Source organism: Leuciscus leuciscus, assembly GCF_965113295.1.
Source record: "Leuciscus leuciscus genome assembly, chromosome: 9".
Classification (NCBI taxonomy): domain Eukaryota; kingdom Metazoa; phylum Chordata; class Actinopteri; order Cypriniformes; family Leuciscidae; genus Leuciscus; species Leuciscus leuciscus.
The window spans coordinates 23,266,031-23,338,119 of record NC_138733.1 but is presented as its reverse complement, the minus strand read 5'-3'; the positions used below and the strand labels follow the sequence as shown (position 1 = coordinate 23,338,119).

General features: G+C 37.7%; 2 protein-coding genes across 3 annotated transcripts; one reads left to right on the top strand and one right to left on the bottom strand.

The window, feature by feature from the left end:
* Positions 1-614: 614 nt before the first annotated feature.
* On the top strand, positions 615-2,595 carry polr1g (RNA polymerase I subunit G). Its single transcript, XM_082179026.1, has 3 exons — positions 615-814; positions 928-1,057; positions 1,762-2,595. Exons 1-3 carry the CDS (start codon positions 760-762, stop codon positions 2,447-2,449), a joined length of 873 nt encoding a protein of 290 aa, XP_082035152.1. The 5' UTR covers positions 615-759; the 3' UTR covers positions 2,450-2,595.
* Positions 2,596-15,941: 13,346 nt separating this feature from the next.
* nova2 (NOVA alternative splicing regulator 2) lies at positions 15,942-68,806 on the bottom strand. 2 transcript variants are annotated; one of them, XM_082180534.1, is made up of 5 exons: positions 68,081-68,806; positions 62,962-63,024; positions 58,157-58,300; positions 35,295-35,461; positions 15,942-24,294 (listed from the first exon to the last, which is right to left on the bottom strand). In XM_082180534.1, the coding sequence occupies exons 1-5, from the start codon at positions 68,235-68,237 to the stop codon at positions 23,272-23,274; spliced, it is 1,554 nt and encodes a 517-aa protein (XP_082036660.1). In that variant the 5' UTR covers positions 68,238-68,806; the 3' UTR covers positions 15,942-23,271. The 2 variants fall into 2 exon arrangements, with proteins under 2 accessions (XP_082036660.1, XP_082036661.1); XM_082180535.1 differs by lacking the exon at positions 62,962-63,024 and having other exon boundaries at positions 68,081-68,803.
* Between the last annotated feature and the right edge of the window lie 3,283 nt (positions 68,807-72,089).

Below are 72,089 nucleotides of genomic sequence, written 5' to 3'. Positions count from 1 at the left end.
AGAGAATACCAAGCCCATGCCTCCCGACAAAATAGACTGATATGTCACTATAATTAATAATAATAATAATTACATTTAAAATTAATTTAAATATCAATATTTTATATAGATATTTTCTTATTTTCTAAACAAATAAAACAAATACTAGGCACAAAGTCTACTGCTATTGAATATCCCCACCAATGTTGCCAAGGAAAAATATCCATTTGATAGACATTGACTTTTTGTGAAACATAATAGCGGGACTGACTGTTCTCACAATGGGAACTATAAAGCCCATTACAGGTCTTTCAGTAAAATGTAAACCGTAAAAAAAACCATCGCTAAATTGTGATTTTAAAATAGGCTATAAAAACATGTAAAAATATAAAGTCCATATTTCTCATTGATAAATTATGAACTGTAATTTAGTTATATATTACTAACGTATATAGGCCTACCCTATACTGCAGCATATTAAACGTGACAACTTGCCCCGACTGATATTCATGATACCTCTAGCCTGTTACTGTCAACTTATCACAGAGTCCCATAGAAAAGCTGTATAAGTGCGCCCTCTGCTGTCACAAACATGTATTACAGGCACGAGTTCTCCAACAAACTGCGACGTAGAAGTCTTTCCGGGTCAAGGTTGATTCCATTCCATCCACATGAGATTCACGTGTTTACATGGACACTTGTATTGGTAGCAAAGTATTGGTGACACTGGCATAGGAATACATTTATTTCATACTGTTATAGTAAAAGCAGAGTGCAGATATGTCGCAAAATGAAGACCAAGCTTTTGAACAGACTTCAGTAGCACAGAAGAAAGGTAGTGCTAACTAGCTAACACTTTCAGTCTGTTCATTACATACAGTTGTAAACTCGAGCATGTAAAATAGAATGTATCTTACTTTATTTTCTAATTATTATTTTTTTCCACAGTTTCAAAGTACCAGTGTCCGGATGATTTTGTGGCAGTTTCATATGATGCCTCTGTAAATGACTCATGGGACGGAGATGAACAGAAGGAATTATGGCTCATCAAAGCTCCAGCTCGTTTTGATCCTAAAAGGTACTAAATAACCTGCAAATAACTTTGGAATTGACGCACAAGTTTGCTAATAGGATTTCTGTCATAATTTGGAAGCAATCCTGACGAGATTGCATAACAATATATTATTAATAATGAGTTAAACATATACAATTATGGATATTACATGTTTAATTACTCAATTTTAATTGTAATTATTTTAGTATATAATAGTAGTAATAATAATGATAGTATATTTCTTCAGAATATTAAGTCTAGGGTATTTATGATTTTTCATTTTTAAAATATTGACCATGTATCTTGTAAATTATCCTATATAGAGTAAAAAAAAAAACATGGCAACATTATAATTTCAATCTGTCCATTGAGGGTAACTGCCTGTGGGATTTAGAAGTTACTGGCTAAATGTAAATTGGGGATATTTTGGGGATATTTAATTTAATTTTATCAATCAATAAATTCCTCTTGAAACAAACTTTGTTGTATTATTTTAATTTAATACTGTGAAGCTGCTTTGATACAATCTGTATTGTGAAAAGCGCTATACAAATAAACTTGACTTGACTTAAATGGTTTAAATGTATTAACTTCAAGATATCTCTACAATATTATTTGTAAAATGTATATTTAAAAACAAAACATCTGTACCAAGCTTTGCATAATTAAAAAATAGCTGTAATATGGGGTTGATCAATTCAATAATTGTTGTATTGTGTCCTCCGCAGCTTTAAAGACCTCAAACTTCCCATATCAGGGCTGAAAAGGGTCCAGTCTTGTGGCACGGCACCTCAGATCTACAGCGTCCTCAGTGGCAGGACGGCACCATCAGACCTCCATCTGCTCGTTACCAAAGGGAAAAAGCAGAAGACTTCTATCTGTTCCTCCGGCTTCAGTGGTGTCCTCAAGATCTCTGAGAGCTACGGAAACTGCAGTGAGAACCAAGACCCCATTCCCATCCCGGCCGCTCCAGCTCCGCGCATCCCAGCTGGTCTCAAGCAACGTTTCCAGCCTTTTGGTAGTTCCATTGCAGCTCACATGGAAGATGAAGTCACTGTAGTTTCTCCAACTACACCGAAGAGAACCAGACAGGATCCGAATGAGGGCGAGGAGCGGAAAAAGAAGAAAAAGAAAAAGAAAGACAAGAGGCAAGAGGACAGTGAAACTGTTTTTATCAAGCAAGAACAAATACAAATGGACTGTGATCAGTTAGAGTCATCTGAACTTATGGAGGAAGAGTCAATGGAGGAGAGGAGGAGGAAGAAGAAAAAGATTAAGAAAGAGAAGGAAAGACAGAGTGAAGACATGATTGATGAAAGTTTAATATCCAAAACAGAGCCACTGGATCCCTATGATTATAATGACACCCCAGGGAAAACTAAGAAGAAGAAAAAGAAGATTAGTCGAGATGAGTAGACTGTCAAAAGAACTTGAAATGCTCAATCAATTTTTCTGTCATGTTCACACATGCTTACTGTGATATTTAACTGTCAAAATACAACTAAGAAATCAGTATCTCTTACTGTGTCTCTCATAAAAGAATTCAACGTTTCTGTACAACACTCAGTATTACCTCAAAAGCATTCTTTCTTTTGCTTAAAATCATTATTTTGGTCTCTTTTGTTTTGTTGTACTGCAGAGTGCTATGTGATACAGACATGAAAGGGAAAATTCACCAACATTGTTTTTCTTAAAGGTATAGCGGAGGATTTTCCCGAATTTTAGAAAAGAACCGCCCTCTCCACTTTGTTGAAAAAATGCACATGCGCAACACTCTGCCTGCTCCCGAGAGGGAACGCCTATTAAACGCTAGCATCGCTAATCATAGCTTACATTAACTTTTACTAGCAGTGATTTTAAATGGATTTCTCCAAATAGCATGCCAAACTTCGCGACTGAGGCATCAGTAAGAAGCCCAACCTGTGCTTTCAGCGCACGCCAGCGTGTGAAATATTCTCCCAAAAACACTGGTCTTGTTTCTTTCTTCAGAGACCTTTCTCTTCTTGTCATACAATTCGTAGACACTTTTTCTCTTGCGACCCTCAGACATTTTGAAAAAAACCCGGTGAGAACCGCGAGCTTCCAGGAATGGCTGAAACCATAGCTCACCACACATATACACCTGAAAGTGCGCATGCGCAGAAAGGACGAGCACGTGCGACGGCCTTACGTAAACATATCACCAGAATGATTGACAATTAGGAGGACCAATAGTCTTGATGATCCACCCGGAAAAAGAAAATCCTCCACTATGCCTTTAAACAATGGCTTTCTTCTGTGGAACATAAAAGAGTATATTTAAGAATGTTTCAAATTTTTGTCCAAAAGTCAAGCCCTTTCAATTTCATTGTTTTGACAAAGTGTTTTGAAAGAATGACAGACAATGTAATTATCTATCCAAAGTGAACTGTACTAAGTGGGGTTTTTTTTTTTAAATACTTTCTTTCATGCTCCACAAAAAGAATAGCAGAATGTGTGTTTTGGGGTGAACCATCCCATTAAATACTGCGTTCCTGCAGTGCTTGCAGTTCACCGGTAGGTGGCGGAAGATCTCCCTCTGCTGGTGGAAGCGCTGAAGGTCCTCCGCTTGTTCTGCACTGAGGTATGGCCATGATTTCTAATGAGCACAGGCACGTTTGACGCCTGCAAAATGGGTTTCTCTGCCCCTCCCACTGCGCACATGCAGGTACAGCTCAACATCCTAGAGTCCAGTGGGATCACATGAGGAATTTCATATAGGCGCTACTCGCTTCTTCTTTTACCAGGTATTTAAAGAATGTTGCACCTGCTGATTCTCTAATGGAGACGTTTTGGTGAACTGAACATTATCACAAACTCCCTCTATATATAGATATGTTTGTGCTGTCAAATGGAGGAAGCGCATCTAACAAAAGTTTTTGTTTATATAATATATGTGTGTATATTATGTGTGCGTGTATTTACACACACACACACACACATATATATATATATAGAGAGAGAGAGAGGGAGAGAGAGAGAGAGACCCTCTCTCTCTCTCTATACATGATGCACATAAAGAACTCCAAGACTGCGTGGGTCATATTCAAATGTGCACCTGTTTACAGCACTCACATCGTTTGGCATTTATTTTCTGAGTTTGAGTCACAGAAAGACAAGTGGTTTGTCATCACCTGTGATTTTATCACAGAGGCGGAGACGCTAATCGCGTCCGTGCACGCGCCTCTTTTTTTAATATATTTTTTTTCTATACACCCATCAGTAAAAAAAAAAAAACTTCCCGCGGAATGCCATAGGCGTTATGAGATGCTTGAACATTGCTGGGTGTCTGGTGAGGCAGATAAATAATTGAATGCAATCTGAAGTTTGGAAGCAACGTGCCCAGACTGTAAAGCTCAGCGCGGGGCCCCTGTGCGCCCTAAACTGATGCAAACGATAAGGTTCGGGTGGGGGAGTAATGTTTTTTCTTTTTATTTTTGAGCCAATCTCGTTTGTGCACACCCTCCCCCTCTTTACTGCAGCAATTCTTCTCTCTCTCTCTCTCTCTCTCTCTCTCTCTCTCTCTCTCTCTCTCTCTCTCTCTCTCTCTCTCTCTCTCTCTCTCTCTCTCTCTTCAGCGTGCTCCATGCGGCCTGCAGGTTTTGGGGAGGGGGGTTGGGGGAGTTACCATAGCAACGCGCACTTGCCAAGGACTACGGAGCCGCGCGGCGGTCGGAATGGGGTTCGGCTCACATCGATAGGGACCTTCCTTTCCCCAATTAGACGATAATACTAGTATCTAGTATCCATCAAGACATGCATAATTTTCCTCTTGTCAAGAGGCGGAAGTCGATATTTCTTCTTGATAATTCCTATTGAAGTGTTTGTTTGGGATGAATTACCGCACCAGGAACTTGTTTGCATACTAATACGTTGACGTGACTCACTCAAAGCAATCTATTCCAAAATGTGTCATTGAGCTTCCTCTGCAGCAGCAAGGAATTCTGGGCGCTTTTCAGCACAGCATCACTTCACAAGCCTCCCCTTTACATTTCAGTTTAAGATGCTGTCAGAAATACAGGATTGTTTATTTATTGTTTGATTTGTCATGACAGCAAGAGTGCAATTGGATTTGGCTCTTGCGTTAGAAAAAAAAAAGTATTAATAAATGAAGTGTGATCCTATTGTTGCTATGCGCACACCCAATTCAAGTCAGACATATGTTATAAAAGCAGCAGGTCTTTCAGCTGGTTGTCATGACAACCACAATGCCGTTTTTCCCCTCATTGTTTCCTTACCCACCTCTATGACTGTGTTCGTGCTCAAGGACTTGGTTTTCTGTCACTGACCAAGATGTGTTCCATGAATTTTTATTTATTTATTTAACTTTATAAAAGACTAGCCTTTCAAACTAACTTTTGTCTGTGATGATAAAGCCAGTGGAGTCGAGACCGTCCAAACTCAATGCCTGTGCTTATTGTGGCCTATTTAACTAGCTAACCTGCCCAATTTATTATCTGTGTATGTATACAGTATATATATATCATACCTTATAAGTGCTGTCAAATCAATCAATCGCGATTAATCGCATGATTCGCATCGAACATAAAAGTTTGTCAATATATATTAGTACTTTATATATATTGCTGTGAATCGATAAAAAAAAGAACTAATTAATCACATATTTTTCTGTAATTAATCATGATTAATCTCACCTAACATTACATTTTTTTAATATATTTTATATTGTAATAGGCCTGCTTTCACATTGAATCTCCAAATTAATGTAAATAACATAAAGACAGCATATTTTAAATATTTGTTTAATGGCATCTTTTTATGATTGACGACCAGTATCGCTGATATCAATAATGATACTGATGTCTATTAAATGGATTTTTCCCCTCAATTTTAGCCATTAAAGGGATAGTTCACTTTGAAATAAATTTTGGGTATGTTTTAGCTTACCTCAAGGGCATCCAAGATGTAGGTGTCTTTTTTTTCCGCAGTAGTTTCAATTTTGATATTTTTAGGTCAAACCGTTCTTGTCTGTCAGTCATATAATGCAGGTCGATGGTCACTGTCTCAAAGAGCATGCACAGAGTCCAAATTAAAACAATTCCTCGTCGTCCAAATTAAACAATTCCCCATCGTAAGTACACATTGATGGCCTAAGACACGAAACGAGCGGTTTGTGTGAGAAAACGAACAGTATCGTTTTTACCTCTTATACACAGCCATGTCGAAGTGATCTGATCTGACGTGTACGCACACTGGTGCATAGATATATACACTAGATGTCGCATTAAAGACATTCGTTCCAATGAACTGCCGTAGACAAGGCGACATCTAGTGTGTATATATCTATGCACCAGTCTGCGTACACGTCAGATCAGATCACTTCGACATGGCTGTGTATAAGAGGTAAAAACGATACTGTTCGTTTTCTCACACAAACCGCTCGTTTCGTGTCTTAGGCCATCAATGTGTACTTACGATGGGGAATTGTTTAATTTGGACGACGAGGAATTGTTTTAATTTGGACTCTGTGCATGCTCTTTGAGACAGTGACCATCGACCTGCATTATATGACTGACAGACAAGAACGGTTTGACCTAAAAATATCAAAATTGAAACTACTGCGGAAAAAAAAGACACCTACATCTTGGATGCCCTCGAGGTAAGCTAAAACATACCAAAAATTAATTTCAAAGTGAACTATCCCTTTAATTGTAGCCATTCAACATTACAGTATAGGCCTAATTGAAAGCTATCAATTTTAACATTTAATAGGCTTTACATTTTGAATACAACAACTTTTAATTTAAGTTAACTTAAAACAGTCTTCACATAAACCCATTATAATAAATGTCACATTTAACTTTGCCTTTAATATATGGCTCAATGCTAAGGTTTTTTCCCCCCTTAGTCGGTCTGGTTCAGGTTTTTACCTGTCCTTCTAAAATGCACAAAAAGGTTATAGTTTTTGTTGTTTTTGGTGTAACCTTGTAAACTGCTGCTTAATATTTTCAGTCTAACAGGTGAATATACAAAAATGTAATATTTAAATAATTCCTTGAATAATTTCTGTATCTGTGCAGTTAATAAACACTGCACAGTGTTCACTGCAAAAATTATAAATTGAATATAGATTAATACTTATGATAGCAAAAAGTTATGCAGTCAAGTGAGTAATTTTCTCTTTTTCTTTTGTTTGGTTGGTTGGTTTATTAGGCTGCTGTCACTTTAAGAGTTGACGTTGCTGCACATGACGCTGATCTGACACACATCTTATTTGGCTATATTGTGGGCTGTGACCGATGTGGCAAGGCAATACACTCGATTTAGCTTAATAAAAACCATTAGATTTGTTGAAAATATGCCATTTTCTCTTACTGCCTCAACAAAAACCCAACTCGCCTTATTTAGTCTAGGGCCAGGGTTCATGGTGGCGACTGCATGACCCATTAGGACAGGCCGGCACTGTCTCTGCTAGACATGCTGTGCTTCCATCTGTCCAAGGGTCACTTACTCCCCATCGGTGCCAAACGCACGCTTCCCTCTGCGCGGCTCTGACATCTTCTCTGTTTCTGCCTCTTTTGGCTTGTCGAGATAAAAGGAGGGAGTGCAGATGGAAACTGGGTCACTAGAGCTTTTTATAACCTCATGGAATTGTTGTTAGATTTAACCTTCAGGTGCTAGCTGTTGTAGCTAAAACTGTGGAAAAACGAGGGGAAGATGTAAGTAAAGTAGGCTAATTGGAAGTCAAATTTGCGATTCAAATGAAATTGACAGGGTTTCCCTCTCTGTGTACAGAAATGTTGCTTAGACTGCTTAGGGAGTGTGATTAATTTGTACTTTTTCTGTCATTTGTGTGAATTGGGATATTATTTATGATTGTTTGGGGAAACGCAGCCCTATAGTTGTGTCTGTAGGATAGTGTCTTTGCGTTGCAGAATGTTACAGTATTTCAAAATAAAAACATTTTTACAAAGTATTGTAGAATAAATCTACTATCTTTGCATCACCTTTTCAGGGTTATTCATAAATTTGGTAAGCAAAAGATTAGAATTTAGAAAAAGCATTCTCAAACCTGTTTTGCTTCTGTAATGCGACATTTAGGCCTTATTAGAGTTAAACAGGATATTCAAGTAGAATTCTAATTTATCATTTAGAAACAGTTTTTGAATTGTGAAAATGCATGGATTTATCACATTAAAGTTACAGTGAGCTATTGCTAGAAAGGCTCCGATGTAGCCTAAATAAAAAGAAATTCACATCTGATGAACATTAACTCTTTCCCTGCCAGCTGTTTTTATTTTATTTTATTTTTAAAAGTTGCCTGCCACCCCCAGCATTTTTGATAATTTTCACAAAACTTGCATGGCCCCAGAATATTTTGTTGTATGAACATCTGAACATGCAGTATATCAAAAGAAAGAACAGAGCCTCTGCTTTTTTTAAACGTTTTATTCTTGCTTCACGCATTGCTTGCTCCACTTGAATATGGGCAAGTTTCATAAAAAAGTAACAAAACAACATGCATATGCTTTAACGCTTGTTTCTGCTCCTTTTTGCCTGTGTTTTGCTCCTCAGATTCTGTACTCTTTTAGAAGATGTGTAAATAGCGCCCCCTACCATATAACAGTGAAAACACGGAAAATTCTGTCAATAGAGGGGAAAGAGTTAATAGGCTGCACAGTTGGGTTTATCGTCTGCCACTTTAAATGCTCGAGCTCTTTAAAGGAGGGTGGATTCTGATTGGCTTTCAATGTTTTTATTGTTTATCAGCTGTAAAAAATCTTTCTAAAAGTGATTCCAACGATTCTGTTTCTCTTTGCCGTTATCCATATATTTGTGGTGTGGACTCCACAACTGCTTTTCTTTTATATTTAGAACGATTTTTAGAACTATATCTTTATCATTATCGTTTAAGTTATCGTCGTTGGTGTTAACAGCCTTAAGTGTGTTAAGAAAATAAATGGGGTCAATTTTTATTATATGTTGACTTTAAAAACGAGTAGGCTATAAGACTGGAAGTTTGCTTTTAAGGTACTAGCATAAAGCTTGTAAATTTACTGCATGTATTGCTACTGATTGTAAGCACTATAGGCTACTTGTGCTTTTCTGATCAGCAAGCTGTGGCCTACTGTTCTTTGGATTTCCACAGCTATACTCTGGCACTTAAATTCACCATAAAGGGCTACGGGACACGCATACATTCACAGATTCAAGGGCGATTTCCTCCTTTCAACTCACCATAAAATGTTCCTTCTATGGTTTTTCAAAGTGCTGCGGTGAGTTGCTTTGAAAGGTCACAAGACATGTATTTTGTCCCCTTGTGGCCAAGTAAAAGAGAGTAATGGTTCCCCTCTGCATTCGACCTGTCTTCAGTGGTGTCACCCTGGCAGTTGACGTCTTCTGGAGGACAGGAGTTGGGGAGGCGGAGTGTAGAGCAGCATTTCACCTCAGTGTCAGAAATAATGGTTATGTTTGTTTAATGCAACTCTTTCAAATAGGTGTTTATGAGCTTTTAGGAAAATGAGACGGATGATGGAAGAGATTCAGTGCTGGAGCTTTATCCGTGAGTCTTGGCTAAAATTACTGTAGGCCACTTACCAGAGACTTGAGTGTCCACAATGAGAGTTTATCATCAGAGGACATATTGTGCTCAGTCAGAAGGCTTCAACCAGTTTCTATGGTGATTAAAAAAATAGCTTGCTGCGTTACTGATGCATGCTGTTTACTGCATTCATGGCTTTAAGCAAAATTCATTTATTATGAATCTATACTTTTATTTCAGCCTACAGTATGTTTTAGTTTGCAGATCTGGAAATGGCTGTATTGGTTGTCCAAATATCATACTTTTTACTCCACGGCCCTTGTCAAGGCCCTTGAGTAGAAAGTAGTAACGTCAGTCAGGGGATGATTTTGGTTGCATTTTGGTTGGAAATGAAAGTCGGGTTGATGTCAGAACCCGACTTTTCATTTTCAACCACAATACAACCATTGAAAATCTTTGGGAAATTATAAACCTGAATTTTAATTAGTCATACAAGTCTTCCAACGAAGCTCAACTTTGGGAAGAACAGGATTGGAAAGAAGTTATGCACGACACTTGCACAAGGTTTTGTAAGTCAGTGCCCAGGAGAATGGGAGAACCAACAAAATATTAATAACTGATTACATTGTATTCTGTCAATGTGTGCTTTATTTCCTGCATATGAGCTTTTTGTTGTTCTATGCCTTTTTTGCATAATACAATAAAACCCATTTTTAATGATATGCTTAAAAATGGGCATTTGTTGGGTATTTGAGCAAAGGTATTTTAATACCTTTCTTCTTCCCAATATAACATACTCCTCATAGTTTGATTGTTTCATAGTTTGAATAGACCCTGAAAAGCAGACATCACTTTTGGTCACTACTTGTTATTTAGTTTGGTATGCACTAAGCACTTTGATTTCCATTTAAAGTTTTCTATCTAGTTAGTTCCAGAAAGTCTTTTATCACAAAGACCCTCCTCCACAGGCGTGTAGGTTTATCATTGCGTGCCGGGTGTCTCTCACCGTCAACCTACACAGAAAGCGTGGAGAGATTTATACAAGAACTAAGACGTTTCTTATTTTATCTTGCGTCTTGGGAGCATAAGTTGTTGTCTTCATTTCACTAGTCATATCTGTGGCAAGCAGTGACCCAATTACGACTCGAACTTGTGCATTTATATCCCTCATTAGCCCAGCAGGGTTCATCAGCGCTAACGTACATCACCTATGAAAGACTTTTGAGATAAACTTCCATGTACGACAGCACCAAAAGCTAATTACAGATAGAAGCAAGAATTCATGGATAATTAGAAAAAAAATACACACTGGATATAGATAAGGAAAGCATGACCTATATGCAGATTGCTTTGTAAGTTCACTCACTCTACTGTAATTTGTCATAAGAATGGCTTGGGCCTCAGCAATATACTGTAAAAAACATATTTATTAAAGCATATGCTCATGAACATAAAGAAAAGAAACAACAACTGCAGAAATGCAGAACATATCATATGTACCATAAAATTGATAAAAAACAAATCACTGTACACGCTACAGTGCTTTAAAATCACAGCTTTGCATTGCAACTTTCTTAATTTATTTCTTTATCTTATGTACATACTGTATACTCATAAAACACTGATGTTAAAAGTTATTCCTTATATTACGAACGATCTCGAGGATAATTTATCAGCTTCATTTGTTAGAAATATTACAACAGCAAGAAACAAAAAACCATACAAAACTGTTACAATCATTTTCAGTGTTTTCCGTGAAACCAGTTTAAATTGAGTGAAATGGAACTGGATGGATATTTTGGTCTGTCGAAAACAAACTCCCACTTTAGGAAAAGTTGTACTCTTTAAATAAAGAAAAGGGGGAGCAAAATTAAATCAGAATTTAGCGGGGGGTTTTAAATACCAATGATGACGTGTTCTAGGAAGCCTGCAGTTTTCTTTCACAGTAGGATATGAAAGCATTTTCTTGCTTTTTAAATTGCACTTCTTTAAAAACAAACAAGCTGATGAACAAAAATGTGTTAGAAATGTACATTAATTGGAGTGATTAATCAATTGTTTTTGTCACTTTTGTACTATTTAGTCAAAATACATGTTGCAACATTCAAATAAATATATCAAAGCCATAAAAAGGTAGCTTATAAAGTTTCGAACATTATTGCTGATAAAAGGACATATTCTAATGGACCACAGTTAGTTTACCACCATCTGATTTGGTTTTGTCTTAGAAACAGTATTTAAGGTCAAATATGTACAATTGAAGACTAGTATTAGTCACTGATTATACAAAAAGGAATATATATATATTGTATATTCAGCTGATATATTTTCATACACAAAGTAATCTGGGGGAAAACAAGGACAAAGTGCTTTTCTACTGTGACTCAGATTGCTGACTTTAGTTTTATAGTCTTTGTGTGAGCCAGACCTCGCTTTGACGTGACAGCTACTCTCTGTATCAGCACAAGCCTTCATGTATCTGAGACACTAGCTTTAAATTGATTAGACTGCGTCACACTGACTGATTCTGTATCCTAGCTGTTTTTAAGGAGTCAGCCGTATTAAAAGGACAGATTTCCTGCTGAATTCGTGCTGTTGACTTCAGCACCAGCGCACAGGCAGAAACCTGTTGTGAAGTCGAGGAAACAAGAGGGACAGCGTTGTTTGTGTAGATCTACGGCTCATGCATTCCTGAGGCCTGTTTGCAGCCAGAAAGCTGTTGCTCAGATTGCAAATCAAAATGATTTACTATACACATTTGTAGTGACAGATGTTCTGCCTCTTTTTTTTTTCAGTCTTCAACTTTTTTTTCTGCACATAATTGCATTTTATACTAATGCATCTGTAGAAATGTAGTACTTCAGTCATTTTGATGTCATACAAATCTATAAACACTGTACAGTGGCCCCACAAAGTATTTGGACACTTAGGCCCAGTTAAAATGATGAAAAATAAAAATGATAATTTATGATAAATATAAAAACATCTTGCAAAAGTTTTCAATTATTAAAGAAAAAATATTATAGGCTAAAATATTAATAATATTTAATATTAATATAATATATAAGCTGAATTCTCAGCATCATTACTTCACTACTTCACAGTGTCACAATATCCTTCAGAAATCATTCTTATCATTCTCAGGAAACATTTCTGATTGTTATCAATGCTGAAAACAGTTGTGTACAATTCTTTTTCAGCATTCTTTGATGAATAGAAAGTTCTAAAGAAGAGCATTTATCCGAAATAGAAAGCTTTTGTAACATTATACACTACCGTTCAATAGTTTGTTATGCATTAAATTGATCAAAAGTGACAGTAAATACATTTATAATGTTACAAAATCTTTGAACTCTATTTATCAGAAATGTTTCTTGAGTATCAAATCAGCTTATTAGAATGATTAGAATTATTTCTGAAGGATCATGTGACACTGAAGACTACAGTAATGATGTATGTATGTGTATATATAATATATATATATATTGTAAATATATATTAGTGATGTCAAATCGATTAATCACGATTAATCACATCTAACATAAACCGTTTTTGTTTATATAATATGTGTGTATAGAAATTCAAATATTTTATGTGTGTTTTAAATGTCCAAATGCTTTTTAGGGTCACTAGAAATAATCCAATTTAAATTTGCAACAGATATCATTCAACAAATACACATACAGGTAAAGACAGTCCACCTTAATAAAAATAGCTGAGAGGACGAAATGATCTCAGGACAGAGTATACGTGTTCTCCCTTGAAAAGTGCTGGACTAAGGACTGGAGATCTTTGCACATGTTCCACAGGTCTGCTTTCCAACTCTAGGGATTTATGAGAGCTGAGAGCATATTCTTGTCTGCTTCTTGCTCTCTCTCTCTCTCTCTTTCTCCCCCTCCGAGAAAAGCAGGGGAGCAGAAACAATTAGGTTTGCTTTCTGGAACAGCTGGGCTGCAACGAGCCTGTTGGATTTGAGGTGAGGGGAAGGAACCGAGCTGGAGCGGGGAAAATCAATCATGGCCTAAGGCTGGTAAAGGTGCACAATTAGCGAGATTGGATACATTTGAAATGATGGAGCTTCGGCTACACCAGCTCACCATTCCCAGTGGATACAGAGAGAGGGAGTGATGATTCCACTTGAAAGACCTAATTATTCATCATGACAGTTTCCATGTTTAAAAAGGAGCTCGGAGCTTTGGTCCGAGTTATGGATGCAGATATAGATATCATAGGATCATGGCTAGATTATGAAATCACTACTTATGCATGACGACTGGTGCAGAAACATTCCTACGTTTGATTATTATTATTTTTTATCAGAGCGAGACATCTAGAAGCTGCCTGTAAACACTTTTAAATCCCTCAACGTGCATCATATTTTTGCAAAACCCTATTAGAATTGAACACTGTCTAAAAGACCATCACTAAAAAATAACAATCAAGTTGAGCCGTTTTGTCTGAACACTGGAGATACTTCTTTAGTTTATGGTTGGTTTGGTGAGACAGGTTTTAATCATGCGGTGAATGTTAATTTCCCTGGGGTCTCCACCACAGATCAATGTGCTGGAAGCCAACATGAAGACCAGTCAAGCCCGCTGACCGATGACTATATTGGGATTTTCCGCGGTGCTTTTAGATGGTGTTGGCTTTGGAGACATGTTGGGAAGGTGAAGGTGGTTTTTGCAGGTTGGATGAATTAGTGCACAGAAAAAGTGGGTGGATGACAATGATCAAGAGACTTTTATCATGTTTTTGAGATCATCTTGAATTGACTTCAACCTGAAACCACATGCATTATGAGCAAAACGACCAGTGGCTTTGCTTTACCAAGCATGTGATGGCAAATTACATTGGATTACATCACACATGCTGCATTTGCATATCAGTCACACTCAAGACACCCATACGAAAAACATAATTTCTTCAGGCTTATTTCACTGATACACTGTTTAAAATGTTGAAATGTAAAATTAGAATGTTTTTTCTTTACTTAACATGTAGATGCCAGTTCCATTAAAGCATCTATGTCATGTATTTCATATTCATATACTGTTTTAAATAAAGGTTTAATGTCATAAATATCTGTAAATTTAAAAAACAAAATTTATTTTGTTTCCCCCCTCATGTAACTTACCTCATGACTGCGAGCTTTACAGTCAGTGGCCCTTCAAACTCTACCCACGTGTCCCTGATACTTCCAGTATATTCTTTATTTCACTGCCACCATATACAAATATGAACAAATTCTATACAGTGACGCATTTTTTTTTTTTTTTTTTTGGACCACAGTCCGGTACCTTTCTCCAAAATATGTGAGATGAACACTGACATCAATGTAGTTTATTATTAGCAACTAAACGTAGCTCTAACTTTACACTGTACCAGCCATTCTGACATTAAAAAAAAATGTAAGTCATTGCAAAAAAGAGGAACATGCAATGTTTCCAGAATGCCTCAGTTAACACATAACTCCATATCACATAGAAATGATCAATTAAAATGAAGTCACTTCGAAAAGGACGTAATTATTAAAGAATTGTCTTTGAACTCCTACACATTCTTTCAACAGCGTTGGTCTCGTTAAGGTTGTAAACATTACAGCATTTTGCTTGCTCCTTTAACTGGGTGCATATCATTCTGTTCTTGTTGTTTTTTTTCTTGAAGAAGACTTGATAAGCAATCATACATGGTAAATTGTCTTTGGGCTCCTTAAAAAGCTTGAGAGAGAGCTGGGTTGCGGTTCTGTGAGATCACAGAGTAAGGTAGACTACGTAAACACCCTGAGAGTCACTTGTCTGTATTTTCTTGATTTTTTTTTTTCTTTCTCATTTAAAAAAACATTATTATTATTTTAATAATTTGGGCCTGGCCCCGGCAGCCGGTAAGGGATGGTGGCGGATCATGAGTGGAGGGTGAGTTGACTGGCAACCGCCTCATTTGCAGGCATGAGAACAGAGTTAATGTGGGTCTGGTCGAGTAGTATGTTATCGATGGAGAACATCACATGGCGTGGTGTGGCGAGGGAATGGCTCGTAAGGGGGGGAGGGAAAAGGTAGTGGTGGAAAGTGGTTGGCAAACGGAGGAAGGGGAGTTATGAACGATCAAAATCAACTAGGCTTACATGATGGGATTCAGCTATAACATCAGCAGGTTCCATTGGTAAATGGAAACCCAACAGGTTTTAGCTTTAGGTGGACAGAAGACATAACACCCACCCGGCCAAGCCTCTCGCAAGCAGTCGCATTCGTTCATTCGCTCGCCCACTCACTCACGCAGCATGGCCCCTCCCCCAAGACCGAGCACATGGTTTCAGGCACGAACTTGCAATGTGTTATTTGATGAAACTGAGTGTAGTGGGAGGTGAAGAATAAGACAACAGAAGACAGGTGATGGTAAAATGAACATTTATAATGACTGCTGTTGCTGTCGGAAAATAATAACCCTTAAATAAAAAAAGAAAAGAGAAAAAGAAAAGGAACGACTTAATAGATATTAGCACTAAATTGCTGACTTCACTGGTAATCCACAAGTCAAGAAACACAACTCACTATTTCTTGTACAAACACAATGCTACAGTTACATTAAATATTTAATACTTTTTTTTTAAGTCAGTTAATGGATGATGTTAAAACACTAAAATACTAAAAACAAAACAGTAATTCATCTTTCCAGTCATTCCCTTTTGTCTAGTTTCTTGATGCCATTTATTAATAATGTAAAGTAGTTTGAAAATAAATAAGCTCATGAAGGGTTATCAGAAAACAAAGCTGGCAGCATAGAAACATTAGATGTGGAGCTCAAGCATGGTTGAGACGCATGAAAATGATCGTTCGGCATCACAGAAAAACATTTTCGTCTCGTGAACAGATGCTGCAATGGTCAAGACACCTAATCGACACGTATCACAATTTACACTCAACACGTCTGATATGTACAATGAGATTAGCGACTAGCATCAGTTCAAGCTATTCTTAGTCTACTTTAGCGGTTAGTGGTGATTATGCATTATTTGGAGGGGCCGGATCCGGATTTCAGTCTCAGTACTGCGTATGTGGCTCTATAATCATCTTCAACAAGACTAAATCATTCTAAAAAAAGGAGCTGCTTTAGTTTAGTTTAGTTCAACTTCATATCGCCGGCTCATAAGAGCACTCCACAAAAGCGAATTTATGCTGCCAGCCCCATTACGATGAACATGTTTCTGGTTACAGTTCAACCAAATCTGACAGATATTTACAATGAGAGAAAATAATGAAATCGTGGAGGAAACAGTTTGGATCTTACTGATGTTTGTGTGTGTGTATTTTTTATTATTATAATTTTTTCGTCCCCAATGATGACTTAAAAAAAAGAAAAAAAAAAGAAATAAAAGTAAATCCAATCATCTCAACTAGAATTGCACAGTCTCAAAAAGGTTTGGAGATGGAATGGAGATTTTAAGTCCAAACATTTGATGAACATAGAAGGGGAGGAAGAAGGTCAATAAAGTTCATGAGGGGTGAGAAGTTCAAAGTTCAGAAGACAGAAGATGGCTGCACGGCTGACGTTTACACACTCCTCAGCTTTTTTGAGCATGTTTTTATGTTAAAGGAACAAAAAGAAACCTGCCGATAAAATGGATTTATTTTCTTTGCTTGCGCTTAATGTTTTCCATCGAGAAAATCAAATGGAGAGACTCGGGGGTGAGGAGAGTGACAGTGCCCCCCAACATTATGGCACACAATCAGTGATGTCCTGGAGGTTGAAGAGATGACAGAGAATTAGGAAAAGCAGTTTATGAGAGGTAGCCAGCTGTGTTTTTACCGTGTTAATCCAGGTCTTGCTTTTACTGCTCGCTTTTTGGGTAATGTTGACGTCATGGCGTCATGACTGACATCATGTTATGGAGAAACATGCTGGCTTCATGGGTGCGTCCAATGGATGTCCAACATACAAGAGAACTCAAAAAGTTTGGAATGGTACTGTTTTTGTTTGGCACTCAGGAGAAAGTCTGGGAGGGTGTGAGGGGGAGGTCGGCAGAAGAGTGGGGAGTGGTTGGAAAAAAGGGGAGCAGTGAAAGTGCAAAAGGGAGAAAAAGGGAGAGTAAACAGGATACATATGAATGACATTTTTGTTATACTTGGTCTAGGTTAGAGAGTGTCGTACAAATAAAAACAGGAAAATAAAAAAGAGAACAGAACAGTGATATGACAAATGTATTCTAACATTGCTGGTGCTTCAATGGGTACGAGCTCAAAAGTGACCCGGGTTATCATCTTCTGATGGCGTGGGGGGCGGGGCGAGGGGGGGGGGGGGCTTGGACTGGGGGGCGTGTGGGGTTTGGGAAGAGCGACGAGCTCTAGCCATGCGCCCACATAAAAGCAATGACCTCCTCGACATCATCTAAACCATAAGTTTGCATTCATCTCGACTTAACAGCGTGTGACAAACCCAGTGACCTGGGAGAGGAACGTGGGTGCGAAAATGCTAAGCGCATGCACAAAAACACAACTGCGCACAGGAACGTAGCTTAAAAAGCAACCATGACTAAGCACAGTGCAATTTTGATGGCCTTAAAGAAAGAGAAAGTGGAAAAAAAACAATATTCATCATATCAGACATGCCCTTTTTGGCACTTATTAACATTAATATTAATAATAAAAAAACACTGTCAAAATAACATTTCCAATTTCTGTAAAAACTATTCTGCCGTTTTTGGTCAGCTTCGAACATCTGGCCAATCCTTTCTCATGCAAACAGTAGTGCCGCATCATTGCATTGTGACGTCATCGGAAAGTCCCGTCCCTTTCCTTTATTCGTGGTGATCTGAGGTAAAGGATTCAAGCAGTTTAGCGGTGTCATTGCATTTGTTCTCATTCGGAAACAGGGCTGTTCTTATCTGGGGTGGCGTGAAGCGCGAGAGAATTATAAAGTGCATATTCTCGTGATAATGAGTCAAGCTTTATGTGCAGTGATGGCAGAACAAGCTAAAGAACAGAAGCCTAATGATGTTGTTAGAACTGACACAGCAAACACAAGCCCTAAAATCATGATCGAAAGAGTGATATGCAAACTTATGTAGTGGTGAATACATTCACGACCATGTTTGAATGTTAATGTCACTGAATTAACCCTCCGTTTCCAACTTTTCCCATTGTTTTTCTTACAAATTATCACAAAACATTGATAAGTCTGTACAAAATGAGTGCTCTTATTATGACGCTGAATATGACCATGGCTATGAATGATTTTGGTTTCTGTGGCCTAGTTTTCACAGGACAACAAAACTCCAGCTTGGTCTTAGCAAAACTAAAAAATAAGTTAAAAATGTGAAAAAGCTAATTTAATAGCTCGAACTGTTGTTGCCATGCAAAGATTTGTCCTCAAAATGAATGCACATTGCCTAATTTTTTTGTATGATTTTTTTGTCTTCACTTTTTTTTTTTAATCCACGCCTCACTTGGTATCATGCAAATATCAACGTGCAAAAAAGATAACATCTATCTTCACAAAATACATTTTCAGAACTATAAAAGGCTGACTTAAGAATGCTGATAACTTATAAAACTTTAACCATGCTAAGCTAACTCGGCAGTCTTCTAGCCCCGGGGATGTGTGTTAATGGCCACATGGCACCCTGCTTTTGTTTGGCCTGCGAGATGAATCCATCCCTTCTTTTTAACAAGGACTAGTTTGTTTAAGGGGCAGAAAACTCTCAACCTTATAGTGCTAATGTCTATTTTTTGCTTCTCTAGTCACTTTACCTCCACTAGTTATATCTTAACTGTGGCTTGTTTGGCACTTTTCACATTTTTTTTTTTTCCTCACCTTTTTTAAATTACAAAAGTATGTCTGCTCTTAACTAATGGTGTTTAAATCACATTTAAATCTGTAAAGATCTATTTTGGCACAGGTTTATTTAATCCATTGATATAGCAATTATTTCATTATCAATGTAGCATTTAGTTACACCTCTTACAACTACCACATCCTGCTAAATGACTGATCAGATATGTTTTTAATCTTAAATTTTAGTACATCACTTATTCAATAGCAGCATCTTCACAACTTAAAAAATAGTATATGCAAATCTACTCAACATCTAGGTAAATCCAAAGCTCCTACATAGACAGAATAAAAGGACAAGACATGACGACATGCTACTACGTATATTGCTTTCAGTACTCATCACATTTGATCTATTTTCCCAGTTACTTAAAAAAAAAACATATGTACTTTCAGTACTGAATACAAAAACAACAAAACAGAAAGCTGCTCCTTGACACTATGTTGGCACCTTTTTATAGTTTTCACATTGAATTGTCACAGTAATATCTTGCTTTTTGTGTGTCTTAATCAAATTGAACGGTCATGTAACGTTTCTTAACATAAAAATTATCTGGGGGATCTACCAAGACTGTTTCCACTCGTTCAAGCTCTGAAGTGTCTGATGAAGTACTGCATCATAGGTAAAACCAAATGCACAGATGCACTCTAAAATGCGGAGGCGCTCGATTGCCATCGCTTTCTCGTCTTGATCTTCAAGTCTGAACAATAGTGTCCCTTCATTTGAAAAGAAACGCTAATTGCACCTCAAAAACGTGCAACTATCTTTCGGAGCACTTGGAGTCATTGCTGTTTCAAACGCTTGTTAGACCTCCTCACCTAGGGCACAACTGCTTGACAAATTCATATCTATGCAAACGCATCAACTTTACACGCATATACACACACATTCACACCATACAAACATTGATGGCTCGTAGTAAGTCCCTTGTTGAAGGTGTGATGTGCTCGAACGTGATCTACGGCAAGCTTCTAGTTCTACTCTGTAGGCGCATCTTCCCTTTCGCATTGTCAGTTTCGTCAAAGGGCAAGCAGACATGCACTGTTACACCAGTCATCGCCACCCATGGAGAGATGTGAGAGAAAAGAGGGTCTCTGGGTTGATGTGTCAGAATGGGGGTGCACAAAGGTAAAAAGGGGGGTTGAGAAGAGGTGAGGGGAGGTGATGGTTTTTAGATGAGAATAAAGAAGCCTCCTTACCAATTGGTTCAGATTTACTCTCCTTGGTGCTCCAATAGCAAAGGAGAGGAAAGAATCATAACTTTAGCCAGGGAGAGAGAGAGCACAGTTCTGTCTTTCTCTGTTGGTCTAATTCTTCTTTGGGAAATGCTCTCTGTGCTAACGTATACAAGTCTTGTGGTTAATGAGGATCAGTTTGGTATTTTTAAGCTCATTCCAGTCGGTAAAGAATCAATATGTTGTTATAGCAGTCGTTTAGACACAGAATAGATTTGGAGGACACAAAGTTTAAACATACAAAATATACCATCCTCTGCCCCTTCACGATAAATATACACGGTCGGCTGGCGGTTAGTTAGTGCACACTTGGAAAGTTAAGGTTGGATACTGCAACATGATGCCAAAAAAAAACTGCTCAGAAGAGTCTGACCTCAACCTAACAAACCATCCAGGCTTCCTTTCCGCCCTACACTCTTACAAATAAAGGTTCTATATTGGCATCAATGGTTCCATAAAGAACCTTTAACTTCCATGGAACATTTCCATTGTACAAAAGGTTCTTTATGGTGGAAAAAGGTTCTTTTGGTTATTAAAATGTTCTTCACACTAAGGAAAAAAATGGTTCTGTTCAGAACTGCTCAATGAAAGGTTCTTTGAGGAACCAAAACTGGTTCTTCTATGGCATCGCTGCAAAAACTCCCCTTTTCGAACCTTTATTTTTAAGAGTGTACGGTAAGTGATACATTGACTCCATGGAGGCTGTTTTAAATATGAGACGTTCCACTTGAGTACATTCCATCATGGTGATGCATCAACACGATAACGATATAGAAACCCTGACTTTTTTCGGCCTTCCATCACGGCCTCCACACTTCACAGTGCATTAAGACGAAATTCAGTGTACTCAGATTTTTTTTAAAAAAGAAGAAAATAGGACCTTATTAGCAGCACGTAAGTCGCACATGGGTGGTTCTGAACTGCACAGGAAGATCTTCACATGGGCAGCCTGTTCAGTATAATGCAACCAGAACCAAATTGGAACTGGTGACTTGGGACGTTTATTAAAAAATGTCGAGGCTATCACATTAGCCACAATAGAGCAGACAACCTGGGTAGACCATGTTACTAACCAGCCTGTGCCGATCAGAATTTGTTCGTAGTCGTTCAGTAGTATGTGTTCATGAAACGCCTCAGAGCTCTGAGGGCCAGTTTCTGATTTGATAAGGAATATCTACGCAGATTTTCCAGCACATTTGTGCAGATATTCAACTGCAGCGGCTCAAAGTGCACAATGTCTCGCACTGCAGAAGGGCAGCATAGAGTAAAGACGGGGATATGTTTTGGGACGTTACAGAAAGAGATTGGCTTTTATATAAAGTCGTATTCTGATACACTCCCTTGGACTTGTGCAAAGACCTACATTCTCATTCAGTAGATATGTGAATAAATTGTCTAGTCCCCACTGTGATTTCAAGTCTGCGTATGCTTAGTTGTATTTTCAGCATTTAAATCTGGTAATAGTCTGCTGAGGGTGTGTGTTTTGTTGTATTAATATCACTGTACAGTACATCTGCCCCTATTCTCTCTGTTGGTGCCGACGGTGCAGTTATCACTGGACGTTAAATAAGACATATATTAAATGGACACACGATTCAATCTACTTAAATAAAAAACTAAATCCAAAATATTGTCTTTACATTCATGTCAACCTGAATTCACAGATTAAGAAAAACAAAAAAAGGAAATACCTCAGTTCTTATGGGTGAAATCATATTAATAAATAACGTTGATGGTGATGATAATTTGTAATAATAATAATAGTAGTAGTAATAATAATAATGATAATAGTATTTGTATAAACACCAGACCTCGAATCCCATAGAGAAATGCCACAAACTCTAGAAGCTCTGGTACGAAAGATTCAGGTGCATTTTGCGTCCTGGCCTATGTCCGCAACATGATCTACAAGCTTCCCTTATGCTAACAACATCTGTAGTGGCAATGGACCTGGTCGAACTGGAACCCCAGGTCAATGTCTAGTGACGCTGAGACCCCTTCAGCAGCCTCGCATCCCCTACCCTATCCTGCCCAGCACAGGGCAGGGTCAGGCTGGCTGGGATCGTGAGGGCTGAGGCGAAGGGGGCTGGGGTGGGAATGGGGTGTCACAGACTGGGGGGGATATATAATCAGTCTCAGACCCTCTTAAAGAGGAGGCATGGGCGAAAGGGAGGGAGTTAAACTAAAGACTAAAAATAAAGAACAAAAATCTGTCAGCTAGGAGGGGATGGGGGTGGGGAAAGGGCCGTTTCCTGGGATTTTTCCACCCCATTGTCCCCCATCCGACCACCTTGCCCACCTGCTGGGAACTGCAGCGCGGCAGCATGCCAGGTTGAAATGCCATTCACTGCTGTCCAGAGAAATGCACCAAAAAAACAAACAAACAAACAAAAAGAAAGAAAAACAAAACAAAATCAACCAATAAAAATTCCAAAAAGATTAAAACTTAAGAAATAAACCCATATTTACATTTTACACATTTTTCTTTTTTCAAATTTTCCACGTCGAGAGGAATTTTTTTCCCTCTTTTTTTTAATACTGAGATTTTTCCCACAAAGAATGTGGCTGATTTTCTTCGTTATTCGCGCCCTCCATCTTTCTCTGTATCTTCCCCATCCCCCACTCTTTCTCTCTCCTTTTTTCATACTCCCTGTTTTTAGCCCACCTTCTGCGGATTGGTGGCCCTCACACCCTGCTCGTATGTGATTCGCTGGCTGATAAGATATTGGGCTGCCTGTGTAGCGGCTGGCGATCCGGTAATGGTAACTTTACGATTTCTGGTGCCAGGAACAAACTCTCCCTTTTTTGAGATCTGAATGCGGGCTCCCGTCAGTTCTTGGTACTCCACAAGCGTTTTGCCTCCCTTCCCCAAAATGGCGCCCACCAAGTTCTCCGGCACTGCAATCTCCACCACATCTTTCGCCCCCTCTGTCAGCTTCTCAGTGGCCAGTAGGGAGCTCGCCACCAGCGGGGAAGCGGCACTCAGGTAGCCATTGGTGGCTCCAGTGGCGGCGGCGAGCGAGCCTAGCGTGAAACCTCCCAGGCTGGCCGCCGGGTGGCCGGCGCCGGTGGACGCATCATTGGCGTAGGAGGCTAGCAGGTTGGCGGCCGCGGCTGCAGCAGGGTTAGCGCTTGCAGCCACAGCGGCGAGGACTCCTGAGGCGGCTGCAGGGTTTAGCCCTAGACCCAGGGAGTTGGTATTGTATCCATAGCTGGCTAACGTGTTTAGTGCGGACGTGATAGCCAGCAGGTCATTCCCTGAGAAGCTGGACATGGTGGTGGGAAAAGCGCCCACTCCAGCCAGACTGGCCTGCCCCAGGAGACTGGAGGCCGTGGCCGCCGCCGCCGCGGCAGCAGCCGGCATCACCTCTGCAGAGTTGGCGTACGGAGAACCAGTGGGGTTGGAGTTGGCCACGGGGCCGGAGATGTTGGAGTAGCTGATGTTCAGACAGCTGCTGCTCTGCGGGTCCTCCTGGATCTTCTGGACGATGATCTCGACGGCCTTGCGGTTTTGCTCGGGCTCTCCGCTGATGGTGACAACGCGTTCCTGCAGGTTAATACCTTCGGGTTTCTGTGAGAGCTGGACCCAGGCACCGGACTGCTCCATGACGGCCTTCACGGTGGCTCCACCCTTGCCGATGATCAGCCCTGCCGTACTGTTGGGCACTATCAGCTTGGCCTGAAGGAAACATAAGCAGAGAGGCTGGTGTCAGTTAATGAGTCACTCTAGTAGTCTAGGAAGCGCCATTTCTCAGTTTTGGGATTTAAAAGTAGAAAGTGTGAATTTATTTTTTATCCACTGGGAGCCCATTAGTTGCAGCCCAACCAATGTCTTTGAACACAAACAACTACTTTTGCGGCAACTGCGCCTGTATGTGTTTAAACCAAAGCCTGGCTTTTAGACTTTACAGTAATTACTTTGCTTCAAGTTGTCATTTCATCAATTGCTGTATCATTAAAGCATTAATCAAATTGCATTTGTCAGAAGAGCTTTATCTTGTAATTTAGTGCAACAGCAAAATGGTGTTCTCAGTGAGTATGTTTTTGATAATGTCTGCGAAAACAATTTCCTCTTTAATAGAGGGGGGAAAAAAAGTGTAAACAGTGGTTACCATGGTTTCTTCCTTAACTTAGAAAGGCTTGCTCCTCTGATCAAGCAGTGACTCACACTGGTACTTTTCACCAAAGCTTTACACAGTACATACCGATCTTGTTAAAATGTTGCAAAAAGCACCCTTGATAAATGTGGTGGTTAAAATGATTTGGGATTTCTTGCCTAAAAAAAAAAAGAATCTGAATTTGGTGCTGTTAACTGCGTAGTAACCAAAAGCTGTAAAATAGTATAAAAGGATTAGAAACATTTGGTTTAAAAGAGTTTTAAAAAAAAAAGTCTAGCCAAATCTAAAATTTGTAACTATTTTATCACACTCACTCAAAACATTTTTTATTTAATTTTTTTACGCAATTTAATTAATAGTAAAATTCCATCAAATTGCGTATTTGAATTGAATAACTGAACAATCCTCAATCAATTATACTATTATTTTTGAGTGTAGACTGCAAAATATCACATTCAAATACAAAATTTGTTAGCTGAGTGTTGGTATTGTTAACTAAAACTATTAAAAATACTTTTCACTAATTGAAATAAAGCTCAAATAAAATATAAATATTAGATAAAACACTTAGATAAAAAACGATAAGAAATGTTGCAACTAACTGAAATAAATAAGTTGAAGTTGAAGTATTAAAATTACTAAAACTAAGTGAAATTAAAAAAACATACCAAAATTACAAAAAAATTTAACTAAAATTAAAATGAATTGAATGAATGATAAATAATAACATAAAAAGCTCATTCAAATTATTAATAAATACTATAATAGTATATAAATAATACTGAGTTGACACTGGTTTATCTGAAATATATAAGACAATATGAGATAATAAATATAAATATTATTATATTAGTTAACATTACAAAAGAAGAAAATACTGCAGCACTGATGTGACCAGAAAATGATGTATTAGAAGATAAATATAAAGATGTGTTTTGTTCTTGTACTTCCTGAGCAGTGAATCACTAGGTAAAAACAGGCTCCTCCTGAAAAGCATCGACTCCCAGGGGTCAGTGTTTCCATGGAAACTCAACTCCAGCATTCAAGAGGGACTGAAAGGGAGTCGGAATGATGCATAGCAACCAACCAACCACCCTTCCACCCCCCACCTCACAAGCTCGCAACCATTCACTTAAAAACACCAGCTACTTGTGCCACAACAGTGCGTATGCTCATACACTACCAACAATTCTGTAAGAAAACATCACACACTTTTTGATTTTCACTTGTGTAACTTGACATATTCACTTATTAATTGAACTGACAAATTAGCCATTGATCTCTTTGATCATTGCCGGATACATCTACGCACTGTAGCATTGTGAGAAAACAAAATATGCGGTGTGGTGTTCGCTTTGACAGTTAATTACTCTGTATAATGAAAAGCTCCAGCCCTCCGAGAGCGCTTTGACAATGCTGGATTCAGAATATTTGCACTGTCAAAATGACAGATAGAGAGATGAAAATTGTAAAAAGGGGAGAAGAGAGGAGCGGGTAGATGTGGGTGAAGAAGGATGTGTGTTTGTGGGGGCGTGTTTCTGTATGTGTGTGTGTGTGTGTGTGTGTGTATTTACGAACAAAGCCAAGGAGAGACTAGAGGAAAGGAGAGAGAGGTTGGGGAGGGGTGGTGATCGGCTCAGCCTTTACGTTTGTTTCTTTTGTGAGTCGCTTCGTTCTTTTCACTCTTTGCCTCAAGGTCTGCTGAAGCTCGCTGCCCACAGACATGTCTTTACAGAGGCTGTTTAGCCTTGCCACTGTAGCTCCAATTCTCATTCAGCTCAACTGAATTAGCATAGAAATGAAAAACTGCCGACAGGTAATTTCATGGACTCCTACATTCACCTTTTATCTTGCTAGAATACACAAAACCTTGTTTAGAGAACATTTTGAGCAAAATAATCATATTCACAATTATCGTTTAATGCATTGGAAAGCAGATTGTTTTTGGCACTAGAGATGTACTGTGATTGATCAGTTCATATACAGTGCAGTCCAAAAGTGAAAAAACACATCAGTCAGCAGATCTATTAGCAGATTAAAAAGTCACAAATAGTGTAGTGACCCTGAAATCTGAAATATAATTTTTTTGCTTTTACATCATGTTTCTTTTGTCACTTTGTCAAAATCCTCAAACTTTTTGCCAGGCTTAAATTAGATTTTGTATTAATGAGGTCTTTAAAAAAAAATTTCACAAATAAAAATCATTAATATATTAATAATTACACTTCCAAACTCCAGATCTTGATCCCAAATGTTCATATATTAAACGTTTTTATTAAACGTATGTATGTATACTATTAATTAATATGAATAAAAAAATATTGAACATAATAAATCATGAAATTAATAAACATTAAAAAATTCAAAATAAAAAGACTGATAATAATGCCTATGCACACACTTTGTGTTATTTTTTGTAAAATTGTAGTTATTGTTTGGGCTCGGTATGATTTTGTAAAATGTTTTTGAAAGTCTCTTTGCTCACTAAAAACACTCAAATATTTGAAAAATCTAAATCTTTTGTAACATTATAAATGTCTTTTATTGTCACTGTCCTTGCTGAATAAAAGTGTTGATTTTTTTAAATAAATAGTCGGTAACACTTTTTTTTACAGTGTCATTGTTACATATGTTACACATAGTTACTATAGTAATAACTATAAATTATGCATAATTACATGTAACCCTAAACCAAACCAAACCAAACCCAAATCCTAACCCTATAGTACATGTAGTTACTTAATATTACTCATTACTTAAATGTATAGTTTCAGTGTATTAAAGACACCTTAAAATAAAGTGTAACCAGAAAATGCTTAAATGAAAAGAAAATGTATCTGAAAATAAAAGTTTAATTACTTTATCTGATCAATATATCCATATGACACAGATGACTATTAGCATAATTAAGTGGCATTTGTTGCTACTTTTAGCAGATCCAGCTCCTTCCTCTTCCTTCTCCGCCTCTTTCTTTATGATACCATAATTTGCTATGATGGCATTTGGCAGGAGAAGTGCTGATAGAATCGAGCCTGTTGGGTAGGAACCGAGCAGCGTCGACACATATTCAAGTTAATTTGACTGAATGCATCCAAGTGCTGAGCTAGAGGAGGTGGATGCCCGCTTCGTCTATCTATAAAAGAGTGAACGGAAGAGGAGGCTGAGACAGAGAAATAAAGAGTGCAAGACGGAGAGAGAGAGAGAGAGAGAGAGAGAGAGAGAGAGAGAGAGAGAGAGAGAGAGAGAGAGACAGAGAGAGAGAGAGAGAGAGAGAGAGAGAGAGAGAGAGAGAGACGCCTGCTGCTGCTGCGCCACCAGTCATCTGGGACTAGAAGCCTTTGATGAATTGTCGGGAGGATGCTGCAGGGGGTTGTGGGTAATGGGCAATGAAAGATTGGTCAGCCATGAAGGACATGTATGCACTCCTTATGCAGACTGTGTTACTTTGTTCTATTCCTGCAAAAAAATTAAATAATAATAAAATAAAATAATGAGAGCAACATCTGAGACTAGCACAAATTAATCAAAGGATACAGTCTCGTTCTCTGTGTGTTTTTGCTGAACGGGCAGATGAGGCCCCGGGAGTCTTCGTATCCGGCTGCGCATTAGAAAAAACCTTCTGCCACTGAAAAAAAGCAGTTCAAACTTCCTCTAAACTCTTTCAACTAGGGCTGCATGATATTGGAAAAAACTTTGCGATATTTACTTTTTCTGCTATATGTATATTGCAATATGAATAAATGCAAATTTTTAAAAGCTGGAAAATTCTTGTTTAATCCTGAAGACTTTTTTTTTGTGCAAACCACACTTTTATGGCTGAACGATTTGGGATAATAAATAAATAAGTAAATAATTTAATTCGGGTGTTCACACTTGGATTTACTATTTACAAAAACTAACACAAGCCTTCAGTAAACATAAAGTGAACAGTTTAAAAAAATCTCTTCACTTGAGTTTACATATGGCACATTTCCACTATTTTTGACCAATTCAGAATAAATTAGTTATTTTATATTATTAAATAATATATTAAACTAAATAAGAAAGATATTGTAATATTGTAACTGTTGTACTGTTAAATGAAAAATGAAGTACTTAATAAAATAATATTTGTGATTTTTATTATAATTCTTATTAAATAACATTAAACAAAATATAAGTGTAATATTGTACCATAAACTAAGAAAATCTAATATTTCATAAAAATAGTTTTATTTCACAGTACAACTGTAAAATCACAATACTAATATTTACGTCTGAATTTCTCCATTTTCAAACGTAAAACCATCAAGCTTTTATTTTGAATGGGTTTCTGGCAAATGGATGTATTCAGAGTGAAACTCGGCACTTTGCACGCGGGCAGCTCGTGGACCTGTGAAGCACTGCATCATGGGATGTGGATGAGCAGTGCCACTCTGGAGCCGGTAGCGCATATATTTATTTATTGCAGTCTGCACGATTTGACAGTCACACTAAGCCATATCGCGATAGCGATTTTAATGCGGTATATCGTGGAGTCCTACTTTCTACTGATGTGCCATCAAAATGTACCCAGTCCTGAAGGTGACAAGGGGTCTCAAACAATGACCCCTGGCGCATCCCATCCGACTCGGGCACACAGCAACTGTTTCCCCCCTCCCAACCTCTGTCCCCGAAACAGTGCCTGACTCTAGAGCCGTAGCTGTTTGCACTTTGAAGTCTTAAGCGCTTGCCTTTGGGTTAATCGCCTGTCTCCTGATCCCGGGCTTAGCCGCCCATCTCTGTACAGCATCTGCCTGTGTGCTCTGGCTGCTGGCATTGACAAAGAAGAGGGAAAAAAAGACTCCATACGAGTTAAAAATAACACTCTGTCCTCCTCCTCCTTCTCACCTTGGTCACTGTCGTGAGAGGTTGTTGTTTGCTCGCGAGGGTCCTGTATGAGTGGTCACACTCTCAATTTTCACTCCCTATAATTCTTTCTGTCAGGCTCAGGCGCAGCAAGTCGTTTTATATTTTGAGCACAAGAGCAAAATGCAACGGGCAAGGGGATTACGCCATTTGAGCTTCTCAATGAATGTGTAGTGCCAAGGAACTCATTTAACCTGGTATTCAATTTCTTGTTTTTCTACTTTTAGACATGATGATGCTTAAAATAAGGATATATTTTTTAGACATATCAAAGCAATTAACATGTATTTATGACTGCAAGATACCAGTTTACTTCATATACAAACAAATCATTTTAACTCTTTAGACAGCATTAAATAACCCCAAATCACACGAGTGATGCTCCCAAAAATGACAGTCTATCCCGTAATGGCCAAACTCATAGTAAACTAAAATAAGGTCCTTGGCTTCCCCAAAATCCAGTGTGCTGCTCTCTTCAACAATAAATATGAATATTTACAGTCTCAGAATGTGACAAACATTCTGAAATCTTATTTAAGGGATAATTTACCCAAAAATGAGAATACTGCCATCATTTACTTTTTTTCAAACCTGTATGACTTTCTTTCTTCTCTGTAACATACATTTGTCTATACAATAGACAAATTTACCTAAACAACATTGGATCCCATTAACTTAACATTTTATAAAACAAAAAACCACTTGAAACATTCTTAAGAATATATTTTGTGTTCCACAGAAAAAAGAAAGTCTTACAGGAATTGTGAGTAGAGGTCGACCGATTGATTGGTTTCGCCGATTGATTGGCACAGATAACCGATTGCTGGAACCATCGGTTATCGGCAAAAATCCATACCGATAGTTTTTCCGGGTTGCGTCCGTTGCTGGAGCGGCTGAGAAGGGTCTGCTGTCATTATACAGTATGAGGGCGGCCTCTAGAGGCGAAATAAACACTCTCACTGACACCTCGTGGTGTTTGTTTTGACACATGAGGCTGCATGCTGCACAAAGATGGACACTTCCAATGTGGATTTAAAACAGACAATGACACAGTATATACAGTACACTACAGTACATGTTTTCATATCATTATAAAGCAATTAATTTGTTGATTAGATGCTGCCTTAGTGGAGAACAGCAGTATGTTTGCCGTTGAGGAGGAGAGGACGCTAACATTAGCAGTACCTCAAGCGGTTATTGTTACCAACATGCATTAGTTTATATCCAGCTGATTGCTTTTATGCATTCGTTATGCAGCGAAGTTTCATATTTAAAGTTAGTATCGTGAGAACGCAAAGTGTATCGTCATGCAGCCAAACAGAAACAGAAATAAATCAGGAATGCATTGATTTTCGTCCTTTTTTTTATCATCACTGTAATACATATTTTGTTATTTTGATTAGATAATCATCAAGTGTTCTAAAATAGAGGTAAATGAAGTGTGAAAGTATACATATTATACATATGTATCTAATTTCAATGCTATGGCTTTTGTGTAGATATAAAGATGGCCATCTTTATGCATGACTGGATTTATATGAAATAATAACACTTTACAAAAAGAGTCCATTTGTAACATTAACTGAGGTTAATAAAAAGTATTGTTCATTGTTCATTTCAATATTTATTAATACATTAAAGTTGCATCTCTTAACATTAGCTGATGCACTATGAACTAATATGAATGATCAAGGATTAAAAAAAATTATATTTAAAAAGTACATTACATTTTCATGGTTCAGTACGGTTTTAAAATTTTTGTAATAAAGTTCAGCACTATGTTATGTGTTATGTTTGGTTTCATTCAGAATCCATTTTAAAAACGATTGGTTGATTAATCGATTATAGGCCAGTGCAGTCCAACTTTAAAATCCACTATCGGTCGACCTCTCGAAATGAGTGTGAGTAAATTATGACAGAATTTGGTAAACTATGCCTTGAAGCTCATATATCACTTATTTGCATGTTTAAATATGATTAGATTTTTAAATAAGGATATCTACATAAAATAAACTTGCTTCAGAAAATATCCATCTGAACATTATGATCTAGTCTTGACACAGAAACATCACAGATCTCTTCAGAACTCAAACGCAGAGCAACACCAAATTAAGTATGCGCCTTACAAATGCATATTTAATGAAGATCTAATTTATTATTGATTTTTATGCCATTTCGGACAGCTCAAGTCCTGCATCCATCAAAGAATGTTACAACTCATATCTCCAGGGGTCTGGCTCAGGATTAGAGATGTGCGAGCTTCGGATAGAGAACATCCTCTCACACATAGACAATATGAGATCACCACAGTCCAATATCAACGGGACGACTTGTATTTAAGGTAGGTGTGACACTTGCTGTGAGACTTGATATAGACATGTCAATTCTTCTGAAATAGCCAATATGATCCCTGATAATAATGCTCAACATTCTGACTTATTAATATCCTCTTGTATCATCAGACATGTGATTTCAGAGCTTTATTTTGCATTTATTGTAGATTGACAAGAGACTTTTTAGTGTTTCTGGTTATAAAATAATGTTTTGAAATGATTAATCACAAACTAAGACATTTTTATAGTGAATATATTTTGGGGTTGGTATTTGAGTGCAATTTGTGAGTACAATAACAATAAAATTATGTCTTGAAATAAAAATTTGTTAGACCATTTTAAAGCTGAAAAATGAGATTGCACTCACAAAAAGGCATTTTGACCAATTCAATAGTTTATTTTATATAAATAAATAAATAAATAAATAAAAAACAATCATTATAAATATTTCCATGATTTTTCAAGACCTGGAAACCACAATTCCCTGATATTTTCCCTGTGAGAACCCTGTAGAAATCATAAGAAAGTGTGCATAAGTTGCACACATGCTTTCCACAAACACGCCGTGACTGTATAAACAAACAACTAACAAAACTGCCAGTCTGCAAATACTAAAGACACACAACACAGACAGCATCTGTCCTTTCTTTCACCCAAAAGAGATTTGAGCCCAGCATCAGAGGATGTACTTCCTTGTCCAACAACCAATGTTGTGTAAGACTCTCCCTCTCCATTGGCTCTTCTGGAAATTAGATCGATCCTCCGTGGAGAGACAGTGACCTTTTTCCTGGCCGGCTGATGGATTTGAAGGTTAAAAAAGGCATAAAATATTTTAGCCAGTCATCATCCCTCCAGAGACCGGAGCAGGGAGGGGAGGGAAGGTTGGGCTATCGGGCGAGAGATTTTTTTCTTCTTCTTCAATTTTAGACGTTATAGCAATTTTCCTGATGTCGCTTTTAATTTAGGAGATGAGCAGGGAACACAGCAGTGTTTCGCTTGGCTGTCTCTATGTGTGTGTGCGGGCGTAGTGCTCCAATGAGGACTTTTATTAGATTCATGATGCAGGATAATTAAATAGGCTGGCTTTGGTGGTGTCGTGAAGGGAAAGGATGGTTTGAAACAGCACAGCCACTTAAGGCAATCCCACTGATCAATATAATAGACGTAAAGCTGTGGGTTATTATGAAAAAGGCCAGTGATGCATGGGGAAAATCATTCTTTTCTCTTTGATGTAGAAATAGAGATTACAGAGAAATTGTTCAATTTTTCAAAGTCATAAGCGAAGTAGGAGGAACCTTTGATGGTGTTCCTGTGCCAAATCAAATTGTGAATAAGCTTCAAAATTAATTTCATAGCTTTAATGAAAGTCCAGAATATGCGTTTCTTTTCTCTTTATTGCTTAGCAAATTATTGTAATTGCAATATGCACTACTATAGATTTTCAGTTGAATAAATTACATTGGGATTGATTTGTTTGGGTATGCAGTAAGTGCATTATTTTGCTCACACATACAGCATCTGCCAGCTCTTCAGCGACGAAAATGGCCAACTGCATTGATTCACTGTGTCTACCTATAGACAACATTAGGAACTCTTGCATTCCTCTGCATTAATGGTCCATTTCCTTTGGAGATAGGAAAAACAGGATGTGGGAAGCAGGCAGAGGAAAGGATCAGAGGAAACCTGTGCTGACAAGATGACCACAGAAGGCTGAAGGCTGGCACTTCAACATTTGAGTTTAGTCAAACTCTGTTGGAAACAATGAGGCGTCCATAACAATGAGCCATCTAGATGACCAGATTGATTTCCTGTGCTGATGGGTGGGTGGATTAAGATAGATGTCAGCCGCGCTCCTGCCCTGACCATTTGGTTTCAGGATCAGCGGTTGATGTTCCTGACCCGAAATTAGCAGCTGTCGCTTAATATGACTTTAATTCTTGCCCTCTATCTCTCAATCAGTGTGCACTGCAATGAGATACATGCCATGACAGCTGCACGTGTGGTGACAATTGGAAAAGAACGCAAAGGCAATGCAAGATCATATGACATCGATCACAACTCACTGTGGCCAAAACCGGACTGGCATTGGCAAAATTCTGACCAGCAAAAAGTAAGATAGATCATCTAGTACCAAACAAAATGAAATATAAACAAAATATTGACATAAAAATGCACAAAATTGAATGACTTAATATTATGTGTGTGTGTGTGTATATATATATATATGGAATCTTTTAATTTACCATATATATATATATATATCATTTCATTAAAATATATTTCATTATATGACTAAAAAATATATATTTAAACGATATGTTGAAGTACCAATGCCTATCCATCAGTCTATCTATAAGGTCTGATCAACAGTTTGATACATTTTTTAAGGACAGTTAGTTATGACTCAACTGTACATCCTCATATTGAACATTTTTAATATATCACCACAATCTAAACTCTCTGCATCCCTGTATATCATAATCATACAAATATAGTTTGTCATATTGCAGAGTGCAGCAGAATGCAGTGATGCTGTCCCAGCAGAGACAATAGTGTGCACTAAATTGAGTTGTGTTGCTCCGCTGATAAGCGCTATAATTACATGCATAAATAATTAGGTCGGCAACTCTGCAGGGGTAAGCGTCTTGGACTTATGTTCTAGGAATTCAGGTTATGGCCCTGTCTTCACAGAAACTGCTCAATAAGCACAAAGAAGAAGCTTCCTTAATGGACAGGCTTAACTAAAAATTAAGAGCAGAAAACGGTAGCATGTCGTAAATTATTCATGAATACAGCCAACTCTGTCTCTTTGTCCTAAGGGTGATTTAATTAAGCAAATTATAAATAAAGGAGAAGAATCATTGATGTGGATGACAACAATGCAGGAGCCCAGCAGATCAATGGACCATAATAATGAAGTGACCGGTGGCGATAATCTCCTAAACAGATAGCCGGTACACAATCAATGACTTGTCTAATTGGAACACACTCCGAATCTTCGAGAGTTTGTTTGCTTGTATAATACAAAGGCCAAACCAAGTGGGGCCTGTTTGACTGAGTTAACACAGTTTATTAGAAAGGATGATATAATCAAAATGTCCTTCCTCACACTTCATTTCATTCTGTGTGGCTATATTCATTGGTCTGTTTGCTTGTGCTTTTTATTACAACTTATCAAATGGGAATCAGAAGTGCGGGGAAAAAATCTGATTTAAATATAGAATGAATACAAAGGAAGTTCACAATCTTGTGCATGTGCTCTGCAATTCTGCAAGGATAGAGAGGAAACTGGAAATGAAAAGAAACAGGAAATGGGCGAGTTAAAGGAAGTGAAGCCTCACCTGTTTGACACGGTCAGGGTTGACTGTGGTCTGTGGCTGAAGTATACTAACTGGCTCTGTTTTCTGAGCGCTCTGCGGCATCTCCCGCACCTTCTCCGCAATGAAGTCATGGACGCTATTCAGCGCCTCTACAGTGCCCTGGATCAAGCAGACACGCTCTGTTGTTCCTGAAGGACACACACAAAGAGAACTCCAGTTTAACCTCAGTGCGATTTACAGATGTTGTCCAAAGAGTGCTGTAAAATGATTAAGAAAACCGCAGTGCTGTGATGAGGTGAGGGCCAAAGGAGCATGTATTTCCTCATTATAAAATGTTTTACATGTGAATAAATGAGTAATTGTTTTTAAAATGATTTTTTTTAAATAAACATTCATCCAGGTTACCTCATGGGGGCAGCCAAATTTAGATCACATGACCAGCCAAAAAATACTTTTTAAATACGCTTTCTCTTCCAGAATAAATTAGTAATGTCAGTATAAGTTAGTGCGTAACAAGTCGTCCAAGACGATTACCATGTCATCAAATAAAATATTATAAACCACCCCAATATAATTATTGCACACTGAAATATGCACATGTAAACATAACATTTTATACTAGTGCTGTCAAATAAATTAATCGCAATTAATCTAACATAAAAGTTTTTTGTTTATATATGTGTGTGTGCATAAATATACATATACACAAACACACACACATATATATATATATATATATATATATATATATATATATATATATATATATATTATGCATACATAAATGGGTGTGTACACACACACACACACACACATACATACTACATATAATATATATAAATATAATAATATTTATACACACATATTACAGAAACAGAAACTTTTATTTTAGATGTGATTAATCGATTTGACAGCACTAATATAAATATAATACATAAATATGTAAACAATTATTCTAAATTAAAATTAATTAAAACTGCCATTGGCCAAATCTTTTGAAATTCTGACTAGTGAAGTGTTAGATGACCAATGAATAATACACTACTGTTCAAAGGTTTGGGGTCAGTATGATATCTTATTCAGCAAGGCCAAGGATGCAAGGCTTCTACAAACATATTACACAGCACAACTGTATTTAACATCGATAATAATAAGAAAAGTTTATTGAGCACCAAATCAGCAAATTTGAATGATTTCTGAAGGATAATGTGCACTGAAGACTTAACAAAATTGCACTTTAAAATTTAATTCGTCACCTTTTTTAAGCTCCCTAGTAATCTTTCTAAGCATATTATGTCCCATGTCCCATATTATGTCCCATTTCTAAAGTAACCCATGGTTGTTTTACTGCTTCTGGTTTAAGACGTCAGTACAGCATGTTTTTGCGATTGATGGTGTTTGGAACTGAAACGGTGATGGAATGCTTTTTTCCTTACATGGAAGCAGCATAAAATATCATCAGCTGACAAAATCAGAAATGGCTGATAAAAGAAAACATACTTTCTGTTTTTACTCAACTAAATGATATAATATTATAGTGCACTGTTTGTATGACAGGCACATACAGAGTTTCAGAGTAGTATGTGTTATCAGAGAGTGAATCCGTCAGTCATTGGGTTATCAATCACATTACACGAGAGACTACAGACATTGTGTTAGGAGGCAAACAAGCAGCATTAAAGCATCTGCCCATGTAAATACCATGGATCTATGTACATGCAGACTAAAGTTATGGGAGCAGCTGCAATAACAGTCGCCTGGCAAAGCTACTATTTTTGGCAGCCTATTCACAGAAAGCCTTCCATTAGACGCCCCAAAGTCTCCACTTTCAATTAATTCTGATACAATATCGGCAATTCGACTCCAGTTCCACCATCTCTCCTACAAAACATGAGGAGGTTCAGTGCATGCACACACATACAGTACAAATCACCATTGATTAACTGTGTTTTGGTGCAGACTCTAAAGGAATTAGCCGACTGCGGTTCTCTGATTGGTTACTAATCTTCTACACTATAACAATTTGCCTGAAAGGATATTTATATTCTGGGATATTTATCCTACAAAACCCACACAAAATCACATTGCACCATAAGTGAGACAGTCAAACGTTGTCATTCAGATTCAGAAATAAAGACAAAAGCCTAAAGTAGAAGGGAAGAGGGAAAAAAACGCAACCAGACTGATCCGAAGCCAGAATCTCTTGGCTCCCGAGAGGCTGGGAAGAGAATCGGCCCTTATCGGCATGGTGCAGTAGGGTTTTCCGGTTTCCTTTAACCTTCTATTGTTTAGCATGAAAATAATTGGGTTTGGTCCCAGACTAGCTATATGAAGCCGTGTTAATACACTCAAATTGAGGAATCTCAGGATCATGGATGGGATCTTACAAAAAAGAAAAGAGAAAAAAAGCTTTGCTGAGCTCCCGACAGCTGGCGGCCCAAGAGTAATCTTTGACGGACCAATCGGGGTGGTAGATTATTAGAGCAGAGATCACCATTGTTTTGGCAGGGAGACGAGGGGGTAGGGTGTGGACAACACCAGTCAAACAACTGTCAGAGATGGAGGACTAGTTTTGAAACATGACTTATGTTTATGGTGTATATATATACGGTATACACACAATGACCATTAGTTGAACTCAACATGTTAAATACCAAATAGCTGCACAGGCGAGGTTATAGCATACAAGCAGAAAGCTTATGTGATGTGTTGACTGTCTGGATGAAGAGTTCCTGGAGAGGTTGTGATGTGTCTGTTGTGAGATACTCAGCGGGGTATGGGAAAGGGGTGGGGTGGGGGAGTGTTTAGAAAGAGGTCACTGAGGATCTTCTTTCCTCTTGCAAATGGACGGGACACTTTCTGACACACGTTTAAGTTTCTGCTCATGGAGCTCATTGAAAGTGATGGGCAGTTTGCTTTACCACCCATCCAAACACATAAACACCCCCCTCAACAGCGCTCTGCCTCCTCATTAAGACACACCACATAGTAAGGCTGGGCAATAGTATATTTATACACAATATATTTTATATTATTTGGTTGACAATATAAAATTTACCAACATTTACTTATTAAATGAGAGAGAATTGGTCAAACAAAAACTGGAATGGAGCGTACATGCATACAACTACTACCGTTCAATTTTCTTTTTAAATAATTGTTGTTTTTTCAGCAAGGACGCATTACATTGATCAAAGGGACAATAAATAATTTCACAGTAATACAAAAGATTCTATTTCAAATAAATGGTTCTTGTTCATCAAAGAATATTGAAAAAAATGATCAAAGTTTCCCAAAAAATATTAAGTAGTAGAAACATTTTCAACAGAATAATATAATAAGATAATAATAATAAAGGTTTCTTGAGCATAATTCAGCATGTTAGAATGATTTCTGATGGACCACTGTGAGTCACAGTGCAACTTCTGAAATTAGGGGTTTGGTCTCTAAGCCCAGAGACTATTGATTTTAGAATATGTGTGAGCTTTGTGCTAGTAGCGTTTATGGAAACACAATAACCTTCAATACGGACCAAGAATTAAAACTAAGAAAAGGTATTGGGCAGTGCGGAGGTGTTTTCTATAGTTGCCTAGGGAATGCCTGCTTGGCTGTTCACTCTTGTACTAAATTGTTTTTATACAGTTGTTAAGTCGATGAGTCATTCATTCCTTGTTCTTGTTGCTAGATGGAGCTCCTCTTTGGTGATTTAGCTACTGAGAACATCATTATTATTATTATTGTTGCATGGGCTACCCTATCTTTCTTCACAGGAATGCCAATCTTTTTCCCAAAAGCATGTAAAACAGAGGAGGGCCCTGTTTTCTGTAGTTGCGTGAGTGATGGAGTGTCTGGAAGACTGTTCTAAAGAATAACTCTATCATGACTTCAAAACAGACAATGTAAGTCTATAAGGGCCACTAAACAAAACCACATGAGCATGAACAAAACATTAACATGTAGCCTACTATATGGAATGGAATGTGAGCTCATTAAAAAAAAAGAAGAGCCAATTAAACCTGGTAAACTGTGCAGTAATATGAGGTAATGCCTAGATCCTGCAAATTATTTAGAGAGAGAACAGAAACATGGTGGCTCATAGCAAGGATGGATATTTTGGTCATTTTGTTTACTTGAGTACTAGACAGATAAATCTTAGGAGTATTCAAGGACGGCGGAAAGACGCGTATAGATCTGCATTATTTTGTTGGTCTATGTACAGACGTTGTTTTTAAGGTGTGTCAGGTTAAAAATAGTCTAGCAGAAACGTGTCACAAGACATCGCTCTGTTCCAGCTCTGTCTAGCTGTTTGAAAAGGAGAAAGCGTCCTGTGTGAACGCCCTCTAATCTCTGCTACTGCTGCCACGGATGGAGAGTTAGTGTTGGTGCAAATTGCTGTTGCATACTGTTGAAAATGACACCATAATCAATCCCCCCCAAAAATACGTTTTTTTTTTTTTTTTTAAGGTTTGCATGTAGTTTGATTTCTTGTTTCCAAAACTATAATGATAATAATATGGTAATGATAATAAATCTAAATCAAATTTATAGCGGTATATGTTTTTCACAAAATTATATAAAAAAGTGATTAAAAATCAATTAGGCTTAAAGTGGTAGATGATGTTTCCTAAACTATTCAAAAAAATTATAATAAAAAAAAAAGAAATTGGTCACATTTTAGATTAGAGTCCAACTCTCACTATTAACTAACTATTAACTACCTAATTACTGATTAATAGTTAGTTTAGGTATTGGGTAGGATTAAGGGATGTAGAATATGGTCAAGCAGAATAAGGCATTAATATGTACTTTATAAGTACTAATAAACAGCCAATATCATTATGCATGCTAATAAGCAATTAGTTAATAGTGAGAACTGGACCGTAAGCTAAAGTGTTACCAAAAATTCATGAGCAGGTAGATGTTTCCTAAACCAGATGCCGAGAGCTTGTCCATTTGAAGAATAGTGCAGTGTCATGTAGATCACAAATGCTGATCACAAGTCCCACAACACCAAAAGCTGCTAGATGGATTGACCCATTGATTGACAAGATCCAGATTGGGCACTGAACCCATATAAATGTCCACAGCAGGCTCAATAACCAATTAAACTGCTGCGTACCACATGACAAATGAGAACAGCTGCCGGAAACACATGGAGAATCTTTCAGAATATACAGCGTACGGGCTTGTCCAAGAAACGTCTCTACGCCATATCTCAATATGAGCAAATTTTGTCAAGCTTCCTGATTGCCTCACTCCAAAGAGTCCAACAGCGGCCTTAGAGAATTCATGAACATACGGCCCTGCCTGTGGACGAGGTTACAGATGTTTCCTGGCTTTGGTGTTAGGAGAAAGAAAAAAGGGGGGGGAGAAAATGAGAGCGAGAGGAAGAATGAGTTGGGGAGGTGGGGGGAATAAAAAAACTAGCCATCTCCCTTCCTCGGTGACTCGTATTTTCCTGTCCGCCCATCAAAGGGCGGCTGATTGCAGCCTCCACGTACGAGTCCCTTAGGAGCACATGGACCATTGTTTTAGCATGGAGCACCCACTACAAGATGAAGCGTTGACTGCAGAGACGAGCAAATTAAAACAGGGGACACCTGGGTCCTGTTGGTGTCAGTGTGCACCATTATGTTAATAACTACATGAATGTTTGGGATAGGGCCAGTCCAGACATATGACATAAGACACATCACCACAGCAACTGGCAGACCCTGAAAATATTGTGGGGCAGCTGCTAATGACGTAATGTGTTTTTATTTTAAAACAGAAAGGAAGGGGTGTTGCATGTGCTTATGTAATCATGAACAGTAAAAAGGAATAAGAAAGATGGGGATTGGAAATTCGGAAAGAGTTTCCATTCAAATCTCTTTATGCTGTTTGAACCGGTATTTTATAGTCTGTCAGGCTGGATGGACACTCCAAATCCAGACGTTTCTTTATGGGCCTAAACTAACCCATGTCAGCAGTCACTAGGGCAGATGGGAATCTCACTTTCCAAGTCTTCTTAAAGGGATAGTTCCCCCAACAAACCTTTGTTCCTTGTGTCTTTGTTCCAAACCTTTATGACTTTCTTTTTTTTTTCTGTGGAACACAACAAAAGTTATTTCGAAGAATTCTTCAACTGTTTTTGGCCGTATAATGAAAGTTAATGGGGTCCAAAACAACATTGTGCCCTACTGACTTTCATTGTATGAACACAACAAACAAACAAACAATCTTTTCAATATATTTTCTTTTGTGTTCCACAGAAACAAGCAAGTCATGCAGGTTTAGAACAACACGAGGGTGAGTAAACGATGACAGAATAAAAATTTCTAAGTGAACTTGGATCAGTTCGGCTCTGCCTTTCCAATGCAACAAGCCTCTTTAAACGGCAGAGGAAGGATAGAAGGGTCTCCAAAGAATAACAAAGGATCTGGAAGAAAGAGTGAATTCCTCTTCAGTGATGTCACTCTTATTGAGAAGTGCTGGGTTTGTCCACCCCTTTTCCTCAGTTTGACCTAAGCCGTCCCCAGCCCCCCACATCTATAGTGACGTCGCCATGGATACGGGGCCCATGTCGTGCAAACAGCTGAAGAGATGCCTGGCCTGGGCTGAGATCCTGTCCTCATCTTTTCCCTAATGTTCTCTCTCACCCTCTCAAGACCTTCCTGCACACCCCTCCAAGACCTCACAGAAGGACAAAGAGAGCAAGAGACAAAACAACATGCAGTGAGTGAGAAAGAAACACAGTGAGTAAAGGAACGCGATTAAAGGGAAAGCAAAAGAGATTCTTTATTCAATATGTCCAACCCATCAATAAAGAGAGGATAGAGGGGGTAACATTACTCAGAGAGAAACTAAACTCTCTAAAAAGAAAGATGAAGAATGAAAAAAGAGGTAGGAGATGGGAAGGGGGGTCTAAACTTTCCTGCCAGGTGCCTAACACTGTTTCAAAGGCTCTGGGGAGCTTTTCCACTTTGGCTTAAAAAAGGATATTTTCCTCAACTGTTGTAATCTGTGCATTTTAGATGTGATGTGATATATTTAGGGCTGTCAATTTAAGAAATGTAATAAAAAATGTATTAGTCACGCCCCCCTGACCATTCCATAAAATAGTAGCTGGGAAAAATAGAACAGAATAATAAAAAAAAGAGCAAGGATCTCTAGACATGTTCTTCAAAGTGGTGCTCAAGTGCGAGATGCTGAAAAACGAAGCATATGGCAAAACGTAAATAATTACATATATAACTTAATATACAAAATAGTTTGTGATATCACTGTTTTCAAAAATTTGCAACCTACCTACATTATTGTTCAAGCATTTGGGGTCGGTAGGATTTTTTAAATGTTATGTTATGATCACCAAGGCTGCATTTATTTGATCAAAACTATAATATTGTGAAATATTATTAAAATTTTAAATTGATCTCAACTTAAAAACAATTTTTTATTTTAATTATATTTTAAAATGGAATTTATTCCTGTGATGCAAAGCTGAATTTTCAGCCTCATTACTCCAGTCTTCAGTGTCACATGATCCTTCAGAAATCATTCTAATATGCTGATTTGATGCTCAAGAAACATTTCTTATTATTATTATCACTGTTGAAAACTGTTATGCTGCTGAACATTTTTTATGGAAACCATGATGCATTTTTATTTTCAGATTTCTTTGAAATATAATTTTTATTTCTTTTAAATATATATATTTTTGTAACAAAGGGAAAGTACTTTCCAAAAAAAAAAAAAAAGTAATACTATCCCCAAACTTTTTAATGACCTCAAACCTTTGAATGGTAGTGTTTGTCTATTAACATCTAAATAAATGTGTAATGTTATGTAATGTCTTTGAATTATCTTTATTTGTGTGCAAATACATCTTGTGATCATTCAAAATAATGAACTGCCGTTTCATGTAACTAATTCCATTAAAAAATGTAACCGAGTGACTTCCCGGATATATTTCTTACATTTCACATATGAAACGAATAAAAATAAAGACTGGGTCCATGAGCTTAGACACTGACTCACTGTTGATGAGGAAATGACTCGAGAGGCAACCGAGGCCAACTCCACGGGTGTGTTATGCAGATTTCTGAAGAGGGAACTGCATTTAGAGATGGCTAATCTCAAGGGACAGAAGAAAGAAAGGGACACGACTGCCAAAATGGGTCGTTTCAAAAGACATTTCAGTCTGTAATCCTATGTGACTCGGTTCTTAAACTCAGATTTCGCAAACCTAAGCCCTGAAGATCACAACCAGCTATTTACTGTCATAAATCTGTTGCATACAAACCTATAGGCTATAAGTCAAATAAGAATGTGATGTTATTTCTGGACGAATACCTCACATTCTGACTCGCAACTTGAACTCGCGAACTGAAAGTTTAACAAACTAGTCTGAGCAGCGCTTCACTTAACACTCATGACTTTGGCGAAACATCATCGATAGCTGCATGAGTTACGTCTTCTAATAAAAATATCAAAAGGTATTTTCAGCAGATCTTTTTTCGAAAGAGTTACAGCCCCTGATTTATGGCTGCTGATGCTTAAACAGACCAGTTGCCTTTGCCTTGCAGGGGAACGGAGAGAAGGTGTAAAATCCATAGATGCTTTAGTGTTTGCTCCTTGTTAGAGGCGACCCTGCTTTACAGCCAATGAATTTACTGCTGAAATGATTTCAAGTGTTACACAGACTATGGTTTCAGTCAGACCTTCCACACACTTGAGAGGGATTATATGTATTTTGTATTTGTTTCTAGTCATGTGCATTTAACACTGGGACTGAGACTCTATTACAAATCCATTGGATCTGTTTGTGAAGATTTACCAAAACCATCTATCCTCAAGAGGATCTTGTGGATGTTAAGTTAGCACTTTGGTTCAGCTTACTTCATGTAACGAGCAACCAAACTGCTCAGCCAGATCCAACACATGTCTAACGGCTTGTTATACTGAATGCACGCTAACCAGAGCACAATGCCTGACCCGCGTGTCAACATGCACATACAGTAATACACTGTTTGCTTGTCGCACACCTACGCAACAACTCTTTTCATTTTTCACCATGTATCAATTCACTTCAAAACGTGCTTGAATTAAGCCATTAGAGCAGGAATTTTATCACGCTCAAACTCACACATGTACACTGCCTGGTAACCCATAGTGCATTTGCAATCTCTAAAGGCCGGTGTGGTAACTGGAGCTGGTGTGAATTCCAGGCTTGCACAAATGATTCAAACAGTGACTGATGGTCATCTACATTAGGGTACAGAGAAGAGAGTAACCCACTGGCCCCCATAATTCAGTACATAGTGTGTGGACGACGCAATTAAGATCCCTCCTCTACCTCTTTCCATCCTTTAATATGAATAATGAAGCTGTAAGAAAGCTGCAGAGAGGAGAAAACTGAGCAAGATAATGGAGAGGTTGTGTCACAATGCTTTTGTCATCACATTCCAGTTAGCCCCATAGGAGGCGCAAAACTCTCTGGGCGCTTGGTAAATGTCCATCAGTCCCTCTGTTTTGTTTACTTACAGATTTTTGTGCCTTTCAAATATTTCTAATTTGCAATGTTTCCATAATCAGGTACATGATCATCTAAGGACAAAAATTGGAAGGAAAACCAACTAGGTGTATGCTGCTAATGTGTAACTGGGACTGTAACATGGAAAATTAACACTGTGCCTTATAATATGAGAGAGACTATATGAAAGCATTAAACAAAGAGAGCTCCATTTGCAAAATGAGTTGAATTTTGAACCAAGTATCTTTGTAAAAACACTTAGCAGTGCACTAGAAACATTAGTCCATTTTGCTAACCATAAATTGCAAGTTAATGAGAGTGGAGGAGGATTAAGTTTACGGGATCAGAAAAATCGAATTAGAAAAGCTAACAGAGTAAGATTATGGTGAGCAACAGGAAAACGTGGCATTATTATTACAATATCAGAATGCTAACATAGCATAGCCTGTTTGCGACTCTCAAAACACTTCCTTCTTAAATCTGCATTTAAATGCTTTTCCCGTCCACATACTCCGTGTCCTCAACTCGTTGAGCGCATCTCCCTGCGGAGGTATTGGGTTCCACACAAGTGCTCGGAGCCCAACACACACCTGTCTCGGCTTGCCTGCTGTCCATCAAAGATGTCTAAACATTGCCCGTCTGAACGATAGGCAGATTGAGTCAGCTGGTATGGCTGCCCCAAACAACCTACAACAAGACAATCCAAACCTGCTGCCGCTTCCCCCAACGCTGTCATGTCCAAGCACTGCTAATTGCTAAGAGTCCTCTCCGGTCTGGGCCTCCTCCACTGGCCTGTGAGTCATCTCTTCCGAGCCGATTGAGGCGCTGAGGCCTGAAGGTCCAGGGCCAGCTTTCTGCTCTGGTTCTTTATCAGCGCTTTCAGTGTCTCCGAACCCTGAGCCAAGATTCAGTTTCCAGCCCACTCCTTATCGCAACCCTTTACCACTAACTTCTTTTATTTATTTATTTGTCTGCTGCAAGAGACCACTAGAAGAGCTTTCTGTTTTTATTCTCCAGTGCCATGTTTTCAGTTTTCTACTTTTCATAATGTGTATTAATCTGCTTGAGTTTACTCAACAGTTGACCTTATCCATAGCAACGGGAGAATGCCTGCCGTTTTACATCATGCACACAATCTGTTCCCCATTTCGTACAGCTGGAATTCGAGTGAGGCAATGGGGTTAAGGAGCCAAGCAAGGCCGGAGAAGTCGACCTGAAAATGAGACACCCCCACCCCACCGCCTTTTAAGGCTCTCAGCACCATGAGAATATACTGACAGGCGCGCAGAAATAAAGAGTGCTTGAAATGAACATGCACTGAATGCAATTGCCAACATATGAATGGATCTCGCATGTGCATGCAGATGTGCAGACAGAAGGCGTTTGTGTAATACAGAGCTGGTGGTCCAAGAAGCAGCCACGTCACTTCTCAAATGTTGGTTGGGTTGAATTGAAGAATTGGCTCCTTTTCAAATCAAAGTCTAAATCTGAAATGAATTGGCTACACCGCACAAGAATCCGAACTGAAATTTGACCTGGAATGACCAGAAGAGAACAGAACAGTTCCGGAACAGAACAGAGAACAGTTCCGGTATTCTTTACATTCATTTTTCCCATAGGGATTTTTTAAAAAGTCTTTGTTAAAGAGATGAACCAAACCTACCAGTTATGAGGTGAATCACAACACAACAAACTTTGATTTGAAGCAAAAAAGTAATTGAAGAGACAAAGGTACAAGAATGTGTATTTAACAGCTTCAAAGAGAGAAAGAACTACAATCCCATGAAGCATTGCGAATGACGATCAAATAAAAAATGGATAAATATTAATATGTACTGCATATATATATATATACTGGTTTGAAGAAGCAGATCATCCGGGTACTTTCTGCCAACTCTGTTATGAATACTATGAATTCGGACATACTTCTTTTGTCATATACTGTTTTTCTCCTACTATATAGTAGGGAAGTATGCAATTTCTGATGCAGCCTTGGTGTGATTTGATCTATTCTCTAATTGGGAGAGATTTCTTTGCAGAAACATGGGTAATGTAGTTTCTCACCAGGATGCCAGCTGTTAAACAATTATTTCAAAAATACATGACTTCAACAAAAGCATATACCGTTAATTAACAACCTCGTAACTCACAGTGGGTCTGTCTTTAATAGTTTATAAGTTATTGAAAAATATCGATTCCCCTTTGGAGAAAATTAATGGAATTTTTACTTCCAGAACCCAGCTGTTCAAATTAATTTGCAATTCAAAATTGAAATGTATTGCAATTGTCTCATTTTGCTTTTCTCCTTAAAAAATGGTTATATTAATTTCTTTCAATTTCAGTTCTTTTTAAATCTACTTCCTTACATTTGGATTCGAACAATTGTGCATCCTGTTTGCTACCTCAATTTCAAGTCAATTCAAATTTAGAAAGTAAACAAGAATTTAAAAGGCATTCTCAATTTAATTGTGAACAATGCACAACCCTGCAGCACAGACAATCATGACACTGCCTCAGGTCACCATTACGACAGTCAGCTAGTGCAGCTCTACAGACACAACCGAGAGTCACTTTACTTGCTGTACAATTAGGATTCAGCTCCAAAGCCCCTTTAGGCCGCCTTAGGTAAACCTACAGCTCATGTCTAAAAGGACGTGATCAGCACTGCCTGTCAGGAGAAGTTTCATTTAGCTGCGGCTGCCAAAATGCATACGTAACCAGAGCCATTATTCAGCTCTGCTGAGGGATTTTCAGGAGTTAGCAAACGCCACTCCGAATGAAGAAGCTCCCCGTTAGGAACACAGAAGCATTACGCTTATTTCTTCGGTTAAAGGGTGTGGGTGTCTTCACAATTGACTTGGCTTTCATCCTCCTTCCTGAAATTTGGCATAGAGCTCCTGGCACTGGCCAGCCAAACCCTGTGCAGTAAAGTGCTAACATTTCATGACAAAGGAGGCTCTGAAACGCTGCCCCCTCTGCCTGCACCTGCCCTGCGTGGGCAAGGGAGGTGAAACAGTGGGTACGAAGGTTGAAAGCACTGATTGTGAAGTGTTCAGTGCACGTGTGGATCTTCCCCCCTCTGCTTCCAGTTTTGTCTTGAAAACTGAGAGATTAGGAAAAACAAACAGGAATCTTTTTAATGTGTTTTATCCTTGCTTATTTACTTGAAGTTTTTTAGGGAAAGCCCGAGTGGTGCATCAACTAAATGTTTTGGGGAACATTTGGCTTTGGCGATAGCTGAGAAGCAAATAGCAATTAGCAATCAGCAAAATAGCAATTAGCAATCTCCTTTGTGTCTGCGGTCGAAGGTTTCATGTGACTGAAAAGGCAACATCATACAGCTTGGTTGCAACAAGAATAGCAAACTATAATCTGCATCTTTGTTTCACTAGAAAAAAAAAACACTGATACATTTGCATATATATTTACTTTTGTCATTGATTTTAAATATACATATATATAGGCTATATCATTGACAAAAGGAAAAAAGAAAAAAAGAAAAAAAATTATATACACACACACATATATATATATATATATATATATATATATATATATATATAATATTTTTTCTTTTGTCAATGATGTGTGATGATTATAAACAATTACATATAAAACAATATACAATCAAATATATTTCATATTTTTAACTATATAATTATATAACTATATATAATTTACTTCTTTTTTATGATTTCTTTGTTGATGGAAAAAATTACAGACACAGCTGTCTCTTCAGAACAACAAAAGGTATCAAATCAAAGTGACAATTGGTTGATGTCAATAGGCAGCACCCATCCCAGTCCTCATGCTACATAATTCTAGAAGGCCATGATCACATGACCATCTCAAGAGGTCCCCTTGAGGAACAACTGTTCTCCCCAGATCCAAAGCTGACCCACAAACAGCTCTAGCAACCTATGCTTTAGTGCCAGAGATGATCAAATAGGCTGTACAATCTCTCTGGATATTATATCAAATAGCAGTCTTGCATTTAGATATCTGTGCATGCAAATTCCCAATTGTATCCTCTCTAACCCATAGTTGACGCATAGACACACACTACTCCTACAAGACTAAAGGGGTCAAAGATAATTAGCCGTGGCCGATCTGTTGCAATTAATACGAGCATACAGCCGGTGTGTTGAAGGGAACGTTCCGACAGCTGACGGGGGACGAAGGAGAAATGAATCACTGGTCTGGTGGGCTCAAGGTGGTAGTGAGTGTGTGAGAGAGGGAAAGGGAGTTTGGGGGGTCATTCAGTGGGGATTAGAGATTTTGGGAGGCAAATGGGCGGAGTGGGAGGCAGCTGCGGAACTCTGTGCCTTTAGAGGCTCTGTTGAGGCACAGAGGGGGAGCTTTGTCCCCTCTGCGAAGAGGCTGGATCTGCTCCAAAAAGAAACCCACCGCCAACACTCAATACTCTTCTTTGTCATCCCTCACCACCTTCCGTTTTAGAGGAAAGGTGCCCCCCTATTCTACACAATGCAGCTTTCCATTGTCCTAATCTTATGTAAGGGGCTTTTCTCATTTAAGCCCCAAATGTCTCAGCACAAATGCTAAATTGCCCCAAATGCAGGACACAGGCATTAAATGATTTTGCACTTATAACCTCATTATGCAATGGGAGGGCATGTCACAGCAACCGGCAAGCCAGGTGTCATGATGGTGGATCTACGATTAAAGAAATGTGCTGGAGGCTTTTGTGTCTTTTGATTGTGCTTCAGTGAAAAAATGATTACTAATCAAATGGCTTTATTAACATGGTGATGTTTGAGTTTTGATTAAAGATGGATTCTGAATAATTATTCTGTTGATTAAGTTTTATTATTAATTATATATTAATCTTAATGTAACTCAAAATTATTTGCATATTTATAATTTTTTTATTGGCAATTTTGAGAATATTTATATTATTTTAGTTCAGAAATCTAACGAGAACCTTGTTGAATATAAGTAAATTTCAAGAATAATATATTATTAAAAAATGTATATATATATATATATATATATATATATTTATTTATTTATTTATTATTATAAAAAAAAAAAATGTATATATATATATATGCTACAACAAAAATTATAAAAATTATTTTAAAGGTACGGTTGGTGTTTGCGTTAAGCTTTAATCGGCCAGTGAGAGCAACAGGACATCTGCCACCGCTTTTTTTTCCTTCGCGGGAACTTCAAAATGGAGGCCATGCCATTATGCGATTGGCTGCCGGAGTCTAAGGCCTCTCTACGTGACTGGACTGCAAGAGTATCCATCCTTACTGCGGCTGACTCTCTCTCTCTCTCAGACCACGCTTCTGTCTCGCCCTAAGCCCAGAGGCAAACATCGGCACAGAAGCGAGAGACATCTTTGTCGCCTGTCTACCTGCCTGCTGTAGCTGGGGAAACAGAGAAAGACGGCTATAATGATGATGGTAGAGGGGAACCTCTTGCCTCAAGAGCCGTCACTTTAATTCCCATCTCTGAGGCAACCAAGTGTAGAGACTAACAAAGCATGCTTTGTCTCTAAGGGGGGAGTGAGAACCCGTAGGGAGGAGGGCGTGTCTGTGACAAAGGGGGATGGGGGGTGTCGGCCCCGTCAGCTCTGCACCAAACCCCAGGAGAGGTCGCACCTTCGTGGGACAGATCCTGTGCACCTTGCGTGCAGCTATAAGACATGAGAGTCACAATCTAGACAAGGCTGGAAAATCTAATGCTGTTTTTAGATTGTTTACAATTTGAATAATTTAAAGCTTTTGTGTACAATAACACAAGAGGGACTTGAGTACCAATGTAAAGCACAAAAAAAAAAAAAATGGTATTAAAAAATGTAAGTATTACACATTTGAGAAGATTTTTTTTTTTACATTTACAAGCCTTACAGTATCACTAAATCAATTTCCTGTACTCGTGCCAAAAAATATATCCACTTATCCAAATCGATATACATTTACATTACATTTATAAATTATTTCATCCAAAGCGACTCACTTTTACCAAAAGTTGCACGTAAGCTTCTCTCGGCAAAAGTATGTAAATATCCATGCATATAGATCAAATCTGTTAAGCTCCTGCATTGCTGAGCTTTGAGCGTGGGGGGTTGGCTTTTACTGATGAGCTCATCATAAAATGTGCAGCAGATGACAGAGTGAACGCAGCGAGAGAAGAGGATGGCTGTCTCCCACTGACACATTCATCATCTCTACACCACTGACAGACTCAGACAAAAGCACAGAGACAGGCCCACTTATGTAACACGTCAGGACTCCCACTGACACCCTGGATGCATTTCTACATAAAAAGGGACTTGTTCGATACAACAACTACTACCACTACTATGAGTTAACAGATATGTGCTATTCAATATGATTGATAACTATTTATTTTACAGCATTAGTCAGTTTTCAGAGACTGGTATCTAAAGAGCTTGCTGGTCGATGTCTGATAAGATGCTGATGTATGCATAATCATTTAATGATGGCAATTATATGTTGAGATTTGTATTCCGAAATGAATTATATATTATATTATAATGATCTAATAAATATATTTATATTTATAAATAAACCATATGGATATATACTATAAATAAATAACATTTATTATATATAATTTAAGGTTCTGAGCAATAATAATGCTGTTAATCTCAAAATCAGCAATTAAAAACTGCATTGTGTTAAACAAATTCAGTCAACTGAGATTTACACGGTGCACAGCACTCTCACTTTTGCCAGTCTCCTATACACTCTTGTTTTTTGTCTCCGCATCATCACACACACACACTAACACCTCCTCAGGCAGATGGGAGACCAGCCTGCGCGCCTGCACCTCCCCCCAAACTTGAGGAGATGTGTCGTCAACAATGTCAAAAGCTTCTATTGTCATTATGAGTGGCCCACCACTCCTCTTTGTCCTACACAGTTTAGACCCATCATTGACCATTCAAACAATTAGATATTCAATCACTCCTCCCCCTTCACTGTGTCATTCCCCTCTCAACTTCTTTCCATGTCTGCATCTTTTTGTCCTAGTGTTTCGGAGGGACCAGACATAACTGCACCGTCATAAATATATAAAATTCCTTGATATACTCCGACAGAGACACAAACACTCACAACTTCGAGTCTAATATGAGAAATGACAGGAGTGTCAGGCGGTAAGCTCAGTGTCAGAGGTTATTATATAGACCATGGGAAGGACTTACAGATGGGTCAAACATTTGGAGGGATATTTTTGGCTCTCAAATCCAAGATCCTCCTTGTCAGAATCCACTATTCCGCACATCGCCCAAGCATGGGACAGTTATTGAGGTCCTAAGCTCTGTGCCCATAAGCTCTCGCCCACTCGGTGCCTGGTCTAATGATGCACAGTCTGAGGGATGACAGACAGGGAACGCCGCTGAGACCTACAGGAATGCTGGATTATAGGCTCTCAGATCTACAAAATGGTTTACCGTTATCTCATAACTGGCTTCAGTTTCTAGAACTGACATCAACTTATTTGTTTTTACTGTTTCCATGAGAGACTATTAAAAACAATCCAAACAAGTTGCATGATGAAAATGCCTATTATAACAAGCGCTATGCGAAATACTGGCTCCGGACGAGCAGGACCGTATGCAGTCGCAGCCCGGTGGAGGATCTGAATAGGTCGATATTCAGAAAGCTGTGTGTATTTCAAATTTTTTTGACTGATTTGATGATTCTAACATATAAAAAAAAAAAAATTAAGTCAATTCAGCAGTCAATCAGTCAAAATTGGTGCTGAAATTCAGAAGAAAAAAGAAAGATTAAAGTAATAGTTTACCCAAAAATAAAAATTCTGTCTTGTTCCAAACCTGTATAATCATATCAGTAGTAGTCAACCAATGGTTTTTTTTTTTTGTAATATGCCGATATCATATGATATGATCTATATCATATCGGCCATCTGATATAAATCCGATATATATTATATCACACGATTTAATATAAAGATAGTAAATAACAAATGCTACAACTAAATTTATATTTATTTTACAAAATTAGAAATAATTAGAAAATTAATCATATTATTTGAAATATATTTGATTAAAAAAAAAAGGAAATCAATAAAATAGATAAGATTTACATTTTAGATAGTAACTTCTTGATTCTAGTAAACTAATGAAGACGGAGAATGGAAAATCCTCTGCGTCTTGTTAGCTCTGTCAAAATAAAAGTCTCAGTTCATCTAGACAAATGTATTGGCCAATGTGATAAAAAAAAAAGAAAAAAAAGTAAAATATCGGTCAGCATATCGGTAGGCCACTATATGACTGGCTTATAAAATGAAAGTCCATAAAATGAAAGTCAATCGTTTTTTTTTTACTTCCCAATCTTCATTCAATTATCTTTTTTTGTGTTCCTCAGAAGACAGAACATCATACAGGTTTGGAACGACATGACGGTAGGTGAATAATGACAGAGTTTTCATTTTTTTAAGTGTGGGTCTGCAGGTAAGCCTCAGTGTTTCTGAGCCAGTAATGCGAAAGATCGCACTTTAATGTTCTGTTACACACATCCCCTCTCAACGCTGTTGAATCGAGGTGAAAATTATCAAAATGATTTAGTCAGTGTACTTCCTGGGTGGAAGGAGATTGGCTTTTCAAAATTGAAGGGATGGCACCTGCTATTCTCTTCAGTTCTCATGGTGAATTTTATCCTTTATCCTGTCTATTTGCAGTGGCAGGATCGATCAATAGTATTTGTACTGAAGCCTCATAGAGATGCACTAGAGATGGTGGCCGGCCGAGGGGGAGGGTGGAGTAAAGGACAAGGCACCAATCCCATGATGCAAAAATTGATCCCTGGAATAAATTTGCAGTGTTCTATTAACGGCAAGTCCCTCTGAGGTTTTTTATTACATCTGACGGAAAAGCCACACATTACAGAAGCAAAAGTACAACACCCAAGAGGAAAGAGAAATGAAAGAGAGGGGGTACCCAGGAAGATACCTTTGTAAAAAAAGATCTACACATTAGCTTTAAAAAAATAAAAATAAATACTTAAATAACATACCTTAAAGAATTACTTTTCGGACACTTAATTATTATGTGAAATTCAATAGAAATGTATTAGAATTTTAATATACATTAAATGCAGTTAGTTGTATGTCTTGTATTTAAATATATTTGTAATATTATGTTTGTTATGATGAAGTTGGAATTTAATACAAGAAAGAAAGAAAGAAAGAAAGAAAGAAAGAAAGAAAGAAAGAAAGAAAGAAAGAAAGAAAGAAAGAAAGAAAGAAAGAAAGAAAGAAAGAAAGAAAGAAAGAAAGAAAGAAAGAAAGAAAGAAAGAAAGAAACATTCTAAAGATCTTCCTGATGATCCCTGAAAAAGGTCTAGTCATACCTAATTGGAAGCGTCAGCAGGCTAAGTGGGCAACATGCTAATTATATCACAAATGTACTTTGATGTCCTAGCATCTTCATCATTTTCAAGATCACTGTCTGCGCCATCACTCCCATCATCCCCCTCGCTAAGTGTTTCTCTCTATATCGCTCTGTCTATGATGAGACTCGGGTCAAACTGGCTCTGGAAAGCAAGGCTCTTTTGTACAAGACGGTTTGACTGTGTGAGTCTCAGGCACTGGCTGGCACTGAGGGCTAGCGGCCACAGAAGATGACGTCACGTGCCTGAAAAAGAAAACAAAGCCACAGGGGATTAAGGGTACCTCGTCTCTTCTCCACAGCCCAGATGCCGACTATCCCGCCGCCTCTGACAATGGCTCTTTTACATGCTGAAGACAATTAGCATGTAGGCTAGCACATAGCACTAATGGAGTTTACAGACAGACTGATTAACAAGCACTAAAATGTGTTGAATCATTAATTAGAACGCGCAAGCTTTAAGACATAGGCCTATTGACATTTTAGGAGTTGACAATTTCAAGTAGCATAGTGAGCAACTAGCATAGTGAGCGACTTCACCTTCTAAACGTAACACTCCTCGAGTGTGGATCTTTTAAGTTTATCCGTCTTCCACAGGCCGAATCCAAGACACAAACAAAAGTCACATAATTACTTGCTAACATTTGCTAATTTAGTAGCAATAAAGGCTAACTCTATCATAAACTCAGCAATCCCTTATGAAAACATTCTGTGGCGGTATCCACAGTGATGATAATTACAAGGTACTTTGATATATATCATGGTATTTACATGAAACACCATCCAAAAAACATAAATGCCCAATAGTGTACGTCCTTGCAAATAATATTAATTATACTTTATAAAGATGTCAAATTAAAGGATTTAAGTGCATTGTTTTAACAATCTTTTATTGTACTTTAAAGTGCACTGATTGTGTTGACTGACACATGTAAAGTATATGATTTTAATTTGAATTGTAGTGTGTTATTCAATATTACATTTAAAGTAAATATTTTAAATGTACTAAACAGCAACATCATAAAAAAATTGGTTTATTACAAAAAATACATGACTACATTAAAGTATATTTTAGTTGACTATAAATGCTTGGCAGTAGGCTACACTTTAACCATATTGCAAAGACAATTATTTCAAAAAATAATTATGAATTTATATATAAAGATATACTAATTAAGTAAGTCATAATTAAGTGTCAAAATGTACTCTTGAATTAATTGCATTTCATTTAAATTTAAATGTATAAGACATTAATTTAACTGCAAATAACATGCAGTCAAGTGTCTGTAATTATTACATTTAGTTTTCACTTGGGTAAATTATTTTAAAAGTACATTATTTCCGTACTAAGTACTATTTATAAAATAATTCTAAAGTTTAATTCTTTTTCACACGATAACTCAACTTGAATTAAACTAAGCAACACTAAGGTCATCGTAAATAAAAATGTGAGTGATCGAGACTGAAGAAAGGGAGCAAAAACAAATAATATAAACACACACAGAAATCAAATTTCTACCCCTAGATTTGTAATATTGCGGCTTTTCATCTTTTGGCCACAAAGCTTAGGTCTTAAGCAGATTACACAGCAGAGAAATCAGTAATGTTGATAATGTGTGGGGGAGGGCAGCATGGCTCTCTGGGTATTAAACACTGAAAACTGCAATCACGGTGCTAGATTAGGAGCGAGCTTTAATATTGTGCTACATACTGCTGAAAGGGACAGAGGCTGGATGGGGATCAGTGACTTGGACATGGAAAAGTCAGAATGTACACACAGTCAGGAAACCTGAGAGGAAGAGCGCTGGCCAATCATAAAGAAAAAAAAGGATGATGCAACTCTCTGGACTCATATCTGAAAATGCTGTGAGAAAAATCGAGCGAGTCTCGTGCATTAAAATGTGACTTTTAGAGCAGTTTTCTTTCATGCAAATGACTGTGGAACATAAGCCTTTAAATTCAAAGTATTGTTTTTGAGCAATTAACCCAAAAAGGAAAATTCTGTGATCATTTGTTCACCTTCGTGCTGTTTTTTCTGTAACCTGTTTGATTTTTTTTTGTGTGTGGATAACAAAAGAACATAAGAATAGAACATATTTTGGGGAATGTTTTTAACTGTTTTTGTCCATACAATGAAGGTCAGTGGGGTCCAAAATAGCATTGGACCCATTGATGTTCTTTGTATGGACACATTTTAATAAAATAATCTTTTAATGTTCCACAGAAAACAGAAAGTCATACAGGTTTGGATGAATATAAGGGTAAGTAAATGACTGTATTTTCATTGTTGTGTGAACTATCCTTTTAAGTAATGGTGGATACTTAAAGTCTGACATCCCGTTTATGCATAAATTTGCATGCTATTTAATAAAAATGACAACATAATACATTTAGGGTTACATAAATCAAATGTGGTTGTAGTTTACCCCAAAATGAAAATTCTGTCATGATTTGTTCACCATCACGTTGTTCCAAACCTGAATGATTTTCTTTCTTCAATGGAACACAAAAATATATATTTTTGATCATATAATGAAAGTCAATGGGATCCAAAACAACATTAGACCCCAACACACACACAGACATTTTTGAAAATAGTTCTGCAGTGTATTCCGCAGAAGAAAGAAAGTAATTGAGGTTTGGAAAGACATGAGGGTGTGTAAATAATGACAGAATTTTCATTTTTGTGTGAACTGGAACTGTAACATCCAGTTTTATGTTCTGCATTTGCATGCATTGCTAATTGATAAAAACGACAACATTTGAAACTACATTTAATTTAGCAGTCTCTTGTGGTGTCTTTAAGATGGAACAGTGTTCTTTACAGATGCAAGGTTGTTGTCAAATATGGCTGTTTCCCAATAAATGCAGCAGGAGTTATACTTGGAGCGAAGACAACTAATAAATTCATTCTGCAGAAATAATGGATGTCTCTGGCCAGCGCTGCTTTGTCCAAAATTAAATGCCAGTGCGGCTTCTATCACAGATGATGTCTTTAGAGATGTGATGTGCTTCCTAAAACAGTTTAGTGATTTAGTTATACCGGACACTTCTCTCCTGAAAAGGGAAAGAGTTCCCTCCTTCCCCACCCTGAGAGCAGCACAGCAGGTGGATCTTTTGACTCGCACCCAAGGAAAAGCTCAAGCTAATTTCCATACAGATGCCCCCTTCACTGGAGAGGAAGAACCCCCCATTAAGCACTCGAACAACCTAGCAAAGCACCGGCAACTTCTCGCTGAATTCAGTAGCCATCACAACCCCCCGCTCTAGACATTGGAGCACTCAAGGTTGCCAAAACCAATGAAAAGGGGGGGGTGGGTAGGAGGTGTCTTGCATTTGGCATCTGCCATGGCTGGCCATCGCTCTGTGCTCTACATCCCAAGGGAAAAGGGACAGAGGTGCCCTGTTGGACATGCCAACGATGGGAGGATGAGCAAATCGCACAAAGCCCTTTTAAGTAAGAGCCCAGAAGCCCCCCACCACTTCTCGTTTCCTCTGTCACCCCATCCCTAAAAACATCTGAAAGAATTCCAACACACACAGACACAAAACATCTCTCTTCTTCTCTCTAAATATTAATAGTGCTAGAAAAGGAGCATTCAGACATTGTATCGGCATTCATTTGAGCGCTGAACTCCATTCTGAGTCTCTCAGCTCATTGTCCTCACTTGATCTGGCACTATGTGCAACCTGAGCTCCGATAAAGGCCATATGGTGTGGCCGCAAGCCCAAAGGTGACAGCGTCCCATATGATTCTCATTAAGCACGAGTCGCAGTGACTTTGGGAACGAGGTACCTTTGGTAATGTATTAGCATAGACTGATAGCATAGATTAATTAAGATATAAAGCAATCCAGGTGCTTTAAAATGTGTGCCGTTTAATGACTGGATGGTAGAGTAGAGCAGTAAACAAGAGGAGGTTGATGAGGGTTTCCCTTCAAGGCTTTCTGGAATTAGGAGACTTACCCGGGTAGAAGTCTTTGGATTTGGACAGCTTGATGGTGGCCCCTGTCTCTTTCTGTAGCTGGACAATAGTCTGACCACCCTTGCCAATGATGGAGCCTGCGGCGTAGCTTGGAATCAGCACCTTTAAGAAATATTCGCCTTCCTCTGGAAAAAGAGAAAGAGAAAAAAATTAACTCCGCAATAGATTTACCAAAATCTGGCATGTACAATAATAAACAACAAACAAGTATACAAAACAAACAAATATCAATTTGCAACAGATTTAAAAAAATATATATAATTATTCTAACATTTACAGTACCTCCTACTACTACTACTACTACTACTACTAATAATAATAATAATAAATATTTGCAATATATTTTAGCATTTTTTTAAACATTAATCTGACATTTACAATAATAATAAATATTTGCAATGGATTTAAACTTTTTTATGTAATCTGACATTTACTTTTAAATTTGAGATTTAAAAAAAGCATGCAATCAGTTTTGTAGACAAATATAAATTATGTCTACAAGCTAATATTTTAATGACTTTTTTTAATGGATGAATTTTAGCAGGGAGAGCGAAGGGAAAGGCCGTCAACAAGTGCCTAGGATACATGGGAACTTCTTTAATAATATATACAGTTTAAAAAGCATCCCAGGTGGCACCTCATGAATTTGGTTGAATGCCCAGAGTGTGCAGAGCTGTAATCTATGCAAAGGGTGGCTACTTTAAAGAAGCTAAAATAAGATCGTTTTGATTTTGTTTTTTGGCCTCTACATAATTCACATGCTTCCATTTGTGCTACATCATAGATTTAATGACTTTACTGTTATTATTCTGACATGTAAAATAAAGTAATAAAGAATGAGAAAGTGCATCCAAATTTTAGCTGGTAGTGAATTTTTAATAGCTTTATTTCCTATGGCCTAAAGCATCGAATTGTTATCTGAAAAAAAGAAAGTATGACATAAAGTTTTACCATATGCTGATCAGAAATATCCAACTATTACCAAGTTGGTAAACTGAAGTGAAGATCTCATGGTTATAAAATATGGCTGCACAGAGCAATTCACATTTTTGCTAGACACTTTAATGCCTGACTTATGAGAAAAAGCACATATTGCCTAAGTGGCAATCAGACGAGGTAGCTATAAATAAAAGTCAAGCTGAAATACTAGACCAGCAAAGAACTACAAGACTACTATAATAAGATCAGTGGACTTAACGAGTTGTAATTAAAGCTGAACCACAAGTATTAATGCTTAAGTTAAGCAGGGCTGCTACCAGTCAAAAGCAGAACAAAAACTCCAGTGCAGGTACAAGAAAATTATAAGTTATGCAAGTAGGAAAGGGATGAGGGTACATTTAGTTAAACGTCAATCAAAATAAATGCAAGAGAGGGTGAATTTCAAAAGACGTATTAGTAGACTCCATTTCAACGTAGACATTGTAATGTGTAGAAGTAGCCATTTATAGCAAGTGAAGAGCATGGCACATAAAATATAGCACAAGACATCCTGATTTCCCTTCCCTCTCTAGAGGAAGGTCAGCAAAGGTTTTCTTGAAAGTGGAGCAGCGGTGGGGCAGTAAAGTGCTTCATCTATTGTTGGGCTCTACCTGGCTGCAGCATATCCAGGTCAGCAGAAGCACAGTACATGGTCCCTACACCGTGACTTTAACATGACATTGTATCCCTCTGCCTGGGCCACTTGGGTACGCGCTTAATATTCCACCACAATTAATCTGTGTCGGCTCCCAGAAGACGGCCGCTTTAGATTAGATTGTTATTCTGGAGAAGCAGTTTATCTTGTCAAGCTAGGCTGATGGCTAGGCTAAACTACATGCAGTTGCAGCCTAATACTGATGATTGGGTAAAAATGATATAGACTATGGAGTATTAATCTCAGAGTGCAGCTGGACAAGCAAACAAGCTAACAACAGCAACGACGGCGGGGATGCGTGGCATGTTTTGGTCGAAGGCCCGACTTAACCGCATCACTGACAAAGTAATGACACATGTCTGTAGTTACGTGTGAGCCAAATTAAAGGAGAACTCTGTAACTCTAGCGAACTCTAGTCACTTCTTCGCTGATTTTCCCTTTTGTTGTCGCATGTTTTCCCCACGAGCTCCCCCTACAGCTGTGGGGGGGCGTATATTTCACAACACAGTCGTAAAAAACTCACTTGCGGCGGCCTCCTCCCCCTCTCTACCGCTGCTCATGTGCGTTTGTTTTGATCGGAGCAAGCCAACTGTATCGCGTGGAGCTATGTCTACCGAGGTGAGTAATCTGGTAATACATCATACATGCGTGTGTGTTTATGTCGAATTGCCGTAAAGCAATTTGTGTTTCGCGCTCGTTCTCGTTCTAGTTCTCGCTTCTCACGAGACTTCCAATTTCACTTTGCCGGGACGGCAGTGCGCAAGTTGCAAGGTTGGTTTTCCGCCTGGGAACGCTGGGGGGAGCGGGGAAAGTCACCAATATCACCAGAACAGGTTGTTTAACCATCCAAATGATTTCTAGACAGTTTTATTAAGTTAAAAAAGTTACCAAGTTCTCCTTTAAGAGAAGTGTTAGTGTTCTGTTAACAAGATGGACGTCACAGATCAGATTGTTTTGAGCTGGAAATCATAGAGAGGGTTAGTATTAATACAGCAGATTTGTTTTAAGGTTAAAGAGATAGTTCAGGCAAAAATAAAAATTATTACAAAATTATTACGGAGCCCTGCACATGAAATGTGGACAAATATATAGATGTATATCATGGCCACGAATTAAGAATTCATTCCCACGATTTATTAATTACTTTTTTTTTTACTCGTATGTCATGTGCTTCCTAGCCTGGGAAAACCCAGACTACTTCCGGCGAATTTTAATTCTCTCTCAAGGATAGTCTGGAGAAGAGCCCATTCAAACTCATTTCTGTGCCGCCGAAATCGCGGCACCAATCAGAAACGTTTGGGGAGGGATTTACATGATGACGACAGCGCAGCGACGCTGAAGGAGATTTCATAACAAAGATGGATGCCGCCGTGGAACATCACTCGTTCGAATCATAGACAGTATATAAACGAATCAGTTATCGCGTCTGTTTTGAGCGATTTAAACTTACCGTTTTCGTTAAAACCGGAGCAAAGAACAACACTCGAAGCATACGTCATCTCCTTCATCGATCTGATTGATTTTATGACTATCCAATTGCGCCCAGAGGAATTTGAGCTACGTCGGTTGGTGACGCCCCTTTGGAAATGATTTGTCTACATAGCTTCGCCAGACCCTACAATCAGTTTCAACTGAGAAGGGTCTGGTTTTAACCAGGCTAGCGGGATCCCGTAACTGATTTTAACTTTTTTTATTCCATGGAACACAATGGAGTAAGTTTGAACAATGTACTGATCTCTCTTTTCCATGTAAATTACAATGAATGGGGACCGGAGATATTTCGAGCTTGAAAAACAATGCACTATAAAAGTAGTCCATATGATTTGTGCGCAGGTTCGTGTGGCGAACCGACTGAAATTGAATTCGGAATTCACTGACAGTTGACGCCTCCACTGAGCTGGTAACTGACGAGGCTGCATCACTGATTCAGTGAATTGAACTAAAGAACTGAATTCGAATCTGATTCGTGAAAGAATCACTCAGATTGGTTTTGTGAACTTGATCTGCTGATAATTGAAAAGATCTGAATCTGACAGAATGATTCTTAATGATTCTGACATAATTTAAACAAGCAAATTCCATTTTCAATGAATAATGACTTAATGTCTGTTTCTCATTCAAAGCTTTTATGACTTCAGAAGACTGAAGACCACTTTTATGATACTTTCATGGTGCTTTTTTGTCATTTTGGAACTTGACAATCACAGTTCTCATTTACTTTTATTATATCTAAAATCACATTTTGTGTTCCACTGAAGAAAATATGTCATACAGGACTGGAATGACATGAGGCTGAGTAAATGATGCCAGAATTTTCTTTTATTTATGGGTGAACCATCCCTTTAAAAGTAGACAATGGGATGATTTTAACCATGTTTAAGTCTTCTTGAGATAATCTCGTTAGAATCACATGCCAATGGATCTGGATGTGTAATGAAGCGGATCTCTAACTAAAGAAGTATAGTCTCATATTTAGCCACACTAGAGCTGGATGCCACCAGATTATGAGTTACATAAACAACAAGGGAATAATGGAGGTTTACTGCGACATAAATAAATGTACTCAGAACTAGGCTCATGAACAGCTCTAAATGACAAGTCTAGATTTTTCACTCGCGTACTAAAAATTGCTGTTGTTTTCACACATTATGAATAGGCGGATCAAACTGTGTCTACAGAACACTACAGATACATGCTTTTCTGCAATGACCCAGATTTCTCACAGAGCTAAGACTGTCCTCCTTTTGATTTGGATGAGTCTAAATTTAACCTTGATTAATATGGCGTGGGGTTCATAAATAATGTGTATCATGCATACATAAGTATTCTCTCTTCAAAAAGCATCTAACAAAAGTCTGTCATAAATTGGATCACGGATGCATCCAGACCGGCTATAATTGACATTATCTACTCTAATTAATGTAACACATTAGACACAAGATATTATTTCAAGCATCACATTTTCATAACAATATTAGGCTGTTTTAAAGGTTACATATTTTACTTTAATTATGAGCAGCAAAATATTACAAACCATTGTGGCAGTTATGCAGTGAAAAAAAATAAAGAAAGTAACATTATAGAGTTAAAGGTAGACTCTGGTTTGCAGATAACAAGATCTGTACGTAATTTGGGCAGAAAATTAAACATTACCGTGAAATCCGACAAAATCTGATGAAAATGGAGGATCATGGATGGCCGGTTGGTTGCATCTCTCTAAAAGAATGTGAATGAGAAAATTAATCTTTGTGGAAATGTCAGATAGAAAAACAAAACAAAGTGAAACATGACAGAGTCAATGACAAGAGTCTACCTTCAAACCTCCTGCTCTAATTGTGATTGTGAATGTTTACGTCATGGATAAAGATACAAGATGCTGTAATCATGAACTTTAAAATAATGACTTCTTGGTTTCCAATTATTTTCACTATTATGACCTGATAACAATGTTCAATGGCATTGAATTGTTCTACGTTGAATGGCACTGTAAATTCAAAGATGATTCCAGGTTCAATACAAGTTAAACTCAATTAACAACAGCACTTGTGGCATAATGTTGATTACCACAAAAATGTATGGATTAATGTATTCCTAATTTTCTTTTAAAGAAACAAATTAGTAAAGAGGGCCAATCTGTAAACATTGATATAATCACTGTTTTAGTATAGCCACAAGTAAACAATATGCATACTAACATAATTTTAGTGTGGGAAAAAAACCTAACTAAACTTTTATGTATACAGTTATTTCCAATTTTTCAATTTAGTTGCCATGAAATGTCTAAAGCCCTCAAATAAAAGTAAAAATGAAGAGAAACAAGAACTCATGTAAGTGCTTTTATATTAAGCTTGTTAAGCATGTTTCTGCTTTTACATTTACTTCACTTTCATTTTAAGTGCCTCACTGATTTTTGTTTCTTTTCTTTTTTTTTAAAGAAAATTAGGAACCAGTCAATAGAAAATATTGCCACAAATGCTGTCAATTGAGTTTAACTTGAACTAGGAATATTCCTTTAAACAAGCCTATATCAACCATAATCAGTGCATCAGAATAAAAGGCATTCTCCGTTTATTCTCTTCTAAAACATGGAGCATCTACAGCCCAAGTTTGAGTTGGATCAAGCATATTTCCTGTCACTTGTCATCACAAAAGCCCTGGCTGAGAAAAATCAGTGGATTACACTCCACGCATATCCGTAGCAGTGCCTTTGAGGGAAATGAGTCCCTCCTATTGTGCTACACCGGGAACAAAACAAGAACAAGTTGGTATGCTGTTTTTCTTTCCTCAAACTTACTTCATATCTTAAGTCCTCGTCTTGCATGTATCTATGATTATACTCACTGAGAAGTCAGAATAATTAATAAAAAAGCCCAAATGGGTATTATTTATAATAAACCAGTGGGTGTAAACACAAATTGGTTGCAAGAAACTCCCAAGAGACCTGTGGTTCAGAAAAAGCAACGTCGTCACCTAGACGATTGAAGGTTCCTGAGAGCTTATGTTGGGGGCCTTTCAAAAACAGACACAAAGCAATGAATATTTTGTTTTTTTGTTTTCATTTGCTTTTGATTTTTAGTCTTTGACAAATAGATTTATACTGCATTAGATTTCAAATTCATCATTGGGTCAGACACCATTTTTGCTTAAGCATAACAAACATCTAATTTTAGTGGAGTGATGAAAGGACCACTTTCCCTGCATGGCTGTCCAAGCAACTGCCTGACCAAAATGCCTTCCGATATAAACATTGCAAACATACTCCTCGCTTTCTGCTGCACGTGAGAGAAAGCAGCATGCTTTGTTCTAACAAGCGCGAAGGCTCGAAGAAAAGCTTTCGCATTGCTTCTTTCATTCATCTCATCCATATTCATCTCAGGTCCCTTCCTCCATTCCACGGCAGACAAGCCGAGAGAGGCGAGCAAATCGTCCAATGTGGGGCTGCCTTTCACAACGCCCTCCCAAATCCTCGCCATCCTGCATGAGATTTTTTTTTTCTTTGACGCAGTGCATTAAAGAAAAAACTGAAGCAGCGCCCCCTTCATTTTGAAGTGATCGTACGGTGATCAATAGGCTGAGGGTTGCATGGATAATCAATGACTTGCCGCTATTGATGGAAGATGGGAGAGATGGACCCGGGAAGGAGGAAGAAACGATTGCCTCGACCCATAATCATGATTAGAGGCGAAACAAACAAATGATGGGGGAGCACAACTAAATGTATTTTCTGCTGAGCCAATCAAAAAACTGCTGTAGAAAAAACTGTGCACTTAATCTGAAAACTGGTGGGAGTATTGCATTGTAGGATGTGAGAGAACAAGGTGGGCGACAGCGAAGAATCGGTTATTGGTCCCCCGTATAAATGCCTGAATCTTCAAACACAGCTGGCAAATCATGTTTACGTAACGACCCCTTCGAAGACGGATCCTGCGTCTATTTTCTCATCCTGCGGGTAGAAATGCACAAGCGAGAGAATCTAAAAAAGAAGCTACTCACTGGTGCCGAGCAGCATCCGAAAATGTCTTTATATAGTAAAAACAACACAGGATTGTACACACACACACACACACTTCCACGTTTTCTTGCGGCCTCAGAGGGTCACAGTCCCCTCACGCCATCCAGCTAGGACATATATCCCCTAAAACAACCTTTTGTAAATGGAAGCACTGTCCTGTGCCAATTCATCCATTTACTAAATTAAAACATTACATCTTATGAGACAGCTCGGGAACGCAGAGAGAGGCTCTTTGGTTAACTTGAAGTCGAAGCCTTAACGATCAATTGGCAGGAAAATGATTATTGTTTTTAAGCCAACTGACTTTCATCTTAATGTCTATAACTTTCTTTCCAGGCAGCCTTTAAGATACAATCCTTCGTCTTCTGCCACATCATGATTTAATCCGCTAAAAAAAGTTCAAACAATATGCAAGTCATACAAAATATTAAACTAATCCTACATGTATGAAAAGTAAATCAAAGAGTAAATGTTTAAAGAGAGAAAACAAATTAGACCTATTATTGTTGTAGGACTGTTGTTGTCAGTTGCTTTTCCCGTTTTCAGTATGCTAAGCTGGATCCATGCAGTATGCTATGCTCAAATATAGTCCAAAAAAAAAAAAAAACTACATAAATGGTTCAGATTCACACTAACTTGGCCAAAGATCTGCTTGTGTTTAAATATGAACCACAAAGCGGAAACTACGGGTAAATGTCGACTCTAAACGTATGTTAATACGTGCCATATTTATCTCTTTTACATGACATAACTAATTTGACTCTTTTAATATAAATATAAATTCCCTTCCACATATTTATCAACATGTCTTACCAACTCTTAGAGATACAAAACACTAAATTAATAATAAAAAATTATTTCACCTTTTGTATTTGATAATTTTCCTGTAAGTTAAAAAATATGGATTAATTCATATAAATATGCATGCTTAAACATAGAGCAACAATGTCATATTACAATACTAAATTAAGTTAACTGTTTTGTAATATTAATACATCCTATACATCCTATAATATAAATATATTATTTTGAATAAATTGAAATAAATGAATTGAGTATTTGTATAGAATCAGGGATTCTACAGCTTTTGGTTATTACATTTCAATAGCTTTTATACTACGTAACTGGCTAAGGTTTTTAAAAAATCATTTTATAGAGATTGCATGGACAAAGAGCAATTTCTAACAGGCCATCTTTGATAGCTAAGCATAACAACACAAAATTGTATATTATTACCTGTAGAAATTTCCATTATCCTTCCATGACATTTCAAGATTTTATAAAAAAAAATTGTCATTTGCAGGCCTGGAAATGACAATATTAAAATGTTCCTTCCATAGTTGTGAGAACCCCATAGAATAATCTGCCTTGGTAAATAAATTCCAGTGAAGCCTAGATCTCTTAAACATCAAAGTCTTTTCATTTGAGCAAATGGATCTGCAGGTTATGCCTCCCACGGGTCCAGCATGCTTCTTCTGACTGACAATTCATTACGCTTTCAGCATCGATTCTTTCACATGTAAACATCCGCCAATCACTTCATCTATGCGCCATTATTAACCCTATAACTCTAACTACAAATACTTGTTTCTTTTTTTTATAAACCCTTTAGCAAGTGAAATAAGAGATTCTTGCACTTAAAAAAACAACAAATATTGACCTCAGCCAATCAGTTGAGATATTGTTAATATTGCTAATATCAAAATGCTCTGCCTTAAATGTCACAGAGTTCAAAAAGACCTAAATAAGATTTATAAGATTTCCTGCTTGATGGGGATTTAATCATCACAGATCAGAAAAACAATGTTTTACACTTTTTATCTGCTAACAAACTAAGATCTACCAATCGGTCGAAAACAGTCAAGAGTTAAGAAATACAAGCTTATTTTGTTTTTAACTGATTCATTCGATGACTAGTCTGCATAACAGTTTAGCAGACATGTGTAGTGCACACAAGACTTCTTATGGCATCTGCCGGAATGCATAATAAACAAGCAAGCATGGGTCCAGTAGGCTATAAACAATAGACTACAGTAAAATATTGAAGGATCGAGTGCACATTCAAGCACTGAATACAGTCTGAAATTTCGAATATCAGTGATGCAGGTGAAGCATGCAAATGTGTACCAAATTTTAAGAAACATTTTATATTAAATATTGCAACTGGTAATAAAATTCATAAATACAATTGGTATTATTATCACTATATTTGTATTTCTCATCCAAATATTATATTATCGTTTATCATGCATAATTTGAGTTTTCAGGGCTAATTTTTTAAATAAAAGAATACATAGTTTCAAGGCACCAGAGCAAGGTCATCTGTGGTGATAAAAAAGGATGCGTAAACGAGCCATGTTTTCTAATGTTTGGGTACGTGCTCATGATATTAGCCTATATTTAGAAATACACAACCCGTTTATTCCAATACATAAGCCTTTCATTTAGGAATACTTGAGGATGTGTTTGGTAAACGACTGTCGTAAGTGCGTAAGTAGACGCAACCACCAATTCAGGGTCACTTAAAATGGACGCGAACTGTAAATATGAATTTAAAATCTCAGATGCACGTGTCTGGTGAAGCATGACCAACGTTAGATGGTGAGATGCTCCGTGGAAATCGAAAAATGAATGAATATGCCATGAACGATTTTGCTTTCATCTTTGCCATTGGGACTTACATCAAAGCACTTGTCTTTGGGAAGAGTCGCTAATTCATTGCCAAGTGAGTTGCCTATGTAGACAGCAGTTGGCTCTTACCTCCTGTGTTTGTGCGTTTGGTGCTGCTGGCCTCCGTCGGGGTCTCCAGAGGTCTTTTGCGGGAATCGGGGGGATCAGACTCCATGTGCGGCGGTTGATTGTGATGATGCGGATTGGAAAAAATCCCGTTTTGCTGCACTGCCCCACCGGCCATCATTTTTTATAAAGAAGCTTTAGGCTCGCTCTCGTTTCCCCTACACGCGATACGCAGATATGTTGTTTCTGAATGTGAAACCACGATGATATGAATGTTTGGGGTGCGTCGATCCTCCGTAGCAGCCTAGATACAGAATGAAAGACGCATCGATATCCAGTGGCTCGATTTTGCTTAGGCTGTAGGCTACTGATTATTATTAATAACAAGTGATGTGGGAAACGTCCTCACTCGTGGCTCTGCGATGGCGCTCTCCAGCTGAAAACAATATGAGACCTCAGGCTCAGTGGTCAGCAGAACTCAAAAGATTCACTGCTAAAAATTGGGAAGATGCGCGAATAATAAATAGCAAATGTACAAGAGTCGAAAGGGAAAAACAGCGGATCCCGCATGCAGGTGGGCAAACCCCTGCAGATAGAGCTGGACGGTGTTGAAGCGCTGGACGAGCGCTTGAAGGAGATGCGATGTTTTTGTAGGCTCTGACTCGGAGATGCTGCAGTCTTGCTTTCAGAGCATCTTTGCGCGTTTCTGCTGCTGGAGCGCGGAGCCGCGGGTGACGTCATGCGAAGCCGAGCGCGCGCCTGTCAAATGTGGAGGAACTAACACGCCCCCCTCTAGCTGCGATTGGTCGAGATTTGATTTTCTCCTGCAAAGCGAAGTATAAATCCTGCTTGTCACATGACAACACAGACAGGAGGAGGTGGTGGTGATAAAAATGCGAGAGCATCATTGAAAAATAGGCGCAGGGTTGTGAAAAATAAAAGTCGTAGTTCTAAATGCGCAGCTCGTCTCTGTCTAACACCCAAGAATTCTGCCACAGTATATTATTATTATTATTATTATTAGGGTATAATTAGCCTATTATTATTGTTGTTGTTGTTATATATATATAGCCTACGTTTGAAATATATTTTTATATGGTATATTTTAATGTAATTTTATTATTATTAACAATACCTATTATCATCATCTTTATGATTTTATTTATGATTATTATTAACAATAACTATTTATTATTATCATCATCATTATTTAATTTCATTTTTAATGTTGTTTTATTATTATTATTTTATTTAATTTTACCTTATTATTGTTGTTGTTGTTAACAAAATTTTTTATATTTAGGGCTATATTTGAATATATATTTAAATATTTACATGTATTTATATAAATATTTTATATTAGGAATATTTTTTATGTAATTTTATTATCATATGTTATTAACAATAACTATTTATCATTATTGTTATTAACTATAACTTTATTATTATTATCATCATTATTTTATTAATTTTTTTTATGTAGTTTTAATGTAATTTTTAAAAAATATTTATTTAATTTTACCTTATTATTATTATTATCATTATTGCAGTATTTGAGCTTTGAAAACTTAGTACCAATGAACAAAATACTACTTAACTAAAACTTAAATCTGTACAATTTTAAGCAACAATTACGATAAAAAGAAATGGTTGATAAAAGATGATAAAAAGAAATGGTTACACATTTTTTGACAACTTTGAATTTAAATTACTAATAAAAATCACTTTAATTAAAATAAAATCATAAAATTGAGTATAAATGAATGGATGTTAACTGGCTGGACTAAAGGATGTTGTTTAAATATAGTGAATACAAATTTTACTGTATATAGTGTCCTCAGTGCCCAGCAAGAGTCTCTGTATCCTCTTGTCACACACTCACACTCCTCCTGTGTCAACACATCAGGGCCGGAGGCGAGCACTTCTCTATATTCCAGATTCGCATCGAGGTGATGCTGCGCCGTCTACTGCATGAACACAAAGAGCCACCCTCACGCAATTTCACATTTCTGTGGAAAAACTCAGCAGTGCGCCAGTGTCTTCTGAAATACATAGGCCTATGCTCAGTGTGAGTGGAGGTATGTGGCAAACCGATACTGAGACATTTGACTCCTATTTAAAGCGGGAAAATTGAGCAAAATAAATGACCATAAAACACTTGTGTTCTCTTGAGTCTGGCCATCCATGAAATGCAATCAATGTGAAACAATCAAACTCAGTTGCTTTGTTTATTCTACCATTCACATTCTAGAAAAGCTCATTACTCAGGAAATAAAATGGGTGATTATTTGATTTAAACTACAAAGCTTTAGTAATGTGAGAATTAGGATACATGATACCATTGCTTGAAAATGGTGTGTGCTCCCACGGATCCAGCCGAATACAGGGATGGGATTGGGGATGTAGTCAGACTAGAATCATAGAGCATGTTCACATATGCTATGGTTTATCCGTGTTACATTTAACCGATATAAGCAGATGCCACAGAAGAAGAAAAAAACCTGCAGAGGAACCAAGGTTAAATACAAGGCAAATATATTTAGTTCATTTATTCTACTCTAATCCTTGCAAAAAAGTGTATGTATGTGTTATATATATATATATATATATATATATATATATATATATATATATATATATATATATATATATATATATATATATATATATATATATATATATAATAAAAGTGTACTCGTTTATTTTCCTGAAGAATAAACTAAATATATCTGTGTGATATGTACACTCATATGCACCATAATATATACCCAATCTGACAAATAAATTACTTCATAAGTCTATATTTACATACCATGAAACAAGCAAAACAAAAATCCCGTTCTGTTTACCAGCAACTCATTGCACGCAAATGTTAATTTCGGACAGATGGTGGTGGCTAAAGCTCTCCATTCCTGTAATATGGGTTTATGAGCTTTCACATAAACCTTTGCAGTTTTCCCCCTCTGTCACACCAGTGAAAGGGTGATATCACGTCAAGGATGACTTTCAATGCATCACACCCTCCCCCACGCAATGCACATTGTTTGAAGAGGGGACCCCATCTGCCCCCTTCTCTATGAAGAGCACCCACACTATTGTTTCCGCAACTAACACAGAAAAACCTTAAGAATTAGCCAGACTGGGCAACATCTGGCATTCAATTCCACATTTATTTATGAGCAACAACATGGCACTATGCAGGTTTAAAAGGAGACGAGGGTATTTGATAATTAATCTGGCACAAACTAGCTTTTTTGGAATCGTTATCGAGTTGTTTTGACAAATAAACAACTAATAAACCCAATGAGAATACTAAGATACTCCCTAAACATGGTTAATATCAGCCTCAGCTAGAATAATACATATAAAATCATTTGTTTGTCAGATTGGGACACACACAAGAGTCTCCATCTTGTGGGTGAATTGTGGAAGCACTCAAAGAGACTGAGACGAGCTAAGAGCTGCTTCTTTGTCCAGTGTTTCCTGTCAGAATGGAAGGTTGCAGAGACGACAAACACACCAACTCTGAATAAAGATCTAACAATTAAAGTTAATACACATGTTTATTCTGTGCTCAAACTCTCTTCATATTTTGATCCACATTATCTACGTGAACTGCAACACAACAGCAATGCAGTAATTGTTCCATATCATTAAAAGCATCCACACTATTTTTTAAAAAAAACAACGTTCTTGGAATTGATAAGAAAAGAATCTATTAAGAAACATTGTATTTACTCAAGTCAGTGCAGCTGTGGAGGTTACGCAAGGTTACTGTCCTCTTGTGGCAAAAGGATAGTCACATTTCATTGTAGTTTTCATGTGACAGTAAAATGTACAGCCACAAGAGGGCAGATGTTGCACAACATCTTTTTTTTTCTTTTTTTTTAAATGTTCCCTTAGTGTTCATGATTATAATAGTAAAGATTATGATAGTATTATATATACTTTACTATCATATACTATATATATATATATATATATATATATATATAAGGGCTGTCAAACGATTAATCGTGATTAATCGCATCCA

What these genes read in the sequence shown, in the direction of transcription:
- polr1g (XM_082179026.1), top strand. Translation starts at nt 760, where the DNA reads ATGTCGCAAAATGAAGACCAAGCTTTTGAACAGACTTCAGTAGCACAG. An exon ending in TTCAGTAGCACAGAAGAAAG is followed by an intron (nt 815 to 927) that starts GTAGTGCTAACT and finishes TTTTTTCCACAG; the next exon opens with TTTCAAAGTACCAGTGTCCG. An exon ending in GCTCGTTTTGATCCTAAAAG is followed by an intron (nt 1,058 to 1,761) that starts GTACTAAATAAC and finishes TGTCCTCCGCAG; the next exon opens with CTTTAAAGACCTCAAACTTC.
- nova2 (XM_082180534.1), bottom strand. Translation starts at nt 68,237, where the DNA reads ATGATGGCCGGTGGGGCAGTGCAGCAAAACGGGATTTTTTCCAATCCG. An exon ending in CAAACGCACAAACACAGGAG is followed by an intron (nt 63,025 to 68,080) that starts GTAAGAGCCAAC and finishes ACATTCTTTTAG; the next exon opens with AGAGATGCAACCAACCGGCC. An exon ending in ATCCAAAGACTTCTACCCGG is followed by an intron (nt 35,462 to 58,156) that starts GTAAGTCTCCTA and finishes TGTGTCCTTCAG; the next exon opens with GAACAACAGAGCGTGTCTGC.